The sequence below is a fragment of the Rhagoletis pomonella genome, unplaced genomic scaffold, assembly GCF_013731165.1.
Source record: "Rhagoletis pomonella isolate Grant_MI unplaced genomic scaffold, Rhpom_1.0 Rhpom_scaffold_00007, whole genome shotgun sequence".
NCBI lineage: Eukaryota > Metazoa > Arthropoda > Insecta > Diptera > Tephritidae > Rhagoletis > Rhagoletis pomonella.
Genome location: NW_023458561.1, coordinates 64,445,983 through 64,516,331, shown reverse-complemented (window position 1 = coordinate 64,516,331; position 70,349 = coordinate 64,445,983). Strand labels below are relative to the sequence as shown.

Here is a 70,349-nt window from a genome sequence, read left to right as displayed (position 1 = left end):
ATGTGTTAATTTATAATACTTGCCTTTCACTATATCATCACCTCATTCGTAAACTTCCTTTTCTCAGAAAATTTACTTTTTTCTTTATATAGCGATTTTCTGCTTCACTCTACATTTCATGAGGCATTGGCAAACGACAATTTCCAACTAATTTCACTTGTCCTAACCACTTATTCTCGCCTTAAGCTGCTAAGCAACCTCACCCATATATACATTTTTTTTTGCTTTTGTTTTGCTAAATTTAGTTGATTAGAGGCGTAAGAATGTTTTTTTGCTTGTTTATGACGTCAAACGAAACACACTAAAAGGATTCTGTTGTTGTTGTTTTTGTTGTTGTTGTTGTTGTTAAGCGTTAACATGATGCATATGTTGTATATAAAGTAGTTAGTTGTTGAGCTGTCGCGGCTGTTGGGTCGACAAGCTGGAAATCGTTGTGTGTTTCCGACAGCAGCTTAAGACGTTGGTTTACTTGGTTTTTGATGCTTTGAACTTCAGATTTTTAGCTTTATACTTTATTCGCACTGCATAGCAATTATTTTCCCTTGCATTCTCCTTTTACTCAGCAGTTTCGTAAGTATGCCAAAGCTTACGAAACCAACTTTTTTTTTACTCATTTTGGTTCTTGGTGTTTCCGACAGGGTAGGAGTTTGATGATTGTGATACTATTTACCATCATCCCTTGTGATATTTTATATACTTTTTTTTGCAAATAAAGTCGCGTAAGCTGAAAGTAATTATTTTTCAGAATATTTTTTGCTCTATGTTCATTAGAGTGGTCCAAAATAATAAAGTAGGAATTTTAATGTCGCCACCCCCTAGGATTGTTCTGAACCGAAAATAAATAAACCCCTATTTCTTCACTTTGAAATCAAAAAATATTTAGGGAGTGCTCACAGCGCTCAAAGTTTTCCATGTATTTTATATGGGGAAAAAATAAATTTTAAAATTTTTCGTAAAACCGTGGGTCTCTTCAGGAGACTTCAAATATTAATATCCAATTGTTTATTTAACCATTTTTTATGATTAAAGATTTTTTATTGGTCCCCCCATTGCATTTTCTAGGACCTATAAAATATAGTTACCATGAAAAAATTGTTAAAGGAACAATTGGGTATTATTACCGGGAGTCTCCTGAAGATAAGCAAATTTTTTCGATCGAAAAATATTGATTTTCAAGAATTCTACACTATTTCTACGAAAAGTTGTTTTTTCCCCTTATAAAATACATTGAAAACTTTGAGCCCTTTGAGCACACCCTAATTTGTTCTTTTTTTTCAAAATAAAAAAATAGGGGTATATTTTTTTTTTTGGTATAGAACAATCCTAGGGGCTGGCGGCTTTTAAAATGCGACCTTATTTTTTTTACATACATTTTTGGACCACTTTAATGTCCATACACCCGTACGTATGTATGTAGGTTAATTTTATAAGGAAATAAAACTATTTTGTAGAAACTTTTTATAATCGCGCAGGGAGAGTTACAAAAATTTTTGAGACATATATCGGTACAGTTTTAGATTTGTTTTATACTTCACGGTATTTTTTATGAAATTTTTGGGACTTCTGGGGAGTTGTTTTTTTGTTAAGATTTTTAATTTTTAGCTTTTTAGACATTAAAAAATGACAGCGAGTTCATTGAGACTTTCTTGAGCTTCCTTTTGGACTTTTTGAGAGCCTTCGGAACTTTTCGGGATTTTTATTAATGATGGTTCGCAGTTTTGTTAGCGATATTCCGGGAAGTTTGTGGATAACTTTCGGTTCGTATAGTTTAGGAATTGTTGAAATATACTTAAATATGTAGTTCGTGTTATTTATTTGTTTTTGGAAATTCTAGAGTATTTTTTTTTTAATTTTTTAGTTTTTTCGGTAATTTTTTTGACATTTCATCTGGAATTTTCGGGAATTCCAAGGATTTTTCATGTTTTGTTAGGGATTATTTTGGAATATTTTTTGATATTTTTTTCTTACGATATTTTTTTTTTTGGAATTTTTGCTATCTCTCGAAACTTTGTGGGATTTAGGTGTTTAATTTGATATTTTTGGGAAAGTTTGTAGATAGCTTTTGGTTGCTAACATGTTCGTGATTTATTTATTTTTAACTTATTGAGATTTATTCAAGCTTTTTTAAAACTTTCGGGAATTTTTTGAGACTTAACTGAACTTTTCGGTAGTTTCAAGCGTTTTTCGTAGTTTATTAGGGATTATTTTGGAATTTTTTCATTACGGTTTTTTTTTATACCCGAGCGCACTTGTGCACAAGGGTATATTAATTTTGTTCACATAACGGTTGTTTGTAACAACCAAAACGAATCGAGATAGATATATACAAATGTATACATAAATGATCAGGATGAAAAAAGAAATCGATTAAGCCATGTCTGTCTGTCCGTCCGTCTGTCCGTCTGTCCGTCTGTCCGTCTGTCCGTCTGTCCGTCTGTCCGTGTACACGATAACTCGAGTAAAAATTGAGATATCTCAACGAAATTTGGTATGTAGGTTTCCCTTAATCCAAGGTAGGTTGCTATTGAAAATGGGCGAAATCGGACTGTAACCACGCCCACTTCCCATATAACGGTAATTTCCAGAAATACGAAAACTGCGATATTTTAGTAACTACTGAAGATAAAGCACTCAAAATTGGTATTTACAATAATTTTTTTACAAAAAATAAGAATATTATACATTTTTGGAAAATGGGCGTAGCCACGCCCACTTATGGTTACATGTGTATATCTTGGTAACCGCTGTACCAATTTCTACCAAACTTGGCACAGTTATCGGCCTTGGTACAGCATACAAAATCGCCGAAAATTTTTAAAATCGGACGATAACCACGCCCACATCCCATATAACGGTAATTTAGAGAAATACAAAATCTTCGATAAATCAGTAAATATTGAAGCTAATTTGTTCAAAATTGATGCTTGCAACAATTCTTTACCAAGAAATACGTTTGTGATAAATTTTTGGAAAATGGGCGTGGCACCGCCCACTTATGATCACATATATGTATCTCAGTAACCGTTCTACCAATTTGTACCAAACTCGGTGTGGTTATTGTGCTTGCCACATATAAGCAAACCGTTGAAAATTATTGAAATCGGACTAAAATAACGGCCGCTTCTCATATAACGGTAAATTTCAGAACTGCTTGAAACTTCAAAATCGAAATTTAAGGACTCTTATTTACTCAAAATTGATACGCCCCGGCTTACCATGTAGCCGTAGCTTTCGGTAAGGCGAAAAACATATATTTAATACGTGCGCCGGGTATTTAATGTTCGGCTCTGCCCGAACTTAGACTTTCTTACTTGTTTTATGTTAATTTCTAGACACTGCTGGAGAAATGCAATAGTTTGTAATTTTTCGGAGTTATATTGAAAGTGCCACATTTTATCGAGACTTTCTTGCGATTCTTTTGGGTGTTGATGTGATATGTTTCAGAATTTCAGGAGATTTTTTTCTTCTAATTTTAGTTTTAAATTTTTGAGATATTTGGTATTGTTCAGGTCTTAAGGAGATTTTTTGTGAGCTGTCTGGAATTTTTCATGATTGTTCGTAGTTTATTGAAAAAGTTTTTTTTTGGTAAATTTTTTTTTATTTTTTATTATTTGTATCATTTAGACAAATATATATTAAAAGAAATAAACGCTCTCTCTGGTTTTTGTAGGTTTTACGCGATTTAGGAAAATATTTTTGCAATTTTTTTTCTAATTCTGCTAAGCCTTTTTTCGGCATCTATGCATTAAGGTTTTTGTGGTTTATCGGTATTTTTGGGCTGGTTTATTTATACTCTTTGCCACTTACCTACTTATAAACAGTTTCGCTAAGGCGGTTACAGCCGTTGCCAGGAAAATACAAAAATATCGGCATGAATAACACTTTTTTTATCCAGACGATTTTCTATAAGGATTAGCTGCTTTCATTAATCAGAGTCATGTGTTTGAATGATGAATGAAATATCGCCATTGAACAAAACTTTTCAATAACAGCTTAGTGATTTAATACCAAAATCACTATTAATAGAGTAACTCATATAAAAAAGTGTTCATGTCTGAAAGCAGCTTGCAAAGAAGCTCAAAAGTTATATAAATTAAAAGCAGTCAAAAGAAGTACTTACTACCAATAAGTGAATTACACGGGAATGAGCAACTAAATAAGTTAATCAGCAGTATTGATACGGATTCTTCACAATTCCTCTTACTATATTTTAATTTTAGCTTTTCTGCTTCTGCTCCCATTTACGGATTTTTCTACCATTAGCTGCATTATATTCGTAAAGTAAATGTATGCATCTTTATCTAGCTGAGAGTGAGACTGAAATATTATGAGTATGTGCAGTTAAAATATAGAAGCTATATATACATATTTATTTACACATTCATATAGTAGTTAGTCTACATGAAAATCACGCCTTTAACCAGATTTGCAGCATGAAATAGAAAGATAACACATGAATTATGAATGACGCCATTGATGTGTCTTTCTGAATTGCGTACGTACATACATACATATATGCGAAAATACTCTGCTATCTCGATGTGAATGCATACTGAATTTTCTAACTATCTGCAAAAAAGACTGTCATTTTAAATGTCTATGTGCGTCCAAAGGTCTATTGAGTTATTGCTGCGACACCGCTATCAGGCAAATTGAATTTCCATATTCCGTTTCTCCTGTGCGGCCACTCGGCTGCGCTCGATATGCATAAGCAGAAAGGGAAAACTTGAAAGCAGCGCACAGTGGTTCAAAATTGGAATTTAATCACTGGAGCCTTTATTTTTCAACCAATTTGATTAATTGTTTTTTTTTTTATGAAAGCTTAAAAATTTAGCAAGAGAACAGTTGAGCCCAAGTTTTGAATTTTTATATGTTTTTTTAAAAAATGTTTGTGCAAAGTGCGGAGAAAGTAGCAATTTTGCAGAAAATCGATTCTGCTGTTCCAGTTAATAAATATTACCGAATAACGACTATTTGAAAATAATTGTAGGGTTCCGCCAAAACGAAACAAAAATCACAAGAAAAATTTGAAATGTTATAAAAAAAAATTTCACCAAGATTAAAAACTTTTGTAGGTCTTTTCTTGACAACTTTTGGGTATACAATTTTAGAGATCGTTAAATTTTATTAAAAAAAATAAAGTGTAAATTGCAAGTGGCTAAGAGTTCGCGTTGATTTTTAATAATTTTTTTTTTCGCCAACTTTTCGGGCGCCTCTGCATGTTATGTAATTTATATTCTTCGTATATATATTTTTACTAAAATTTCATAATCTATAAAACTGCATACACAAAATTTTTCTGGGAACCTAAAAAAATCTTAATTTTGGTGAAATTTTCTTTTTATATCATTTCAATTTTTTGGGAATTTTTTCGTTTTTTTGGGTAATTGTTTCAAACCAGTATTACTTGGAACAGAAGAATCGATTTTCTTCAAAATTGCTACTATTTCTGCACTTTGCACTGAAATATTTAACACAAGGAACTGAAAATTCCAAAATCTGGCTCAATTGGTCTCTTGCAAATTTTATAAGTAAAAAAAAAATTAATCAAATTCAGTTAAAAATTAAGACTCCAGCAGATTATGATCAATAAACACCTGGTTTTAACGAACTTGGTCTCAACTAGTTCCTAGCAAACAAAAACACAGATAATCTAAGATTTTGCTAAACAACCTGGCTTTTGAATAATTTTTATTTCGAATTCTTCAAAACTATATGGTAGAGTGGGCCACATCATAGCGAAGGGAGGTTTTTGAAGTTCGCTAGTTATTTTTTATTCACTAGAACCCAGGTAGGCGTTGGAGAAAACCGTTTAAAGGTATACTTTTCTTCTAATGAAGACATACAAAACCTCGAAAACTGGACGAATCGAAAAAACATTTCTTTTGCTTTTCCCCATCTGTTTTTAAAGTAAATAAAATTATAGTTTAAAAACCTAAAACCTCCCTATTATAATTGCCATTCGTACTGTCATCAGGTGTGTAACTTGAGAATAGAAATCGCTGCATCTTTCAGGCGCATCAATATTACATAGTTACATCCCGAGCTAATAAAAGGAAGGTAAGAAGGTAAAAATTGAACATCCTACAAGTACGATAAAAAGAGTTTTACGATAATTTCCTCTCTCTCGCATAACTTCCTCGCCCTCACAACATTTTGTGATACATAGTGCATACATACATATGCCAACTGTAAATTGCTGCATACACTTAAGTGGTGCACTTAAGAGTTCACCGTTCAAATACACCTCAGCATACTTCAGCTCGTAACTCATACGCCCCGTTCGACACAGCGAAAGTCAGGGAAAATCTCTTCTCTCCCTCTTTGGCTGCATCTTCAAATGACTTTGCATCTTAGTGACGCTTGCTCTGTTGCTGTCTTTTCATAATCTTAAATAAACAACAGAAATGCATTAAACAATGTCAGCTACAGGGCGAAATCTCCTGAAATACACCTGCTTTTGGCTTTCCCACATTTCCACCGGCTTTCGATGCTCTCAGTGTGGTAGGGTTTTTCGCTACCAGTATATATGTATGTATATAAATCTATTTTTACTGTTGAATTAATATGCAGTTGCTTGCTTTTGAATAGATTTTTGCGCTAAATCTGCAAAATTCGAGCAAGCGTAAGCGGACTATGTAGCTGTGGGTGGGTAGCAATGCGCCGGTGGCAGAAAACTTACTAATTGGTTAGTTTTTGGGCTAGCAAATGTGTGCAGTTGGGGATGTCAAGGAATTGTGTATACATATGCATGTGTGTATGTTTACATATATTTATGTATGTATAGATAGCAAAGGCTGCGCAGATGTCTGCTCTGATATGTTACAGCATATGCTGAACTATTTGTGACTTTGTTAACTTCTGTAAACTTATGAAATATTCAGCACTCGATTCTGAGTTAAAGTGGAAGCGCTTTAGTTTCACTTGTTGATGGAAGGATTCAATAAAGTGGCTTAATATTGAAAGTTTTTTTTTTGGGGAGGTAAATATTTTAGAAAAGGTTTAAAAATGTAAAGTAAAGTTAAACTGGAATAGTTAAAAGGGGAATTAACGCAACCTTCGGCTCCGCTTAATAACTTTGATGAGATATACATATAAACTGAATTTATGCAGTAACATTACTCTACTGCTTATGCTTATGTTGTTTGGTTACATCAAAAAATTAGGATAACTACCTTTACAAAGAAAGCTTGGAATATCCGAGTAAAATCTTGTAATCAAGATCAAAGATGCAACAGATCAAAAACCATGCATCCCAAATCTCTAGCAATTCAATAGGAAACAATTTGTTTTTTTAAACACATACATCCTACTAATTAAAATTTTACATGTAAATTAGGGTGGTCATGGAAAATGCCAAATTCTAGATTTTTTATGGGACATTTACGAAAATTTCAAACAAATTTTAAGGGGTCGCTACTAAAGTTTAAAAAATTATAATTTTGTCTAAACCGCGAAAATCCGACAAATTTGACACATGGCGATTGTGGGCGAGTATTCCAAATCAAGCGGTCCAAATAATTAATATTGGATATGGATTTGACGGTCTTGAATGTATGGATTTAGTTAATTTCGTAACTCTAAAGAGTAGCTTTGTGTCTAGTTAGTATAGACAACTTTATATATGTATTTTTTTTAATGTTTTTTAAAGGTGGGAGACCCTACAAAAATACTTCAATGGGGCATCGCTTATAATTTGGCTGAAATATTTGGCACAAAATCATAACCCGCAATAACTCACCGTTAAAGTGACTAATTTTAGTTTCAAAATAGGGAATATTATCCCTTTTGCTGGAAAAACTTCTGACTGAAACTAAGATTATTAACATAAATATCAAAAGGAAAACAAGTGACACTCTAAAACGACATAAGTAATATAATATCAATGCTACGTACGAAAATATAACCCCATAAATTCTTGAGTGGTCCAAAAAAAGTTAAAAATATTAAGCTCTCATATATACGATTTTTCTAAATGGAATAAAAAAATACCCGTACTTGTTTGCAAAAAAAAAAAAATAATATGTTTAGAACTGCCTCAAACTGCCATGAAGTTTTCCATGTTTTTTGTATGGGGGATATTTGAATATTTTTCGATCGCCCTACAAGTTTTTGTTTTGCCTTATAAAATACATGGAAAAATTCAAGGGAATTGAGGCAGTTCTAAATTTATTTTTTTTTTACCAAAAAACACGGATATTTTTTCATTCAGAAAAATCCTAGGGGCTGGGGGCTAAACATTTTAAACTTTTTTCCCCACCGAATGTATTTTTGGACCTCCCTAGTATTCATACTCGCATTTATAAACTCCACCCTTGTTTTCAATCTGTCGACATTTAAACTTCCCTCAACAACCAAGCGTCTGTGCACAGCTATGCTCGTAAAGCACTTACATAAGAATGCACAGAAGCATATTTATTCTCTTAGCAGATAGTTGAATTGTTCGCTTATTTTAAGATGCTTAGCTGCGCTTTAAGTTTAACAAACTGGCAGGAAAAACTTTAGAGACTGGTTTCAATTTCATTGGACAATGCCACAGCGCGGAAGCTTATCTCGTCGCAACGCCAAGCATAGATGGCGAACACCCACTTAACTAAAACTTAAGAGCACATACTCGTAGTAGTTGAGACAAAAAGTAATTTCGTACTTTAGTCGGCAAATTTGTTTTGGCGTTAAAGCTTTTATCTTTGCTATTTTAGTTTAACTGTTGCATCGCAAATCTAGGGGGGGTTCAAAGCTGCTAAAAGTGTATGTAACACTAAAAGCAATGTAATGGAAGACAAGATATTTATGTATTTGCATAACAGTTTAAGTTTGCTTTTGTAAGTAAACAAATTCTAATAATTTGTCGATAAACAGAGGGAGTTTTTTTTTTGAGTGATGTAAATTTCTTTAGTGCGAAGGAGCCAAATTTACTTACTATCTACACAATATAAAGGCAAATAAGAAGTGCAAATTAGAAAAAGAGACACCCATGTAACTTATGTATGTATTCTTCTTTCAATTGAAAAGTTCAGTTTCTGCCTTCACAATCCTTCCGCTTCCGTTGCCATTCCAGAGCATCTGCTCTGCTAATTACTTGGTGCCATGTTTGAAAATTCAAATTTTTTAGGGCAGGAGACTCGGCTACTAAAGAGAGCTCAATCTTAGCCAAGTTTACATACAGACAGAATATTACTTAATCACTAACTAATGCGGTCAAAGAGGACCCCTTTAAGGTCACATAGGTCTGCATGAAAAATTTAATAACTCAGTCAGTTTTTAACAGCTTTTTGAAAATTAATATTTCTTTAAATTTTTACCATCCAGTTAGGACTATTATGGTTTCTTTACAAAATAGTGCGTAAAAACTTGACCGAAAGTGGAAAAAGTCGAAATGCACACGGTTCACTTAAGTTTTATAAATTCTCATAAAAACTTTTCGAAATGTAAAAGTTTCTAATTTCTTAACCCGATGAGAAACTGAATATCGGTTGCAAGTCACCTAACTTGCCAGGTTTTGAGTGCGCAAATGTACGAAAATCCGGCGGAAATTTTATATTTCAGTTCTCTTTTTACTCGTGTCAAGACCTACAAGAAAATTAAATCACTTGTCAAGTATTTTTCATTGTCGCACCGTGTAACCTAATACTTTATTCGGAATTTTGCTCTCATTAAAATTCAATTCACTTGGAAAAATGCAAAAATACACCTTTACACATCTCTAAATGGCACCTAAAGAAATTTCAGTAAGCCGAGTACTTAGTACTTATTTCGCTTAATCAACAAGTTGAAAAGAAAAAAATTACGCTGGCATTAAAGTGTCCTTTCTCCTAATACAATGTTGCACCCCAGGGCGCACCAAAATCGATTTTCATCAACATCACTGGTGTAAAATTTTGTTACAGTTTTGCAATGCCTTTTTTGTTTTCACAGATTGTGCTATTTTACGTAGACGTAGTACACAAAAACACAAATTCTCACACACACACAAATATAAAGAATACAAAAATACTTATACAAATAAATTTGAAAGTAAATGGAAGCGCAAAACCACCGCAAGCCACACACTGACATGCACACGTACATACATGCTCGTACATGCTTGTACATGCTGGTACATAGTCAATTGAAACGCCCTACGACAAAGCGCAGCCAATTTTGGCTATCTGTTTTCAACATGTCGACAAAATCGCACAAAAGTTGCTCAACTTTATGCAGCAAGTTGTTAGGGTACTTTTTATTCGTTTTACACTTGTGTGCTTTTTCATTGTTGTCATCATAAATTGCGTTACTTTAGCATGCAAGTGTGATCGGTGTGTGGCCAAAGGGAAACTGTTAACCCACATTTTTCATGCTCCTTTTTAAGCTGTTGCGTATTTTTGTTTTTTTGAAAAAGGTCACCGGAAGTTGTTTTGGGTGTGCCATTTAATCCTTTGTATCATATTTTGGGCTAAATACTTTTTAAATTTGGTTAGTGAAAATTTTTAATAGGTATTTGATTCTTTTGAGGTTTCAATTCAACTAAAATAATTTCGCAATTTTTTCTAATTTGAGCAAGCCTTTGGTGTTGATCAAAGATAAATACTTAGTTGAAGGTATGTCGAATAACAAAGCAAGGCATCCCATTGCTTACTTAATACTTAAGTTACAACATTAATTTCCGACGTAATTGTGTGTTCTTAGCATTTTTTTAATGAGCTGTCAACAAATATTGACATTTAGATTTATATGCTAAAAAATATACATCCACACCACTTCAGATGGCACCGAAACCACTTTCAAAAGGACCATCGCAACGAGCGAATTATGTACCTAAGTTAGAGGTTTGGATATATTCGGCAGCTAAGTCTCGATTTTCCGTACCAAAAGTGAATATTAACTGTCGAATATGAGGGAACTCTCCGCTTTTAAAAGATATGAATTTTCGAACTTAAAAAAAAAAATGTTTTAGTAAATTATAAATTGATAATATATTTAAATTAAATAAAAATTTTTTAAAGCAACATTATTTACAGTTTGCAAAGCTTTTTTTTTAAATTCATATCTTTAAAAAATTATACTTTTAAAAAACAATTTCTTGAAAATTTCAGGATCTTTTAAGATGAATTGGCTAGGTTAGGTTAGGTTTAACTGGCTGACTAGTAAAATCCTTACACAGACCACTCACTTTTTAGCGAATTATAGGATTTTGTGGAACCCGTCTCTCGTTGCTTGTTTGAGCAAGCTAAGACGTAAAATTCCCAGCACTGGACAGTCTCACTCATATTAAGGGCGTGGGTAGATAACAAATTTTGACCCAACATAAGTCTATAGTCTTTCCTTGGTAGTTTTGTTACCCTATACTGGATATTATGCACCCAGGTGACATTTTTGTCCAGAGTTCATTTCTGCATTCTAGGACGGTTTTTAAGGTATTTGACACTTTTACGACTTTTATAATTTCTAAATTCTGTAGATATTTCGCATTTTTTTATACAATAGCTTTTGAGATATTAAAATAAAAAACTCGCAAAATCCCAGAAATTGTGAAATAGAGAAGTTTGCATAACTTTCGAAAAAAATTGAACTTTTTCCCTTTCGTTATACGATTAAAGAAAAGTGGTTACCAAAATTCATAAAAAATTAAAAATAGTCGGTTCCACCCATTGGTCGATTTAAATCGGATTGGTGCTAGAAATTTCGGCGTGCCACTGGCCATTAAAGGGCAAACATTTTAACAAAAAAGTTGGGCGTTAAAAACATTGATGCCAATGTGTTAATGAAAATAGTTATTCAGCTTGTTTCCACATGGAATCTTTAAGTGACCAAATTTATATTTTATTTCAATTACTAATGCTCAGTAGGCGCATCAAAGTAGATTTTTTAAAGGCAGCTCAAGGGTTACACTAAAAATTTAACCCTGCTTTGATAGCCTTACTGAAAGTTAAGGGTTAAGAAGGATCTCGGCTTTTGGTCCGGCATTTTTTTTACTGATACTGGAGACCAAGTGTGATTATACCTCATAGCGTGTGATATCATGCCGATGCATTGCTCAAACAATCGAGTGTGTGGTTTCCACGTCAAACCTTCACTTCAGGTTAACTAATGTTACCTTCTCGTTCGGTCGATTTTCATGCTGCGGCCTCGATGAATTTTTAAAAACTCATCAAACAACTCAAATAATTTTCCACAAGACATAACATTTTAATGCTGGGTTTCCACCGGGCATTGAATGACAAAAAATTTTAATGACGTCGTTGTGCAACAAAACAAATTTATATCTTTACATAAAGAAACGTAGTCATTAAGTTCATTTCCAAGACAATTTATATGCCTGGTGGAAATACAGCATAATAAATTTTATGCTAATAAATAAATAAAAATAAATGCAAGAATTATTAAAACAATTTTGTCACATTTTTTTTTTTTAATTCAGTTGTATTTTTCATTTTTATTTTATACTAAAATATATATTTTCGATTTATGAGCTTAAGTTATAAACGATATGCATGAAACAATTTTTTTTTTTAAATAAGATTATTCTAAATTTACGTACAATTCATAAATATTTCTTTGTAAAAATTGATTTAACATTTTAAATAAAATAACTTTATAATTAACTACGTTTACGATTAGTTAAGTTAGTTTAGATTAAATTAAAATGATTCGTATTTGTTCGTTATACTAACACAATTTATTCGCTTTTGTTTTTATGTAATTTTTTATTTTCATTCAATTAAACTAAAAATGAAATTGTGCAAACAAGGAAATCTTGAAACACAGAATTTCATTTATACTTTCTAGTAATTTTTTAATGAAAAACTTTACTATAAACTTTCGGATTAAACAGCATTTTTAGTGAAAAAAAAAATTAGTTAATTAAGTAAGAAATTTCCTCAAAATATTTTTTTATTAAATACTTTTCCAATAAAGCAGGAGAAGCCTTTAAAGGGTCGTAAATAAATAAATAAATAAATAAATAAATAAATAAATAGATAGCGTAATTGTAGATATAACAAATAGTGTAATAAATAGTTTTGTTGCTTAAAAGTAGGCAATAAATATTTATTTAAAATAATTAAATAGTAAATTCAACTCGACGTCAGTTTGCCAATCGCTTCGTTTGGTGCCTTCAAAATTAACTAACAATAAATATTTATGTATAGAATTGTTTTAGTTTTTCACCATTTCATAAAATTATTTTAAAACTAAGACACAACACTAAGTTTTTAATAAAAAAAAAATATATATTCAGACTACTTAGGCACAATTTTTCTTTTTTTTTTTTAAGAATTACTTTACTGCAATTTCAATTGCCCCTTCCCTGCCCCAGGTGCATTTTATCGAAACTTACAATGTGAAGGTGCTGGCAAAAATATTGAGTTTTCTAGTTTTGAGTGCAACGTTCAAGATCCAAGAGCGATCATAGCATATGCGCCGAAAAGTATGCTTAAAAAGAGAAGGAGAAAAAAAAATGAATTCACTGTGGCAGTGAAAGAGTTATCCGTCGGTGTAGAACTACTTGAAGGCTAAAAGTAGTCGCATTTCGAAACACCTGCACATTCAAGACACACACAAATTCTTTGCATACCTTCGGGCGCTGTGACTTGTCAAAAGCTCACCAGTATTTTTAGTCACTTGTTTGCTGTCACTATGATTAATACGCTCGATAAATATTTATGATAAAATATTGCCAAGCGGAAGAATGTGAAAAAATAATCATAATATTTACGAAGTTTGCTGAGCACAGTGGCTGCCTAAATTTTGCTTCTGAATAAAGATAAATATGTAGTAGGGCTATGAGCTTTGCGTGCGACTTAACAAAACTCTCCCCAATTTTTTCTCGCTTTAATGAAAGTCACTCAATTTCCACGCAATTTTTTTTTTTCAAATTTGCGTCTGTGTTTTGAACGCACAAAGACATTATTTCAGCGCATATTTCGTTGATTTTCTAATCTCATTTTGCACTTAAATTGCCTTGCTTTTGCTTTTTACATTTTCGTTAATTTCGTTTTGTTTTTACAATTTTAATAATAATATTTTTGCTAACTGTAAGTTTAATCTTTGTAAATACCTAACTAAATGTATCTATATCTATTCGATGTGTATATATATATATATATGTATGTATATATTTAATATGTATAATGACATTGTTGGTATTGCTATTGCGCTGCGTTACGTTGTTTTATGCATTTTTGTTTGTTTGTGTATTTCGCCAGTTTTTGACTGTTGCTCTTCTCCTATTTCACCCCCGTTATGCTTCGCAGCCAAGGCTTGTAGAATGTTGTACGCATGTACACACCCGGCAGGTAGGGCGCCGCACATTTAATGCCGTGCGACACAGTGCCAGCCAACTCGTAACGACCATCGGGACGTTGCAGCACCAATGGACCACCGCTGTCACCCTGTTGACGTAGAATGAATTGCGTTTCAAGTATTTAGTGAGTGTGTATAGGCGTTGGGGAAAGAGAAAATGGAATAAAGTGCGATGTTATAAAATAATATGTTTATTGACTTGAGCGTATTTCACTGATAACGCGCTAAGGTATGTAGTACATAGATAAGGTTACATAAGTTACGGTTAACGGAGGTTAGAGTAGGTTTGGTTTTAGCTATTAATTAGGAGATGATATCAGCTATTGCGGTGGAAGCTCGTAGGAAATGGTAGATGAAGATTAAAAAAAAAAAACTCTCCTGGACGAAAATGTGTTTGGCTTGGCTCCCGAAAGCTTTTTTAATTAAATGAAAAAAAGAGCTAAAATTGATACCTGAGCGAAATACTTTGTTTGGACATATATAATACAATTTTTCGAGGAATATTTTTCCCTAATGGCCGTTTTGGCCCCAAATTTTGAAACCTTACGAAAAGGTAGATTTTTGAAATTTCGAGTAAATTGCGAAAATTTAGTACCAGTCAAACGGGCCTCATATTCGGATTCAGCAACGAGGATGAATGGAGTTTTAATGAGCTTTATGCCAAATAGATATAAGCGCCTACATCAGAGATAACGGTAGTACACTAGCTTTTCTAATTAATAAAATCTCCCATTTGCTACCCAAGACAAGAAGAACACTGATTAAAAACTACCAGAAATATAATTTTATCGACCCTTTGGGTTCCTTCTGCCATCTATAGCAGACTGGAACTTGATACGCCGGTTGGGATATATAATTTATTTATTCACCACTTGTACCAAACAGGGACAGGGCTTTCGAGTAGTTGTTGAAAATTGTCTAGGTAGAACTATTCGCTTTCGCGGAATGTTGTCATTGAGAAGCTGAAAATAGATTTTATGCAGAGAGCCGAGTCGCCAACCTCTCGGGCAGACAGCTGGCCATTAGGGCTCTGGCGCCTTTCAGAATAAATTCGAAGCTGTTAAAGAGCGCGGAGTTTCTTTGAATACAAATCGTTCGTAGAATTAGTTGAACAGAGGGAATTCCACATTAATCCTAAGCGAGAATAGGATACCAAACCCTTATTTGAAAACCCGGTAATGTTGTCTCTAATATTTTCAACAATGGGATCGCATATAGGCGGTAGGCCGCTGAATCTCCAAACTCATGTGACCCGAGGATGAAAATTGACTATGGTGAATTTTGTAAAAGCTGATACAATGAAAATGAAGAGGAGACATAAGAGCACCTCCTTTGATTAGTTCAAATGAGGGCAGGCAGACTTAACCAGGAGGTTTTGAATTGACATTTGTACAAGTTTGGTTTGATTAAGGCCCACAAATTTACAAAATTTGATTGAAAATGCTGGTTAGTTCTAGTATAGTCATACCAAGCCTAAGGTACGAAATCGGCATTTAGTTGCATGCCGGCATTAAGTTCTACTTTATCAAATGTTAAAAGTTTCATATGCAGCGCCTGCTTGGTCAGCTGCTACATAAAAGTCTCTCTTATCAGATGAGGCACAGATAAGTTCACCAATTACTTTGAGAATAGCTTAAAGCCTTAAAAAGTTAAATATTATTCACCTCCTAAGAATTTCTCAACAAATACGAACACTTTTTAAAAGGGGTTGAAAACTTGAATTTTTCTAAAGGCTTCTTAACGGGTATTATCCAATTTTGCTGAATTGCCACGAAAAACATCAGTCAAAATGAACAGGATATTGTACCCATAACTAAAGTGCAAATATATAATCTAATTATCCGTCTGCCAAATGCATTCAGAAAGTCAAAGGGTGGCTAAGTTCAGCAAAGTACATACAATTTCGTCATTTCTTTTGTATATCTCATTTACATAAACTTATGCAATACTGCGGACTATTGTTATTCAAACTTTAAATATTGTTTACCCATAGTGTGTATGTATGTGGAAGGAACCATAGAGAAACCACAACATAAAGCACTATTGTGCCAACACTTACCTCACATGAGTCCTTTTGCCCATTGGCATAGCCGGCACAGAGGAAAGAACCCAAAATTTTTTTATTGTGCCCCGCCGTGTGGAACATCTCCTGACATACGCTGTTCTCAATAATTGGCACCTAAAATACCCGAAATATATGCAAAAAAAAAATAAAAAGAATTAATGAAAGAAAAATAAAAAGTTTCACAATGTTGCCGGTGTACTTAAAATACATATATATTCCATATAGAAGCGTACAACTACTACACATACATATAAGTATATACACTTAATTTCATATTCTGCCATGAACGCACCTGAACTTCCTGCAACACAGATGGCACACCGCCGCCGTACTTCAGACGCCCCCAGCCGGTGACCGTCGCCATGCGACCGGTGAAGTCTGCATGGTCGTTGGGCATACAAATTGGCACTGCAAAAGAAAAGGGAAAAAAGGAAAAGGAAAGAAGTAAAGAGAAAAAGTATTACAAATCCGTTTGAAAGCTGAAGAAAAAGTGTGAAAGGGAAAGTAGTTAGAAATAAGTTCAAAGTGTTTGTGTAGTTTATGTCAATCAAAATTCTTGCGAAAAATGTTATTTTAGGAAGGTTTTGGTTTGGTTGGTGCGAAATATTTGGCTATTAATGTTGATTAATAGCAACGTCCAAAAAATAAAACTCCGCTCACTTCTGAGAAAACCATGCTTTTTTGGAAAATAGGCTGAAAATTTTATTGGTAATTTTTGTGGTTCCATTTTCACTCTCGATTGGGTCGCGCACTCCCATGGCGTATGAGCAACATTTTAAAATGATATATTTTATATCAGTTTAAAAGCATTTCGGGGTAAATAGCTAGAAGTCCTCTAAAACCATTTTAATCATTATCTTACACAATAAAATGTTAAGCATGAGATTTTACGACGGTCAACACGTCTTGTGAATCCTATAGCTTAGTATCTAGAAAAACTTATGTAAATAAAAATTTCAAACTTTTTAGAAGATTTATAAAAATTCGATAAATTTTAACAAATATCCATCACAGTCTGAAACTATTTAACCGTTTTTTTTTTTTAAATTTGCAGTTTTGGAGCCTATTAAATTTAAATAAATTAAAATGCAGGTTCGAATTAGCTAGGATTTACTATTGATTTTTGAAAATTTTTTGTTCGCGTATTTTCTTCCATATTTTGGACAACTTTTTTGCATGAAGAAAATGTGTAACACTTTCCACAAAAAAAAAAATGCAAAAAATCAACGATAAGTCTAGCCACTTAAGAATTGCACTCTGTTCAACTAAAATTGGACCTACAAAACTGCATATTCTGGATGCTTTTAAGAAATCTAATTAATTTTGGTGAAACTTTGTCTAATTTTGCTAATTTTTGTAACTTTTGAAATTCAGACTACATACTTTGTTTAATAATGCGTTACACTTTCCTTAATTTATTAATTTATTTTTTTTTCAAACATCGTTTACATTGTAACAACACATAGAAAAATTCATAAAATTTTCGTAAAAATTTCAAAAGTTTTTAATCAAAACTTTTACGACTTTACAAAGTTCTACCTAATTTTTTTTAAGTGGTTGTAATGTCTGCGTGGCCACAAGTGCACATGTGAACTTTGCAAATAGCTAGCTATGTAGATCATACATTTATACAAAAGAATAGGTTTGCAATTTCCGCTTTGCACAGAAAAGGTCAAATAATATTTTTATAATTATAACCGAATATCTCCACTGGCGGTTAATTATTACATACATCCATACATAAGCATGAACGTACACTTGTATGTGTGTGCAACTCTTCAACCTCCTACATATGAAGCGTATTTAGAAACAAAACAAAAACATAAAAACCATCTGCTATCAAAGGCACTCCCTTTTATTCAGCCTTCCCACATTTATAAATACTTTTTTGTACAGGCGAAACTCAAAAGCACCCCAAGGATTTTTTGCTTGTCGGAGCTATGAAAAAGGTAATTATAACCTTTCATATACGGTGAGAAATCGTTAACTGATTGTGTGGTATAGGCATAGTATGCATACATTTGCAGGCCTGTAAGGTACAAGCTTTAACTAATTGAATTCCTTTCAGTTCTCTAATTTACATAAAAGGACTATTCCGGCAACTGTTCTTCAAATCACCAGTATTTGGTAAGTAAATTGTATTAAATAAAAAATATGTTTTTTTTTGAAACAATAAAACTATAAATTAAAAGAAAAATAAAATAAGTTTATAAAAAATTAAAAGAGATTTAAAAAATGTGTTAAAATAAATTAAATTAAAAAAGAAGTAAATAATGATTAAGAAAAATAAAATGAAATGCAGTAAAAAAAATATTTGACTTTTTAAAACAACAAAATCTAAAAGTAAAACAAAATTACATAAAAAAGAAGTAGTAGAAAAAGAAAAAAAATTAAAATAATTGCCAAAAATTTAAATGAAACTAAAAAAAAAAAATATTTTTCTTTATTGAACAATAAAATCTAAACATTAAAAGAAAATGGAATGAAAAACAATTAAAATAAAAAAAAAGTAATACATAAAATAAGTTTTTAAAAAGTGAGTGCAATTAAGATAGTGTATATTTTTCTTTTTAAAACAAGGAAATCCAAAAATTTAATTTAAAAACGAAAAAAAAATAATAATTATTTTTAAATAGAAGAAAAAAAATCTGCTGCCCGATTTTTCGAATGGCACCCCTGTGCTTTGCTCAATCGGCCACTGCGTTTGTTGACGTAGCGCGAGCAAAATGATATCCATTTGGAACATGCTCATAAGCTTTCTGCCAAAAGAGCTTTTCACCATGAAAAATGGCAAGGCAGCTTTTTTGTAAGACTTTCATGCCAGAATAAAAAAAAAATATTTCAAACTATCTTGCCTGTTGCCTTTCAATTGCCTTACAAATGACTTGCACTTATCTTAGGCAGAACTGCCCTGTATTATTTTGGAATAGAGAGCCCTACTTCTTAAAGGCTGTTGTGCAATAACTTCTAACTCTACAGCAAAAAAAGACTACACTAAATGGTGCGCACTGATATTGGCTGCTGGCTATATACTTGCACAGGATATATGATTTGATCACTCACAAATACTGTACATCAGTGCTGCTAAATTCATGTTTCAAGTTCACTTTTGAAAAAATCACACAGATTCCCTCGAGAAAAGAAAAGGGAGAAGATACCGTCTTGGAAGCTTACCTAACTCTACTGCCAAATACACCTACGGATATTCGCAAAAGGTTTCACTTAAATCATGCCGAATTGATAACCATTAAGACTGTGATGGTTCTCTCGGACATTAAAGCCGCTCTCGAATCCTTAGGATGCTACTCGATTTCCTTTTAAATAGCTGCCGCTTATAACGAGGCTTATTCAAAACGAGCAGGTTTATATGCGGCAGATGAACTGGCCAGAACTGGTACCTACTTTTCTGCCACAAATATGTACCTCCCTTGAAGCGGGTGTATCGCTTATACCTCCCGGACTCTTGCTTGAAACCCACTTCATAGAACTGGCAAAGTGCTGCAGGACCAAATATGGTCCATACTCCATAAAAATGGGTTCAGCACTCTCACTCGCAGGGGCGGCCTCAATAGAAAGTAGATGTTGGAACTATCTTCCAATAAACGACTTCCATAGAAGCAGTCGAGACGAAACGGAAATCGAAAACGCGGAGAGCTAATGGGCTAAACTTTTTTTCGATTGTGTTCAGACTTAATCCCGTTAAAAATCGACGGAGTTGGATGGCAGATAAATCTAACTAGGAGGATCTAAGGATCTTGTCGAAGACACGTCAAACGTACCCTTAAGTATAGTCTGCAAATTTCATCACTCACTTTAGATAGAACTGCATATATGTTCCAATTCCTTTTTTCCTTGCTGATTTGCTCACTTACCTATGTGTGTGTCAAATTGCACCGTACTCTCGAGCTCCAATAGCGCCAGATCATTTTCGAACGTCGCAGGATCATACTGACGGTGTACAATGACACGTTTAACATTCTTCGTAACAGGGCGTTTACTCTCCAAATCGCCTGAGATATCGAACTCACCCATAACAGCGACTAACGAGGCCAGAAAGCTATTGAAATTTTTTAAAAAAATAGCAATATTAGAAAGTTAAAAAAAAAAAATTAATTTTGCTTATTTTTAGGATTCACGCAATTAGTAGGTGTCTTCACAAATATTATTTTCAAATTAAGTAACTGCTACTCACCCTGGCTGACAATGCGCCGCTGTGATGACATAACGATTCGTTATCAATACACCGCCGCATTTGTTCTTTGTAAAAAGTCCCAGCCATGTGGATTCACGTACGAGCACTTGCCAAGGGTAAGCGCCGAATGTGGAACCTTTGCCGCCTACAATTCTGCCAGATTTGATGTGTGGCCGTACGCCGCATTCTGTCGATGGGGAGTGAAATGTGAGGTTAGGAGGTAAGGGAGAGTATAGCAACAGCATAGATGAGTGTTTAGCGGTGGTTGGTGAATGGTTGGTTGGTGAGCTTTATGACACCGGAAATGATGGCGGTATGGAGTGGTGATGGGTGATGGAGTGGCGACGATGTTGACAGTAGGAAGTGGTGTGGTGGTGCATTGTACTGAACATGAAGGGCATTTGGGTGAGTCAGGTTGAAAATTCAACAGCGTTGGCCGAGTGGTATTCGAGTGCGAATCTTTTTAGTTGTACAGGACTCGAAGGAGCGGTGAGTATTTGTGAGTGTGTGGCGATGCAGGTTATTTGGTAAAGTGAGTTATGAAGTGGGCAAACGAGAATCAAGACAAATAAGTTCTTGAGAAGAAGCTGAGATGGGAATCGATGGTTTGATGGATGATGGTTGGGCAAGTTTAAGTGGGGGCAAGTATCATTAGGGGTTGCAGTCGAGTTGAAAAAGGAATAAAAAAGGCTCTAATAGGAACCAATGGGGAATGACAGGGAAAACTTTTATGCTAAAGGCAGCTTAAGAGAAATTATAGAAGAACGGTGAGATAGGGAGCTAAATTCAGGATAGGTTCTTTGCTGAGGGATTTTTTTTTTTTACAGAAGGTCGTATATTTGATTGAAAAGACGCACTGTGGTGATGAAGTTGGAAGTTTATGTGAATGTTAATGTGTGTTGGTATGTGTGTTTACGCGAGCAGGGATGAATTAAATTTAGTTAACAAAATGAGTTAATAATCGTTGAAAAAACACAAGTGAAAGAAGCAATTTACAGTTAAATGGGCGTGCAAGTTGAAGTGCAAGTTGTCGATGAATGCATGTATGAGCGTATGTGTGCGTGTGTTTGTATGTCGCGTGCGGGCGTGTATTGCGGAGTGTAGTTTTACGGGATAAAAGGAGCGTGTAAGAGGGTTGCGGAGGTGAGGGGAAAGTTTAGTGTAAGTGGAGGCGACAAATTAGAAGAAAAAGAAACAGAGTCGTTTCGGATTCTATGCATGGCAAACTAATTCAACACAAAAATTGATATCAAACAAAAACAAAAAAAAAAAAAAAAGTCCGCCACCAGTACGGCGGTCGATACTTACTAAATTTGCGTCCACCAGCGCCAGTGTAAGCTTCATCCTGCTCACCGCCGATCTCATTGTCTGCTTGATTAACATCCTCCTCATCCTCTTCGTCGATCAACTCATCCTCTGCCGGCGGCGCTCGTGTGCTGGTCGTTGTGGTGACGCGACGCGTTGGCTTCCGTGTCGTTGGCCTGCGTGTAGTTGTGGTGCGACGCGTCAGTGGACGTTGTGTTGATGCAGCTGGCCTACGAGTTGGTTGTCTGGTGGTCACACGTGTTGCCGGTCGCCTTGTGGTCGGCTTCGATGTAGCTGTGCGCGTCGGTTTTCTTGTGGGTTTGCGCGTTGTGGCCGAGCTCCCTGCGCCAGCACCGGCGGCTTGATAGGTCGACACCGGCGCTGCGGCTGCTGTATTGTTCACATCGTCGATCATATCTGCCAGCGCGTCAAAGTTGCCTTGCAGTGATTCGACGATCTTGTGTACCAGCGTATTCATTTTGTCCTTTAATACCCCATCCTCGACGAATGCGGGTGTGGACAGTTCTAGGTCGGTGGTGACCGCGCTAGATGTTGCAGACATATTCAAGTTGGGATTGCGTACAGGTGGGAAGTTGACATTGTCATTTGGCGAAGTGTAGGTCTCTTCTTCCACGGGTGCGCCGAATTTTTCACCTGGTATCGGGAATGGCGGATAGGTTGGTGTGGGTCCGTAGTAGCCTGGAAAAGCGGGACGGTCATCGGAGGGCACACCATATTCTGTATCTGCAACCGATTGTGTGAAGGCAGGATGTACGCCACTCTGCGCATTTTGTCCGATGTGCTGTGCGCCATAGTAACCTGGATCGTCGAAGTCATTGGTTGTGACTCCGGACAAGCTGACATATTCGGGCGTATTTATTGCCAATTCGGGACGACGCGTCACCACCGGACTGTATATGTAGGAGGTGCTGCTGAAAGCAGGCAGCGGCGTCGTTTGCGGGAAGGCATTGTCATTGTAATTCACGCTAGGTCTTTGCGGCCAGTCGGTGTTTGTGACCAGAGTGAAGAGCGTCGGCCTAGGTGTCACCACGCCGTTTGTGGTGGTTATGGGCTTTGATGTTACTTTAACGAAACCTGGCTTTTTGTGTACGTATGTGTATTGAGGACGCTCTGCATATTGCGGTTTAGTGTCAATTTCGTAGTCCAATTTATCATCGGCTACAACAAGTGGAGGCACTTCAGAATCGTGGTAGATAAGTGTGGTGGACGGACGAGATGTGGTGGGTACTGCGTTGTAAGTGTTTGATGCTGGATTTTCACCGCTTGGTTTGCGTATGATCGTGGGTCGGTTGGTGGCCGCGCTCTGTTCATCGTAGTTCGAGTTCAAAGAGGGTTGTGGCGCAGGATAATAAGCATCGGAATCGAATGTGGATTGCGGTGCTTTGAGGTGCTCATCGTAGGCGGGATCGGGCTTGTCGTAGTCTTGACCATAATCATCGGACGTGAGCTTGGTGTCTTGACCGTACAAGTCGGCAGGCAGTTTGGTATCTTGGTCGCTTGTCACAGAAGGTGAATTGTGGTCCTCTGCCTGAACTTGGTACGTATCCGTTACTGGCTTCCGTGTTGCCAAAGTAGAAGTGTAGGTATTTGTTTGATGCTCGTCGTTGTATGAGTTTGTCAGGTGACTGACAGGTTTTCTGGTCGCAGGCTCCGCGTTATATGTGGGCTGCTGTTCAGGTCTTTGATATACGGGTTCCGCATTGAACGTATTCGTAGCTGGTTCGGCATTGTAGTTGCTGCTGGGCTGCTGCTGTACAGTCGGGCGCTTAACATAGGTGGGTTTGTTGTGCTGGTACGTGCTGGCTGGTTGTTTGACCGGTGGCTTTACGGACTGCTTAGTGGGCTGCTTGGAAGGTTTCTTTTGCGCTTGCGACTGCGATTGCGTGTATGAAACTTGCGTTGGCTGCTTGACATTGGGACTCGCATTTGCGCCATTGCCATTGTACGTATTTGCAGGCTGTTGTGCTGGTTTCTTATTGCTGTAATTTGGCTCCTGGTAGTCATTTGTCAGCTGTGCGGCTGGCTTTTTAATTTGTCCTTGCGTCTGTTCGTAATTGTTGGCTGGCTGGGGCGGCGCTTGATTGTAATTACTCACTGGCCTTGCGGTTGTTGGCTTTTTGGCTGCAGTTGGCTTCGTCTTTTTGGTATTCGGACGGGATGTGTTGGGTTTGGGGCGTGGTCTTGGCCGCGGCTGGGTACCACTTGAAGTAATGATACCCGATATTGGACGTACTGTAGTCGAGTGCGTGGAGGAGCCGCCATATTGTGGGCGTGGTGGCGCTGGAGTTGTAGTTGGTGTAAGATATGCCATGGTTGATGTTTTACTAATTGTTGGACGCTGCGTCAGCGCGGTTTGATCGAAGTATTGGATTGTCGTTAGCGTGTCGGGTCGTGGTGTGTGATAAGCCAGTGATGATGATGTCTGGACATCTTGAATTTTGGTCGTATGCGAAGAGACAGAAACTTCTTGAGGCACTTCGGTGTATTGGGTTAGAGTGGGCAACTTCGCACCATTGTAATTCTGAGCATTCACCATGCCGACATACGAGGCTACAGGACGTTGTGGTTTGCCAGTGACAACGGGTACTTGTCCGTAGTTAGAATCCTGTATTTCTACCGTATCTATTTTGTCGATTGATCCTGATTGCGGAGAGTGTTGCATTTGATTTTGATTACCATAATTACTGCCTACGTCGGGTGTTCTATGGTTATCGTCCTCAATGTTTGACATATCCACTGGGTATGCAATGCCCATGGCTGGCATTTTATTGAACTCATGCGTTTGATGAGAAGACGACTGTAAAGCATCATTGTAATTATTTGCGGGCATTGTGTGCTCATCCAAAACAGAAGTTGCGTCGTCTCCATAGTTCAGAGCTGTAGTAGGGCTAGGACCATTGGCAGCGGTGGCAGGTTTCGACACATAGGATCCCGCTACATTCAAGTTGGTGCTCACAGTCTCCAGGTAAGCAGGTACCTGCGCTGTCACCGGCGAATAGTTTTGCTCATTTTCCGCGTAGTAGTCATCTGGGCGTTTTGTCTCTACTTCGTCATCGTAATGGGTAGTGGCAGCGCCATAATACAAACCGCCAGTTGTGTTGGGCACACTTGGTGTTGTAGTGCCATAGTGTCCACTATTAGTTGGCTCATATTTGCTGGCAGATAAGTCCGCATCCGTACCATAAGAAGCCGTCTGTTGCGGCTGCTGGCTTACGATATTATATGTCGGTCCATGATTCGTTGTGCCATTCAACTGCAGAATGATGGACTCAATTGAGTCCACATGCGTGGTAATTGAGGTGCCTGTTGTAGGTTCGCCATAAGTGGGCGGCTTTTTGCTGGCCTGGTCATAATTTACGCTTTGTATTAAGTCGTATTTGTCTTGTGACGCTGGTGACTGGTGTGTCGTCTTCGTGGTGGTTGATGGCGGATTATAGCTGATGGGCGAGGGCTCTCTAACCGGCGCTTCCATGTAAACCGGTTGTGGGCCGTAGCCCGTTGAGAACTGTAAATCATCCTCAATTAGATCAGCGTCTGCACCGGGGTGGGTAATGTCGCTGTGCGTGAACTCAGCACCGTCGAGTATCAGGTGATTATGGTTATGGCTGATAGCGCTGTGTTCTTGTGGTTGCTGCTGTTGTGGCTTCTGCTTCTGCTGTTGCATTGATTGGACTTGTTGTGGCCTCACTTGCTGTGATTGCGCCTGTGGTCTGGACATTTGTACCTGTGGACGTGGTCGCTGGTTTTCTGGCCATGGCTTGGGTTTCGGCCTGACCGTTTGTTGCTCCTGTAATTCTGGCGCTTTTGGTTCTTCATCCTCGGCGGCATTCTTCTCCCATTCATTCAGTTGCATGGGATTCTGTGTAACTGGAATTTCTTCGAAGGAATTCGACTCTGATGAACTGTTTGGCTCTGTGAGACCATTCACAATGCGCATTGGTAGACCGGTGGTGGTAAGCGTGACCACTTCATCTTCCATTGCTGGTGGTGATAATGTTGTGCTCAATAGATCCAGAACGAAATCATCATTTAACGGTGGTGGTACGGTAGTAAAAGGCACTTGAACTGGATGTGGATGAGTTTGGAACACGAAATTAGTGTCTGAAGCAGCTTGATCTGGCTGCTGCTGCGCATCATGCTCCAATTCCGTACTGAGAGACTGCGTGCTTACGTCTGCAGCAGCGCTAACAACCTTTACCTGTTCGGACTGTTGTGAGGCTTCAATCGAGGCTTCTTGTAGATGACTCTCGAGCTGTTGGCTATCCATTTGCTGGCTATCTCCTTGCATGAATAGCGGCTGCTCATCGTAGGAAGCAGTGGGACCAACCACCGGCCGACTTTCGTGCTGTGCACTCTCCAGCGACTCCATCAGATACAGGGTGCTTGTGTTAGGTGCTGATTCCTGTGATTGTGGGTACTTGTTACTCGACACTTCATCTGGCTGAGAATGCAACGCTTGGTAGGTGTTCGCATTCGCGCTACTGCTGCTGCTGCTGCTGCTCTCCAACTGCTGATAAACCTTATCGATATTCATTTGTGTGTAACCATTCTGAGGTTGTTTCAGCTCCTCCACAGAGTCGGCATTCCCTGCGCCACCACCGCCATAGATGGGTCTCGGCAGTTGTGGTTTATATTTTTGCTGCTGCTGCTGCTGCTGTTGGGGTAGCTGCGGCTTCTGTATGCGCGGTGGCTGTGGCTTTGGTTTGGGTTTTTGTTTTGGTTTGAATGTCGGCGGCGTGTATTTGGTCTCTTGGGATTGTTGCTGTTGACTTTCGCCGTAGGTTTCGTATGATTGTGCGACCGCTTGATTTGCGCCTCCATACTCTTCTTGAAGTTTCTGCTGCTGATGCTGTTGGTAGTACGAGTTCTGTGCGTCGTTCAGCAGCGTACTTTCGAGATCCTGCTCACTGGGTATTTGACAGCACGCGCCGAAGAGGAAGCCGTCCATGCAGGCGCCCACCACTTCGCCATTGCGCTGCGCACACTCGTGATTGAACATACAGATCGTGGGTCCATTTTTGCGGGGGTCATTCATGGCGAGTGTTTTGGTGGCACGACAATGTTTTGGCGTTATCCGATAGCCACCGAACAATTTGCGACCCTCTGAAAAGAGAAGAAAACAAAGGAAGTATAAGTAAAAAAAAAATCACTTGGCAATGGATTGATCAACTATGGATGCATATAGTAAATAAGAACATCAGTATATAAGTAAGTAGCGAATATAAGTATAAATTATTGGTGTCAATAGGGTTGCCGTCTAGTTGAAATTATTTATGAAGCAAATAAAGAAAATATGTGTTCCAAATTAAACGCATTTTCGGCGTCTTTGTTCAGAAAATACTTGTGAATAGGGTTGCCATCTTTTTTTTTTATTCAATACGGGATAATACAAAACTTGCGAAGATCCATTACTTTGTTTGTTTATGTTTGTAAATAGATATGTATCTTTGTATCATGCCTGAGATTGTTTGATCGGGGTTGCCACCCATATTAAAATCTAAACAAAGCAAATAAAAGTTTGCAATACGGGCATCAAACTAACTGTATTTTTTAGTGTTTATAATCACAATTTATTTTTGAATAGAATGGTAATAAGAAGATTTTTGATGCTATTTTTTAACTTGTTTCAAAGAATGGTATAAGAAAAACTTGAATAACTGAACCTAAACAACTCTTCCGATTTAGACTTGTGAGGTATCATTGGAAAGGTATTTTCATTTCTTTGCTAATAAACTCATTCTAGGATGAAAGTGAAAGATAGGACGAACGAACGTCATTCAAAGTTGAATTAAGATGTGTTGGTATTGAAAAAAAAAAAATAAAATTGAGACATGAATGACTTTTTTTTGGCTACTTTGGGCTCGGTATGCAATGGAAAAGCAGAGCCCTCTCTCGGCGAACAAAAATTACGCTCTACAAGTCTCTCGTCATGTCCGTCCATACACATATATGGCGCATTTTTTTTTTTGATGCAGAGATGCATCTTAATACCCCAGGAACATTTCCACATCAAAAAGAAAATTTTGAAAAAAGTGTCGCTTACGTCTTTTTGTCGTAAGGGCTCGAAATACTGTTTTCAAGCAAAAAATGAAATATTTCCGAACTTTTATTTTTGAAGGTTATTTTAAAGCCCCAAGATAATTTTAATTAAATTTTGGTATAACAAAGTGCAAATTTCTCTAAATAATACCTTTGATAAAAATAGATTTTGTTGATGCGTTATATGGAAGAAAATGGGTAACACCCTTGACAAAAAAAAAAATCTCAAAAATCAACGGTAAATTTAAGAGACTTAATACTTGCACTTTATTGTATTAAAATTTAATGGGCTATAAAACTGCATACTCAAGATATGAAAAGTTGAAAATTTTTTGGTATTTCTTGAATTTAACCGAGTTTTATATGAAATTTAAAAAATTGATTCTGCTGGTTTTTGCTGTTGGATGGATTATATTTTTACAAAAAAGAAGAAAAACTTAGTTTTTACAACAAAAATAAGTATTCATATTTTTTGACACTGTCTGTATGTATGAAATAGGTTTGGTTTCGCATATAAAATAAATTTTATAATTTCTTGTTGAATTTCATAACGGTTTCTTATAATTTTGGCAAAAATCTATGTCAACAAAGCCACATTCGTGCAAAAAGATCATAGAAAATTCCGATGAAAGAGTGCGTAAGTGCCTGCAAAGCCGTGGATATCATTAGCCTGATCCAATGTATGTAAATACTTTATTATTCAATAAAAAATAGTTTCCTGTATTATTTGATTCTTGGGTAAATTTTGGCACACCCCTAACACATACACACATAAATATATTTGTTGGTTGTTAACTTGGTGTGATATTCGCTGCGATAATTTTACCATAATTTCTGAATAAGCATTGACAAGTAATTAACACAATGTTAATTAAAAACCATAAAACAATCATTGACTCAACTCTTGGGTCCATAACGACAACTTAAACAAACAGAAACAAGAATTGATATTCGCCAAAAAGAATCATAAAATGTAGTTTAGTTAAATTAGTAACGATTTGTAAATGAAATGAAAGGGAAATTGTTTAGGTTTCGAAGCCAAGCGGGAAAAAATTGCTGAAACCGCGAAAAAAGAAATCACTTTCGGCATTTCACTTTGCACGCTGACCCAACCCAACGACGGTATATTTCAACAAGCTGGCGCTCAGACGAAAGTAAATTGCGAAACGTCGATTTTTATTTACATACACACTTACACACAGATATATGACCATAACGCTTCTGCAAATCACCGCTACAGTTTTTTTTTTTTGCAAGCGATAAAGTGAAAGTACTCGTAACTGACCGGTTAGTTAGCCAAAAAAAAAAAGGTTTTGTGCGCGCGCTGATAGCGTAGCTTGTTGAATGTGTAAATACGCTTGATATGTACCTACATATATACGTAAGTTATATGTATCTATATAAAAATGTAGGCAATGAATGAGTGAACGGAAATCAAGAATTTAATTGCTGCAGGCCGCTCGCAACAATGAATCAAAAAACACTGTAATTTTTATTGAAAACCGCAAACGGCGTGGATGAGCTTTTAATTTTGGAGGCGCTAAATGTTATTTTTTTATTTTTTTTTTAATTACAAATAAATTTCGTTTTTCGCATGAGTACAAGAAGTAATTAAATCCTTCAGGCGTCGAATGAGTTGCGGTTTTATTTGGCAACGCTGGCGGCAAAGTGATAGGAATAAGCGTGAAATAGCGCTTTTATAACGTTTTATAGTGTTACAGCTATTTTTACTATGCAGAAAATATTAAATGGCATTTGAACGTTTTATGAACATTTCGGTGTTCTCAGCAGAGATGCGAGTTAATTGATATGTCAAAGCAAAATAATAAACACTTAAAAAATCACATTGCCCCAGCTAGTTAATAGGCCAAGTGCAAGCTAACGTAGGCATATCGGCCGCTTTGGCTAACAATAAATATTTAAAAGTCTCTTAAAAATACAAATAATCTTAAGCAGCGTGAGAAAACGATTTAGCTCATTGAGTTTCTGATGAAATAATAAATTTGTTTTTTTCAAGTGTTTATGGTGTATGATTTTGGAAGCAAATCGAGAAAACTGTACATTGAAGAAGCTTTGGCATAATTTGGGAGCTTAATGATTGAAAGCGAAATTATAAAAAAAAAAAACTCGGCAAAAAGTATTTGTTCCGTAAATTTACTGAGAAAGAGTGTAAGTAAGATATTTTCAAAAAACTCCAAAAAAAAAAATATACAGTCAGCGTCAAAAATATGAATACTCTGACGTTTTGACGATTTTATCCATTTATGTTTTCCGCACCACATTTTTCTTATTTTTTTTTTAAATATAGTGCACGCAACAGCAAAAACCAGCAGAATCAACTATTTCAATTTCATATATTTAGAACTCGGAAAAATTGAAAAAAAATACCCAAAAAAATTTTTATCAAAATTTTTTACTTTTCAATTCGATTTCTTAGAAAAATTTGAGTATACACTTTTTTAGCCCATTAAATTTTACTGAGATGCAAGTTTCATGTCTCTAAATATTACCGTTGATTTTTCAGATTTTTTTGACGACGGTGTTCCGCATTTTCTGCCATTAAGAGTAGCTTTTGTTCATGCGTTATTCATCCTTAATGTATGCTCATATTCATAGTGAAATTATGTGTGGACGAATGGGTGACATTTTTTTAGAAAAAATTTTAAGAAAATCGATCCGTAATTTTTTGAAAAGCAACATTTTATATTGAAAATTTTGAAAAGTTTATAGAAATTCGGTTTTGAACATTTTTCGTTTTAATTTTCCAAAAGTATTTTGAAAACGTAAATTTTGAATTTTTGCCTCCAATGGGCTAATTTTTCGCAAAAATATGGCAGTCAGGGAGATCTCTCTCAATTGGTATCATAACATGAAAAATCCAAATGTTGCCCTTTTTTGGGACTGAATGCGCCATATATATTTACTGTATTATATTGAGTCCTAATCGCCAAAAAGACGTAGGTAAGCGACATTTTTTCAAAATCTTATTTTCGATGCATAAATGTTCCTAGAGCATCTATATACGTTTCTGCATCAAAAATAAATTTTTGAAAAAATGTCGCTTACAATTTTTAATTAATTTATATTTTTTAATTATAAAGCTATAATATTTTTCGTGACAAATTATCAAACGAATCATCCACGTGTCAATCGCTTAATAGCACACACAAAAAAAAATCTAATATCGTGCACATCGCAATTCAGCTAAAATCAAGTTAAGAGTACTACTATCTCGCATTTACCACAATTAATACTTTGAAAGATCATACTGTGAGGCTTTTATATGTATTTTTTTTTAAGATACATTTACATAAAAGGAAGTGATAAAATACTTAGCCATAAGTAATGGCAGTAAATTACTGGTAAACAACAGAAGTAATGAACTTTCAAGCAAAATCCAAAATTGACAGATAAATCTTTCACACAGCAGTTGGTGGGCAACAATCAGTACACATCAAAGTCACGCGCGGCTGTCGTTTTCACGCCAAGCATTTACTCATTCAAGCATTGTCGACGGCGGCAGTTAGTGAATCGTGTGTCGCACCTGCCAATATGTCAAGCGATAAGATGTGAGTACACATGTACAAACACACGTAAAGCAGACTTACTGGCGGTGAGAGCAACTGCGTGGAAGAGAAACGGAGTTCAAATAACCTAAGAGGTATGCAGAATTTGATAACCTTAAAATATTCTTTCCAGCCATTCATTCTGCACCCTATTGCGTTGACAAATTTCATCGAAGTACGCTCCTCGAATTTTTACCCTCTTTCTTCGCATTTTTTTTAGCTTTTCAATCCGCCTCTACCTAAATACCTTTATAATTGGCCACTTGTTAAGCGTTAAGGTACAATTACCAACATTTTTTCCACCATTCTTATGAGCTTTTAAGCTCATTAATTGATACCTTCAAGCCCAGAAATGCCTCTTCAAAAGCAAAAAAAAAAAAAAACAAAAAGAAATATAACGACAAAAGTTCCACCAACATCAGCAACACTTGTTGTAACAATGTTGTGCTCGCTTCACGTGTTGTTATTGTTGCTGTAGTCGTCACTGTCATTGTCATTGTCAATGCCCCTCCGGCAGATACAAACTCAAAGAAAACCACAGCCAAGCAGTTCATGTCTGTGGCTGCCAATTTGGTTGACTGACGGCGCGCCGTTGGAGAGCAGGTTTTTCACGTACATACATATGTATTGCAGTGTTTGTTGTCTTGTTTTTTTTTTTTGTTAATGTTGCTACAGCCTCTAACTATTTCTTTTTAGTTAGTTTTGTTGTTGGGTTTTTTCTTGTTGTTCCCCACCATCAACAAATGAACGCCAGCGTCTTAGGCTACTAAGTCAGTGGGTCAAGCTCAGAATTGTGAGCGATTAACGAACGCAACGAACGTTTTAAGCATAACAAGAACAATAAATTACAACAACCATAATCGCGCTAACAAGTTAACATTAATACTAAATATTTGTATTGGTATTCTTGATGGCTGGAAAAAGTGTGACGAAAATTGATTTTCTGTTTTTTCTTTGCTTTTGTTTGTGTTTTCGAGTTGTTTAAGCAGCAATTTTTGATGGAGTGTTGCCAAGTTTACGGCTGTTTGGCTTTTAGTGGCACATGGGAATATTTATTATGCGAAGAGTTTGGGCGCTATTAAGATGCTTGGAAATTTTGGCAGTTTAAAAATATTTTTTAATGATTTTCGAATGCCTAGTAATTACCTAAAGTTACTGCATCTCAGTTTTTATATATCAATATATGCGCAAAACTAGAGGCCAATTATAGGCTCCTCTCTGACTTCTACGACATTCTCTTTCAAATGGACTCAAAGAAAAAAAGACGGAAACCATAACCGACCCAAAAATTTATGAGCTGATTCGTAATTGGTAAGTCCGCTGAAGTGTCATTTGAGCAAATGAATTGAAATAATAAAATTTTTGAAATTTATGCTGATGTAACATTTTCGCGTTTGTGTGAAAACGCTCACACGCATATGTTTTGTTTTTCTATTAAATTTTACTTTAGCTCATCGCATTCAATAGCGCCAATCAATTGAACGCATGCAATCAATGAACTGAAGCGACAATCCTGCTTTATTTCAATTATCAGCCGTATTGTGTGTGTGTGCACCTCTTGCGCTTATGTATAAGACTTTTGCCGCTATGAGAAACTTGTTATCTCATGCAACGGCGCGAAAATTTTCACCGCCCACTGTGTAATCTCATTTCCACGCACACACTGCGCTCCACGCAGGCACGCAGGCACGCAGAACTAGCAGAGAGTGCGCAGCTGTTGCATCCAAACGTGGCCACGACAATGACGATGGCGGTACCGAATGACGATGACTACCTGCAATGTCAACTTGCAGCAAACCTGCATGACTGCGTTTTCAAGTTTACTTTTTCCTGTTGCAGCATGCAATCGCTTGCTTGCTACTACCGGTGCGGCAAATTCGCTCAGCCGTTTGACACACTTTTCTTGGTTACTACATATTTTTGTATTTGGTTCAGTGGTGTACATACATATGTATGTATGTATGTATGGATGGATGGGTGCATGTGATATAATTAAATACACAAGTGCATGCACTTATAGTCACACGCAGGCATACAGAAGTGTGTGTTTTGCAGCTGTATGCATTAGGTTCTCTCAATTAATTTTCCATGCAGTTTTTGTTATTTTTTTATAAGTATGTATGTATATGTACATATCGCGCATCTACTTTCATAGTGTTTTAACTCAAAAAAGAAAACAACTCGAGAAAAGCGGCTTTCATGTTATGAATTTACATATAATTTCATAGTAAAAATGAGTGCATATTTTGTTCTAGTGCGATACTGGCTCCAAAATTTTCACACAACTTAGAAGAGGAGGTAGCAGTACTTTCTGCATACTCAACTCAAAATTTGTAATTTTTGGGTTATGACACTATTGAAGTAAATGTGCGATATGTAGTTATTTTAATTTTAATTTTTATTTCTTTATCTGTTTTTTTTTCGTGCAGAGTATTGGGTTTCGTGCCTTTCTGCGCTCGTTCGTTCGTATGCTGTAACCTAATTTGTCCAATATGTATTATGTTGGTCCGATTGTTGGCTTGGCTTTCCGATTGTTGGCACAAGCAACACGCGTCCATTTCATGACTGTTGCATATAAAAATGTTTAACTGTTTAAGAAGAAATTACGTATTTCAATGCATAATGATTGTAAATTTTGTAATAGATTATCAACATCGAAATGACAATAATAATAGCAAGCTGATTTTTATTGACGAAATTTCATAGATGCGTTTAAAAAAAGAAGCAAGTTTTAAAATCTTTGATTTTTTACCCCAAACATTGGGTTCTATGACCAACCAAAGATTTTGCGCCATTTGTTTTTTTTTGGCGAGTTATTTGCAAACAAAATTTTGAAGCAGTCTTTACACTTTTTGAAATATTTCAGCAACCATTCATTCGAATCTAATGATTTTTTGACAGCAGTTAGAGAACTTATTTGGCAACCAAATAAAGTGGTCACTTTGTAAAATTTCGATTCTGGTTTTATAAAAAATTGTTTTTTTTTTAATAAATTTAATTTTTTTTTGATCAAATTCTCTTATACCTAAGAAAACAATTCAAAAAGCATTATTTGCGCTGAACATTCAATTTTACTTTCGTACAAAAAAAAAAAATACTTTACCTTTAATTGACTTAAAGCTTTTAACTAAAAAAAATAAGCCAAGTTAAAAAAAAAAAAATAATAATTTGATAATTCTTCATTTGATACTTAAGTTTGAAAATTTTATTTTATATGAAAACGAAAATTAAGCAATTCATTCATAAAACAGAATTTTACAGAAAGGTGAAAAAAGCAATACAGCTCATGAACAGGATGTCTATCACTTTTCACCAAATAATTTTGTTCAAGCAGTCGTACCAAATCTCGTTATTTTAGCATGAACTTACTTTAAAAGGGGTGCCACGCTGTCGATGCTCAAGAATTTATATATTTGTCTCTGCATTAGGGGAAGAAAATAACTTTTAAATTGGTGTCCGTATGTAGAAGTTTTTATTGTGATTGTGCATTTAAATATAGAGTGCATTTACATGTTTGCTTTATTTAATTTAAACTACAAATAAATAAATCTGAAATCACCATTATTTACCATCTCATTTTATTCTCCAAACACACAACACGATCGATCGCCTGCGTCCGGCTTGCCTCAACTCATTTCAACAGAAATAGTCTTTCTCTTCATTTAGCTTTGGCTTGACGATTCACACATAACGCTTTGCTATACTGCAAACAAACGAGGTGATTTAACGGTAATGTGGAAAATTATTATATCGATTAATTAGCAGTGCAGCAATCGATGTAGCCGAAGTGGCAAAAAGCAAAGTACGCAAACTGCTGAGCCAACAAAAGCAATAAAAAAATTGCTGCCGCGAGGCTAAGTGGCAAATCGATGCCATGCGCGATTGCTTGAGTTTATTCTTTAAAATTAAATCTAAGTGGAGTATGAATAAGTAAGAGCGCATGTGGGGCATATTAAAGGCTCTCTAAAAAAATACCCGTTAAATGTCTTTGCATTACGCTTTTGCATCCAACGTTCAGCTTGTTTTTGGGCCAACTCTTTGGAGAGAGTTTTGTCAATTAAAATCGATAAGAAAATTAGGTGACTCCGTCTACTTGGCTGCTGCTGAATACTCACACTCTCGATCGTAAACTCGTTATCTTTTGTGGCATTCCATTCCGGGAATGCAGTGATTAATTTCTCTGCGCGCAAGCACACGATTTTGCTTACTTACTTAAGTAGAGGCGCTGTGGCGCGAGCGAAATGGGATAAAATTAGCGTTGTCTCATTGCTTGTGATGATATACGTGTTTATTAGGGTTTACCGTTAACTCATAAATCACATACCTATTATTAAAAAGAGCTTTTTGGTGGAAAATGTCTGTGCGTTGTAGTAACAAAGGATTGTAATAATGGCTAATATGTAAAAAAATGAACGCAAGTACAAATACTAGTATCCAGCAGAAGCGTTAAGTTTATCGATATTGACAATGATAAATATATCGATGTCAATTAAATATCGAATCGGGTGTGAAAACTATAAAGAGAATAAACACGATAGACATTTCGATCACGATATATAAAATATCGATATCATAAAATTATCGCCATCGAAAACGATGAAAACGATAACTATAATGAAATCGATATACATATCGATAACGATAGATAAAATATCGATATCTTGATTTAAAAATACTATAGTTAATAATATCATTTAATATGAGATGTGGTGACTACAACCTCATCACTATTGTTATCGAAATCAATACTCATAATGGTAACGGTAATGATAATGTTATCGGTAACAAAAGAACTTTCCACTAAAGTTAGGCCTATACGATTTTCGAAAAAGTTGACCAATCCTAATACTCACACACAGTTAGAGAGCATTTGCGAAGTTCTCCTATTGCGCTAAAGGCAAATTTTTACAATCCAACTACAATGAAACATTCGCTTTCTTTTTTACGCTTGCGAAAAAATATTTAAAAAAATTCAGAAACTACCATGCAACATTGCAAAAATTTTTATAATCATCACTCATATGCAGTTGGCATTTATAACAAAGATTTCCACATGATTACTTGCATGCGCGTAGCGAAATGCTCTTTAAGCTTAAAAATCTACAGCAATGCAGCGTAGGAATTTTTTTTAGACAACTGCATGCATTCAAATAATTAAATATGCCATGAGAAGCAGCCACAGTCGTCACGTCGATTTTCGATTTTACTCTACTTATAAAGTCAATTCATTACCTACTTTTCCTGCTTTCGAGCTGCTGAAAATGAAAGTTCTAATTTACATACTACATGTATATGTGTAGGTAAGTGAGTCTGTGGCATTTTCGAAAAGTCAGAAATTTAAAAAACACATTTCTCCAACTCATTTACATACTAGTTTGCCAACTGATTTGCTGTGCATCGCGTGTCATTTTTTTATTTGCGCTTCATTTGAATTCAAATTGAATTCATTAATATAAATTGATAATTGTGATTGTCCTCTTATTGCTCACGAATGGAGAAAAATTCGTGGGAAACCTAACTCGGTTATAACAATATTTGTTATTTTATGTTTGTTTTTAGTTTGAGTATGCCACAATAACTACGAATGTATGTAGGTATATGTGCATATAGCTCCATTGGAATTGGATTTCTTTGTATAGTTTCACAAGTTTAATTATCGTCTTTGTATTTTACGTTTCTCTAATTTTTATGGTCATTTAAATTCCGCTGCGTTTTTTTCATGTTATTAGCCCTGCTTTTTGCAACTTGTACTCATTGTAGAAATGAACTGAAGGTGCTTGTTTGAGGATCCCGCATGCTTAATGATAGACGCCGAGAGGTATAATGTTTTAACGAATTTTCATCATCTTCCTGATCAAGCTGATTATCGATGAAATTTCGTTTAAAAATTTAGAGCAAAAAAATGACAAACTTTCATCAAATCGGGGGCAATCAACAGAGATATACACATTTTTATGTGAAGACATATTAACTGATAGATTACTCCTAATCGTAAAACGCAGTACAAGTGGAGTATTTATTCCCCATCTTTAACGCTTCGGTTAAGCGTCGACCCATCCGTTTTATTAGGCTGCAGTGATGACTAAAATCGGCCAAGTCGTGGAACCTGGGATCGATCTCTGATCAAAGCAACATTCCCAAAAAATTTAAGAATAGTTTTTTATAAACAACGGCGGTTATCTATCAACCGGCAAAGAACATACAGATTGTTTGAACGATACGAAATTCAATAAATATAAGATTAAGTATATCGATAACAATTTAATCGTGCTCAAAGGTAGCAAAAATTCATAAACATTAGGTAAAAGTTAATCACCCACCACACTGGATGTGCTTTATTCCTACAACATATCAAGTAGTAATCGTACCTGCTATGGCCAACCTGCACATCAAAATAGCTATTCGCATAGCCCAATTAGCATTAAGTTTAGCTTATACACAGCATTGGAAGCAGCGAACAACCATAAAAGTAAGGCCAAACCAAATAAATACAAACATACATTTTATCAGCCATTGGCCATTTGGCAGCTTATGCAGTTTTGCTAACGATTACCACTTCCATGCTTGCTTCATGTTAGATAATGCGGTAATTGGGCTACCAGTCATCAGCCAAAAAAATAAAAGAGAGAAATTTAGCTAACAAATAAAAAGCGCTGGAAAATTGAATGGCGCGCAAAAACGCCCTAAAAACAGTGAACTTGTTCAAATAGCATCGCATTAAAATTTATTGCATGCAAGTAATCCAATTGCATGCTCTAGTTGGCAGTTCGAACACGATGACCAATGCAAATGCAGCGCTGCACAAGCAAAGATACTTACTAGCGGTCATATATGTATGTATGTATATGCAACTTTGTGAATATGCTCGTCGTTCTTTGCTGTTGTAACGAAAGACTTAAGTTGCATACTTGTTTAGGGTAACTGTATAAAAAAATTACGGTAATGTTTATTAATTAAATTTAATTTTTACTTTTATTATGTATTTTTTGTTTGCAAAAGGAATTCAACTTTCAGAGAGTTGTATGCTCCAGTAATTGGTATAGGGGGTAGCAATTATTGTGTGTAACTATGTATAGTTATTTATATGGACAAATGAGTAGTGGAACATCCTAACAATCCTAATAATTAATGGGAATATGTAAGCGATGAATACTATTTATATAAAAATAAAACTAAATGTTTTTACTGGTTACTAGTAGAGCACAAAGAAGCACACAGCGGTTCCAACAAACCAAAAATGTCCTTCACAACTTATAAATTTTAATATCCTTCAACTACTTAGGACGAGTGTTCACCAAGATTGTGCTCTGTTTTCGAATAAATATTTTTTTCTGTAATTTTTTTGTGTAATAAATAATAGAACCTTTTTTATTTTGACCAGTTTTGGCTATATTTAGTTTTTAAAAGCCTAGCGGATTATATAACAAGTACCATATAAGTCCACATTTCAAACTTTGGGCTACAAAAATGTATACTTAAAATTTTTCTGAAATTTCTGAATAAACAATTTTAAACTTTTGGGGGATATTGGTAAAATTTGTTGAATTTTTATAATTTTTGTACAAAGTTTTAAATTTTTTTAGTCAAATATGCATACTAATTTTATTTTTGAAGATGTGTGAAGGGACATATTCTTACTCGATTTAAAAATATTTATTTTTTAGAATTCTACAGCAGTTCCCCATGAAAAATACACATGTGTATCGAAAACTTCTATATTAACCAATTTCCAAAATGAGTAAAACGGGTCTCCTTATTTTTGGTATTCTTCAGTTCTGGGGACGGCAGCGGGAAAATTCCAAAAAAATAATTGATTTATGGACCACCCTAGTGCATATATCGTTGCCCACTTTAGTTATCTCATCAGAAATTCTCAACATAAAGTACAACTTCAAGTGGGCAGAGGTTATCGCTATAATCCAGGTCAAATGAAAAAAAAGTTGCTGAATTTCAGGCAAAAAAATTTATCTTTTTACAGGAACCGTAATGGTTATGATCCTTATCATAAAAATAAAAATTTAACCGTTAAAATTGGATATAGATTTTTTCATACAATTTAATCGTTATTTTAAATGTTTAAATTTTCAGAATATTTTTTTTTTTTTAGATAATAACAGATTCAAATCAGTGTTAATCAGGGACTGGATCCGGTTTTGAACCGGAACATCGCCTTTTTCTATTGATTAATTAAACCATTAACCGAACCGAAATTTTCCACAAATGTTTGATCCGAATTGAAGACCGAACCACACTGCATAAAGGTTTAAAGTTCGTTTATACGAATTTTCAATAACAAATTTATTTAATTTTAATTTAAAATTTTTTCTTTTTGTTAAATATGACACTTGACACTTAAACATGCGCGTTATCTTTTTTTGATTTCCGGTTGAACCGAACCGAAACTCCGGTTCAAAGACCCAAAAAACCGCTTTGACGAACCAGTCCAAAAGTACAAAAACGGTTCGAACCGCTGAACTGAAGCGACCTAATTTTTCATCCTGTTCACGTCCCTGGTCTTAACTGATCAAAATGATTGACAAAAAAATTCTAAATAGCGATTTAAATTGACCGAAAAAAATCCAAATCTAAAAATTATTATTGCTTGCAAAAAAAAAAATAAAAATAAAATGCTTGCTATTTTTTTTTTATTTTTTGCTAAAACTTACCGGGTGGTGTATTGTCATATGTGTATAGGCTAAATATTCTTATGAATTCGCTTCGAAATAGCTTCGTCATTATCGTTATGGCGACTGCGATTTACAAATGTTTTTTAAAACTCCATTCACCTATCACCTTAACAATTCTATCACTGACTCCATACATGCGGAAACAAGTATCTAATTACATACATATATGTTTATGCTTATAAACCAAGCGCCTCATTCATTAATTTTCTGCATTCTTTTTTCACTGCCAAACTGAATATGAATACAGTTGTTAAATTTTATAACATTCCCACTATCACCAGCTCGTAAAAAGCGCCTAGCTAGCTACTTGCATTTCGCATTGCAACAAAACGAAGAACAAATCGTAAATGTTATTATTGTCGCACCATTGTTAAGCTTGTTTTTGTTATTGTATGTGCGCGGTTGCAAACAGGCGGTGTGCTTGTCTGGCATTTGTTTATGCGTCTACCCACAGAGCCAAGTTGCATGCACCGCTGTGTGTGTGCGTGTGTGTGTGTGTGAAATGTAATTGTAACACTGACCCAAATCGAAGTAACGCCCGGCTGTGCGTATGTTTGTCGTTGTCTCATTAACAATGGCAGAGAGTGCAATATTAATAACAAAAAAACTACAACAACCGCAACTACAGCTGTGACAACAACCGGTAGAACCTCATAACTGACTCCGGAACGATTTGTAGCTGGCAGAACCAGAATTACAACCTGCGCTTGCCGACCAAGGTGACGAAAGCGGCGGAGGCATATAAACTCCATCGAAAAAAAAAACCACTGCGTGGATGCAGCAGTGTGGCAAACGAAGTGCGAGAGCTTGTAAAGTGTTAACTACAACCGCCAAACATATATGTAAATAAATAGCCGGGAGTCAAACAAGCACCAATCTACAACAGCAATTACGAGCCAGGGTATGAAGGTGACAAATGGTTGGGGAGAGAGTGAGAGAGAGGTGCCAGCCTAGAAGCAGTTGAAGAAGCGAACTGCCAATGCATCATAAATCTACATACGCGTACCAGCACAATAATTGTGACAGAGATTGACTGCATTACAGTGACTCGCATATAATTTTCATGCTTTTTTTTTAATTTTTTTCGAAGGCAGTTAGAAAACTTGTTGCTCTCAGTTGCGATGTCTTGAATTGGTTTTTTCTACTCTCCATGGCTCCTTCTAGGTTTATTTGCGTGTGTATGTATGCATGTTTGTGTGTAAATGTGTGTGCTTTCTCGGTTTGGCTTCTGACCAATTGAATGGTTTGAACCACTTTAATAATCAATTTAAATGGTAATTTGTTGATGGCGCACACAGGTGGGCCCAATCAAATGTTGAGAAAAAGATAATTCTCGTCTGCGGTTGGAAAACAATCGAAGAAGTAGGTATTTTCTTGCCTCACAGAAATACACTGAGAGAATATAATTTTATTGGAATTAGAATTTAGTAGAATTTTTACTTAAAGAAATAGACAAGCAAGTAGGGTAAAGGTCTTTAGCTGAAGAATATAATACAGAGAAGGCGCTAAAAGCACAGTCTCATCCGGAAAAGTCACTGCCCTTGCCAATCCATTCAAGCGGCTTTGAAAGCAAAATGCTCCAGATTAGTGAAATCGGATATGCTCGGAAATACTGTCCTGCGTTGCCAACACTGTGCCCTCTCGACGTTACTCTTTTATAAGTTCTCGGATACTGAAATGTAGAAGGAAAAGGAATAGCTAATGAGATTTCCACTAAGACTCTGAGATGCCAATAAACGATACAGGCGACCCTATACAAATGTTAAAAAAATTGATGACATATAAACCAAATGAGCTGATTGTGAGGTCACAAAGTTATTTTTACCACAGTTACGTAGGAAAAGGGTAATAATTCTTACTGGCGTCATTGCAGACCACTATGCGTTGACTACTTTCTGCGTCGTTTTAAAGACTTGGGGTTGCGCTGTTTCAGCAATCTGGTACACGTATTGGGGGTGGAACCCTATTTAGCTTAATTTGGGTTAAGGCTGTGATTATTTTTTGGTTCTACCTTGTAAAGGAACGCCGGTTTGGAGAAGATACCTTCTCTTGACACTCAATCACAAAGAGCACTCAGAGTGGCCAACTATCTCTCCGAGTAAAGGGATGGATGGGTGTGGATCACTTCTAATATAACCTGAATTCTTATACATTTTAGGGAAATAAAACTAAAAAAATTTACTAAGTAAATAACATTATTCACATCTGACTCGAAACAAACGTACAAATGTGGTCGTTAAGAAGACGAATAGTGAATACATAATTTTGGTCATTAAAAACTTTACATGTGACATTGACACAGCAAGTATGGATAAAATCGTAATGTCTTTGAAAATTGGCCAAATGGCCAAAAAATGGGCGGTAAAAATTAGACAACGCCAATTGAAGTGAAAAAAGTGGATATAGGACTTTGAACCGTAAAGCAGTCGTTGCCAGCGTTCGACGTAGCAAATGAAGCCAAGTTCTTCTCCACCTGGTATTTTTATCGCAGACGAGGGCTGCGTCCCCCTCTTGCCAACGCGCAAAGCCTCTCGAAGATTTTAGGGGCAGCCTAATTGGATGTACCGTTGACAATACTTCTGCGCCATATAGCAGCCAGTGGCTTACTTCATTCACTTACCACTGTTAATTTTATGTATTCAGTTGTTATCAAAATTTTTTCCTGTTTTTAAATAACTAAAAATTTATGTTAAATTGAAAAATACTAAAATTAAATTACCAAAAGTTATTTATACTTTTTAAATGACAGAAAATAAGGTGTAATTTTCGAGATTAAAAAATATAAAATTTCATGTCCAATATTTGAAGAACAGAAAATTATGCCCAGTTTTTAACTAAGCAAAAAAATATGGCTCGCTATTTAATAGCTAAAAATTTTTTATTTGTAAATTTTTATTGTGGCGTATTTATATTTAGTCCACTAGTATTATTGAGCTTTGTACCACGATTTGTTTGTTAGGAAAAATTTAAATTTAAATGGCAGCTATTTCGGAGGTGATCTCCTCATCTCATCAGACCTCTTTTTCTAGACTTTCAGTAGAAATCGAACGCGGGGATCAGCTATGTGAACCCCGTAAGTTTTTGTTGCTAATCCATTTCTTTATTCAACCTAACTAAAAATTATGCCAAAACTTTAAAGTACAAAACTTCGTATTTTTATACTCCAAATTTACGCCCCACTCTTAAATTGCGAAAATTAAATGTTCAGTTTTAAATTTAAACAATAAAGTGCTTGTTTTTGACACAAGCATTTATTTTTATTAGTTTGCTACCAGAGTTAAGCAATATTTATTTATGTATACAAGCTATTTTGGCATTCGCTTTAATTTTAGATCACGTCCCAAAATAAAAAAAAAAAAAAATTGTGTTCATACACTCCATATGTGTACATCCTGACACCGGCCTACTCTACTATAACACTTTTTAAATTAAGCAACCAACTCACTTTACATTCAGCGTGAATTTAGCGCAAATAATTTTAGTTATTTGCTTGTAGAAAATATTTATTTGCAGCTGTGCACTGCATTTTGGTGGCGCATTTCCACAGTTCAAAAAAAAAAAAGCAAAGAAGAAGAAGAAGAAGAATTAAAATGCACGTTTTGCTGTTTGGACATTAAGGTTAGAGCGCTAGTGCCACCACCATTATTGTCAAAGCGTGTCATCGCATCTGGTGGTTTAGCAAATAGTTTTTTGTTGTTTTTTTTCGCTACTTTCAGCAGCCAGCCACTCTCGCTGTAGCGTCTTCACTCTATTTTCGTGCTACTGAATGGCTTACTGGCTGACAAAAGGCGGAGAGTCATCAGTGAAAGTTTCTGCATTTTGGAAAAAAATAAAAAAAAATAAAAATTAAAGCACCAACGTTACTAACGTTAGTTATGTATACGGCAAAATCATGCAAAATCCATACGTACTGATCGTCAACTAAGCTGCGATGGGTGTGCGGTAAAATACGTAGTGAGGGGCGGAAGGCGGAACAGAGAAGTAGTGTCCGCATGAGTAAGCGTGAAATGCATGCTAAATAAATAGTAGCCCCTTGACATGGCTGATGAAAGTAAATTAATCAATATGTGTATGCATGAACAATCGATGAGCTGGTGCACGAAAAATGTGAACGAAATCAGAAGCAGTGGAAGGCATAGAAAGGGGTCTGAAAAGTTATATAAAAATGTCATGATGATAAGTGATGGCACAAAAAAATGTTGTGCAAGCCAAGTGCAATGAATATATGCAGGTTGGCGCTGTAGAGGGGTTTTCGATATCTTTGTAATGTGAAGGACAAACTGAAGGAGAATTCAAGAATAATTTCCACCAAAATTTTAAGATGTATCTATTATATTTCAAGAGTTTCGCCAAAATATTTGGGAAAAAAGTTACAAGGTCGCGACAGCAAGACCGATTTGAAAATAACCCCAAAAATTTAGTAACTTTTATTTTGTTGATACAATTTTTTTAAATTTTTATATTTATTTTTTAAGATTCTATTATCTGGTGTAAGTTTTTGAAAATAATATTTTTAGAAACTGATTTTATAATCCCCTGGAAAAATAGTATTATTTTGTTTTTTTGTATGGAGTGATGCGCCCTAATGTAAACTTGTAGTTGAGCGCTTGAAAAATGGATTTAAAAAGATAAACAAGTAGTAAAGTGAATACAAAGGAATTCAATGGGAATACAACACGATGTTAACCTGACGACATTTAAGTCGATATCAATATCAATATCACATTAGAGTGGTCTAAAAAACAAAAAAAACTTTCTGAGATAACGTTGGGGACACCTTCCAAAATTTTTCCTCTTGCCGAAAGAGATGCTGGCACCAAACTTTACGTTTCTAAGTATTAATTTAGACGGTGCTTATGAGATATTTATATTTTATATACATATATTAACCAAACAATCGATTGGGCAACCTAAGCCAATTTTTAATTTAAATTAGCTGAACAAACAGTACCAGCTTCATAGCAAAAGTACCTTTTTATAAAAAACCATCAATATTTTTGTCAGTTTCAAAGGAATTCAGTAGCAAATTTCAAGGTCATCGAGCACCCTGTATTGGTTACAGTAGAAAATTGTAAGTTGGTATAGATATTTCAAACGCCAAAAGGAAAAAATTACGGGGGTGCCCCGTTTTCTACGATGACAAGGACACCATTTGCGTACTAAAAGGCTCTGCAGTAATGATAACCAAAATGTAAAGCATTTTATCGATAAAAAGTACAATTAGACAACGATAATGGAAAGGATAACGATAATGATGACGACAGCGGTAAGGATACAATATAAAAAACAATCACTGTATAGTACCGATGAAAACAACGGTGATGATAACGATACTAATAACTATTTACTTACTAAAATGTCATCCTTATTTATTTATTTTTTCTTCTAAGTCCCACACTCACTCTCTCATTCGTAAATGCCTTGCTTTTTTAATCACTCAACTACGTGTGTGGCAGCCCGGGTGCTATTAATGCCACCTTAACAATAGAATGAAGTTGCACGTCTTGTGGCTAAATAAATAAATAATGCCAGTAAAAAGTTCAAAAAACCACTCAAAAAGTATTGGAAACCAATTAGTGTAAAAACAATAAATTCACGCTGCCACCGACTACCGCACAAGCAAATATCAAATATCAAATAAACAAATTGAAAACAATCGTCGAACAGCAAGTGAAACGAAAAACAAAACGTGCTAAAAATTAGAAAGGAGCAAAAAAAAAAACAACAAAATAATAAAATCATGGCGCGCGCAACTCAAAAGTCAGTAAGTCAGTCAGCAAGATAATAAGTGTGGCAGGGAAGTGAAGTTTTTTTTTCAATTTATTTTTATTATTTTTGTTTTGCATAGCAAAGAACAACGCAATAAAAATAAAACCAAACAAAATACAAAAAAAAAGGTAGATACGTGCGCTCTCGCAACAGCAATAGCAAAAGCATTTCACTTTCACCACTTGTCGAATTGTTTTTGTTTTTTTTTTTGGTTGTAATTTTTTAGTGTACGAAATATCATCAGCATTACTTAAGTGCTGCGGCAGGCATTGCAATTGTGCTTCTTCTTCTTCTTATTTTACCACTTCTGAATTCTCATTGTTGGCAGTCGCTTTAGCTGTCTTGACGGTACGCCGTTACGGTTGTTTGAGCAGATAATCATCCGATGAACGACAATGAAATTGAATTATTTCTGGTGACAGGTGCGTGTACATGTTGACGTATGAGTACATATATGCACAGAAATGAATATATCGTTACCTTAATATTGGAAAGGCCCTATCTCACATTTTGGTTTCTTTACAGAGTAGTTATATAAAAACTAAAGTTCTTCGGTATAGCATCCTTAAATTTCGAATACGCCTTAAAACAGATTCACCTTAGTCATCGGATTCTTGCTTCTTCGGTAAACGCCAGTAAAATTTTTGAAAATTTAGCTAGGAGCTGTAGAGCCGTTTTCTTGCATTATTGGATTTTTGGAGTTATGACGTACTTCACGCAAAGGACAATTTTCACTTCTAAAAAAAAAAAAAAAAATTCTAAAATTCATCCGCTACAGTAAAAGTACATTAGGGCTCGTCACTTTCCACAAAAACTGGAGTGACTGTTTTCTTGCATTATTGGATTTTTTTGAGTTATGACGTGGGTCCAGCAAACGATAATTGTTACTTCACAAAAAAAAAAATTAATAATAATTATCAGCCACAGTCATATGCACATTAGGGTGCTTCACTTTTCGCAAAAAAATCGGTACTGTTTGTTCCATGGAATTATAAAATTTATTAAATTCTTTTTCGCTAGAATATTAATGAGGTTATTGAGATTAAAAAATATCGTAGTGACGCGCATTTAATTGTTTATTAACTTCAGAAGCATATACAAACCTATTGAGGTCTTTTTTGTTTATTGGCATAACCGATAAAGTTTAAAGGCTCATTTCGATGATACTTTATCATCATAAACATTATGAGCCCAAGGCCCACTCTAAAAACCACATTTGGAGTATATTGCAAAAAAGAAGCTTTAAACTTTTAATTTTGTTGGGGTATTTTTCTCAAACTTGCCATGCGTTGCGTAATCAATTTTCTTTATTCCAAACGAAATTTTACTTTTTATAACACCTAATAGCTACATATATGTATAAGCATACTAAAAACAATGGTCTTCCCTAATATCCTCAAAAATACAACCTCACTCGCGCTTCTCAATGTCTTGTTTTCTTTCTAATACTTCATTCGCTACAACTGGACTTTCTAGTTCCCGAGTTAATCAGCTGTTACACATCAATCAACGCCATCAACTTCAACTACTCCTACCATCAGCACGAGCTCAGCAACATGTTGCTAGCGGCATAGATATTGACAATTGATTGCAGAACATGTACGCATGTGTATGCATGTACAAATGTATGTATGTTGCGGTACTGTTATTCTACGAAATAACTAGACGCTTGCAGACGTTCGCTCATGGAATAAATATTTTTTATGAGTACATATCAGCAATCAATTTCAACGCCTCTGCACAAAAGCAACGAAAATTCCACGAGTAAGTATGTAATTTGTGTGTGGTGATAATGTGAATCTAAAAGCGATACACTTAAAAGCAATAATCATAATAATCATAGAGTAATAATAGCAAAAATGAATACAAATTGTGAGAGATAACGCTGAAAACAAAATGAGCAACAAAATGAGAAACATAGTAATATTACTGGAACTTGCCCATGTACAATTATCTGTGGATGCATGAAAATACATACAGACATATGTATGTATATACTTAAGTGTGTACACATGTTTGTTTGTAGATCACTTGAGTCGTTGTGACGCCAGTGGATCTTTTGGCCGCATTGTTGGCATTTTGTTTGATTACTAGCTGTCGACACTATACAAAAAAACACAATTTGGTTCGCCGCTGATGGAGCTGTTCTGTTGATGAGCTTAACCGATAAGCGAACAACAAAGGCCGCATAGTGGTTCAAATTTTAATGGTACGTCAAATGGGTGCACCAACAATGTCGTGGTAAAGGAGGAGCACAGAAAAGTTGTTTTGTGAGAAAAAAACAGAGGGAAAATATGCTCGTAGTTTCTTTTGACATATTGCTCTTGCCTCCTTTTTTAGATTTTGTGCTTAACCACCAGAATGGATGAGTTAAATTACTCATCTGTTTGGCTTAATGGTTTATTGTCTGAGGAAATGGTTAAATGGTAGCTGCTTTCTTAAATACATTTGAATTAATAAAGTGTGCAAATTTCGTAGAACTGCGAATTTTGGTAATCGTCTGCCCAGTGGCCTAATTGGTTTGGCAATATTACTCGTGGATATATGACTTAAGGTTGGTTTTCACTATGCCGGATATTGACTTAAAAAATTTGTCGAAATATTTCAGCACAACTTTCTTCTGCATGGGTTAGCCAAACCGGTAAACCACTGAATATGTATCTAATCTGATTTACAAATGAATCGACGTAAAGTTTTTAGACTCAGCAATTTCGAATATCGCTAAGTGTCATAGGTGTCGATGAACTTAGAGATTCGTCTATCGCTAATTTTATCGAGAAAATATATATAGTTAAGTTTGCCGATATTTCGATATATACGCATATCGATAATTTTAAATACATGCTTTCATAAGCATACCAATACATAATATGATATCGATAATAGTAAGGTGATTAACAGCTGTAAATATATAGTTATTTAAATAATAACAATAACAATAAGGAATTGATATTGTTAAATGTATCGATAACCATATCGATAAATGTATAGATAACAATACCGAAAATTTTAAATATAGCGAAATCGACAATTTTATAAATTAATATATCGATAAATATATCGTTAACTATATCGATAAGTATTCCGATAACATTAATGATTCGCTAATATGTAATATTCTTTGAACATTCACTTCTTTCTAAGCAACATGTTTCAGTTACTCAATTCTCCAATTCTTAAAAGTGATGGGAGAAAGATCTGAAGCATGGATAAGAAAACATTTTAAATGAGCATTCGATTAAAAAATGGCTTTCGCATTTTTAAAAATTTTATTTTTACTAATTTGCGTCTCTAAGAAATAGGAGAAATTTCATATGCTGAAAATATGATTAACTGCTTAAAAGTTTCACTAAAAAGTATTATAACGATAGTGTTGCCCATTTGCAAACATTTTGCATTAAAAAAAAAAAAGAGAAGAGTAAATACAAATAAAAAAAACAATCATTAGTTGTCAAAGTAACACGTCTATCACTTTCTTTGATTAAAATAATTGATTTATGCTTTTCAAAAGAGAGTGAGAAAAAAAAATTTCAAAAATATAATAGTTTTGCGGTCAATGCTAATTTGCATAGACTTTTAAAGCTTGAATGGACGCGTACACATTTTTTTTTTGTTTTTTTCATTTGCTTCTTCTTTCTGTCATTTTAACCATAGCAGCTTTGTTGTAGTACTTTTGTGCCTAAAGCAAATGCGCTGCTTAGTTAGCTACTGCTACGAGGAGTTTATAACAAATTAGTAAATGATGCGCATGTATGTATGTATGTGTATGTGGTAATATGTTAACAAATTGTTTTAGCGCGCGTGCCTTCGACTATAATGCCATTTGGAAAAAGAAAGTGCGAAAAAACGGTGCTTTATGCTGTCTCTTTTGCACGACTTGGCATTCTGTTTGCCTTTAAAATTCATATACACTACTATTTTTGTTTGTGCCTTAAATCGCTGCTGCATGTTGAGTGTTTTTTTTTTTTTAGATTTTTCTTCGTAGAAATTCAAATGTGGGTTAAGTTTGTCTAAAAATTTATTCATCAATTTGAATAATATTACGTTTTTGTGTGAGTGTGTGTTAGTTGCGTTCGAAACTATGTTAATATGTGCCTGAAGCTTAATAGTGAATTTATAATCGAAAAATAAAATGTAATTTAAAATATGACTGCAATGACCCCTTCACAAGTGAAAGAGTTAAGTAACGAACTCGCTTATTTCCATTCGTTGAATTTCACTTCCTTCGCAAGTACAGATTTGCCCATAGGAAATCGATGAAAGTGAAATTTCGTTTGCATAACTTACTTACTGCTGAGTGTGGAAAGACAAAGTGATGTCATCACATTTGTGTAATGCAATCGTGACTAATACTTCTTAAAATAGTTCTGCTAGATTTTTTATCTTCTCCATTGATAGTGAAATATAAAAACAGCAAGCCACATTTTCGGAATTATTCGAATCGATGTTGTAGGACGGCACGGAGTTACACATTTGACTGCTTCTAATTATACGAATATGCATTTACAAATGATGCTAAGTCGAGTCGGAGCTTAAGCTCACTTTTTATGCATAAGGTCATATATTTTGTTTGGGTGTTAACGGAAGGTTTTGGTTAGTTTTACATATACATTTTATTTAAATAGAAAAAATACCAAAAAGTGAATTAAAACTCTTCAGGAAGTAAAAACCAAAGTTTTTTCTTGCTCCCAAGTAGCGAAGTAGCGCTGAGAGTGTCTAAAAGCAGTTTATTCTTTAATATAACGAGAGGCAAAAAGAGCAGTAATTTCCCTTAGTTTGCCGCGCATAATTTTAAAATAGCTGAGGGTCGATTCTTAATCCCCCATTATGCATACTCAAAAAGGAAATCAATGAAAACTGGTCTGCACAATAAAATAGAATGAATATGATCAGCAGAAGGATCTTATCTCAATTTGGTGGTTATGAGGTACACCGGAAGTCGGGGTGCTATCCTCTACTCTGGAGTAGGGACACGATATCGAACCGAAATTATCGATATAGTACTCATTTAAAGTATCGCCAGAAAAATACCGGGTACCCATTTAAAACGGATAAAAAGAATCGATATTCCAAATGTCGATACCAAAACCATAAAATTAAGTCTAAATAAATATTGGTTTAATTTTCTAGGGCCCAATTTCAGATGAGCTATTAAATTAGAGATTCTTCATTAACTTCAAAAATTAATTTTCTGATCACATTTTAATATGCAGTTAAATGGCCAATGTTGGCTATTTAAAAATGAAATGTGCAACACTGTGTTTGCACCAAACAACAATCAGCTGTTCAGCACAAACTGTAAACAAGCAAACAAATTCAACAACAATTTCAAGGTATAAGCAACAGTGTTGCCAATTATTTGGCACGTTTAAATAAAGTCGATCTGAATCCCAACGGAAGCGAAAATTTTCATCTAAAATTGACCTTAAGTTTAACAAAGATTCTTTTAATTAAAATAATTTTGAGAACCTGTCCGGCCGGCCGGTTAGTAATTCAGTATCCTTTCGCCGGTCAAATGGTAAATTTAGGCCGGATATCCGGCAAACCGGATAACTACCGGATATCCGTTACATCTCTAATATGCATATTGGTTCTGTAAGCCGAAGCATTTTTGTAAAAAATGGTATCGATAGGTGGCGCTAGGGTCGACATATTTTGAAAAGCCGTGTTTATGCTGTGGTTCGTTTCAAATTTGGCATATTTATTTGAAACATAGTAAGGCATAGATTTGGAAAAACTGGAACCGCTAGACAGTGCTGAAGTAAAAATATATTCGCGTTAAAATTAAGTTTAAAAATAATATTAACGAAAAAAAAATTGTCAAGGGAAATTTTAGTAATGCAACGTCATGGAATGTCACATCAGATATTTTGTCTGACAAAAAAGCACTGACAAATTTTTACATTTAAGAACTTGAAAATTAACTTTTAATATTTAACCCGCATCCATCGTTTGTATCAAATTGATGCTAATTTCGAAAAATTATTAAAATATTAAGAAATGCGTATATATCTTTCAAGTATTTTTTTTCTTATTATTAGAAAATGAATAAACGAATGTTGATTATTAATAAAAAATAAAAAATAAAAACCAGCATTTCATTGAATACTAGGGTCTTTTTCCATATGTATCGAATTGATACACAACGTGCGTTGCATTACAAAAAATGTTCGATGGATGCGGGTTAAAATATTAATGCAAAAAAATTTATCCAAATACCCTTGCCCAATTCGTAGAGTTTTGTAATTATGTAATCCACTTTTGTTATTGGCAACGCCACGGTAGCGCATTTGTTTGCTTATATGTATCTTTAAATCACCACTTTTTCACTATTTATTTTTTTTACTGAATAAAAGGCTTCTTAACTGTTATGCAAATATAGAAAAACCTTGTAGAATTTTGACCTTTTCATTTCATCTCATACAAATGTCACTTAATGCCAGATTGGAAATGCCCATATGGACTTTGTCTTAAGCACATCAAAACAAATTTAGTAAAAGAGAATTAGTTTTAATATAGTTTAATTATTACTAAATTTGTAATGTACATTTAAGATTCGATTCCAAAAAATATCGTTTTAAAACTATCGAGTAAAAAGTATCGGTATCGAATGACAAAAGCATCGATATGGTATCGTATCGAATCGACATTCGTATCCCCACTGAGAACTTGAGTTGGTAACTAATGAGGCTGTGGTAAAACTAAGCGCTAGGGAGTTACCTTGTTGCAAAAATAGGGTGAAAAATATCTAAAAATAGTATTTAGTAGGAAATTGTCGCGAAATCTTAATAGAGAAACGACGAAGGAAGGTCTCAGTGGCGTGCTTGACAGTTTACGGACTTGGAACCGGATATCGAAAAGGAACTAAGGGGATTGCTATGATACGTCTCAAGGATGACAACACGAACTGAAAAAGAGCAGAACTTTCTCGGCTGAACATGGTCGAGGCCACAATATAAATTTGGTAGTTGTTGGTAATTGTTTTTGGCAAAACATAAATTAAAAACCATACATATACAAATTAAAAGGCAATAATATGCCTTACGCAGAAATTTACTTTTATCAATATTTTACCTCGAAAAAAAAATAAAGCTTGATATTCGACATCGCCCCATATTTGAGTTAATTTCATAACTACATTAACAGCAGTTAAGTTTCGCGTAAATATAAATGCACCATAGTATTGAACTAAACACAAAAATGCCACAAAAATGCATAAAACTGGCTAATTGTTTGTCTTTCACCTGAATGGAGAAATATTTAAAAATTTTCAAGATTAGAAAGCGAAAAAATACTTCCACACTGCGCTTTACTTTGCAGTTATTGACCAGAAATATCGCTTAACAATTTCTATTTGCAACTATGTCCGCCTCAATACACATAAAACACTGCACATGCGCACAGACAAATTGTATGTATTTACGTATGTATATACGTACAGCGTGCGTGCATTGCCTTGCAAATGCATTGAATTATAATAGAAATTTTCAATGGCAAACATACCGGACTACAACAAAGATAACAACATTGCGTAAAAAATATATAGAATAACGCCACAACAACAGCGCTGATACGAGCATGATACCAAATACTAATAATGCTGTATAGGTGTGTATGAGTAGAGCCACTTACATGCTAACAGCTAATACAAATAGCAGCAAGAAAGCCACCAACAAATAGTTAGCCAGTGAAATTCTTTTTAGTATAAAATAAAGCAAAAGCGGTGCGAGAGGCCGAGAGTTGGCCGAAGTGGCAGCGGAACGTGATTGTGAAATTATGGCGAGTGATAATGGAAATAGAAATGGCTGAAATGTTTACATACATACATGCATACGTATGTATGTACATGTAAGCCATGGTTTGTTAGTGTTAAATTTTTTCTTTTGCTTTAACTGCTCTTGCTCGCCTTTTCCACTCAAGTTGTGCGGGTTATTGCCGCTGCCGCTGCCGTTGCCGCTGCCAAAGCTGTAGCCATGTGCTTGCATATAAAATTGCTTGCGTCCATATAACTTTATGCAAGCATACATACGAGACACCAGTTATGAGTAGCTACAGTTCTTGCTATACGCTCTGCCTTGCCTATTCTTTTTTTACAACGCTTTTTTTTTTCTAATGCTTGTTATTATTGCCGCCGTTGCCCAGAATGTGGCACATTAAGATGTCGTTGCCGTCAGTGAGCCCGATATTACATGTATAAACAACCTTGGTGGCGAGAAGCCAAATCGGGTTGACAGATATAAAAAAAATATAATAACAATGTCATCACGTTTTTATTTAGCGCAAAGCATGTATGATTAAATTCACGCGTAGGAGGTGGTAAAGCCCAGCTGGTTTATTGGTTTAAGGTACGCTTTCGCATCTAAGTACATCCATCGGAAACTTATGGACTATTTCCATTGAAATGTTTTCTATTAAAGGTTAAGGCATATATAGCAAAATTTCATGGCAAATATTTTCGTAGAACAATTAAATCCACTAGCTCCTGTCTAAAAGGGTCGTTTTGACCCTTAATACAAGAAACCCCGCAAAAAGCAAATTTGGAAGTTCGTTAGAGGATTGATATATTTTAAAAAATTATTCTTCTTCATGTCACCAACGTAAAAGTCTCTAGAAATTAAAAAAAATCAACAAAAAAAAAATTGTTTTTTTTACAAAAAAAAAAAAATAAATAAAAATTGAGCTTGGCTATTAATCCTTCCTGGCGAAAAGTTTTTAAGTTTCTTCCGACTTGAAGATTCTATGAAGATTGAGGCTTTGAATCAGAATCACACTTATAAATATTTGGAAGTGAAACTTACTTTTCTATTACAACCAATATCGAACTTCGTGATAGATGGTCAGAACTCCTACATATATTCCACCCGACTCTCTACAAGCACTAAGCGTGATCCTTGTTTGTCAGTCACAGCCTATTAAACGCTTAACCTTAGACCGCTCTTAGCTGAAGAATAGCTGTGCTACAAATTGGGCCCATTTTCTTCAATTATTTCTTATGACCCTAAATTTGGATAAAATCGTACTGTGAATAAAATGTCAAAATACGACTCTAGCTCCACTCAGCTTTTCTCATTCTCCCAAAAAAATAGTCCTCACATACCGACCAATTAAAGTCCAAAATTTGAATCACTTTAAAAAAATAAGTGAAAATTTTCTGCCTAACTCTATTTTAGCGCCATCTAGAGGTATATTTCTTTTTACGTTTATATTTACTATAATATATTTAAAATAGAATATGGACTAAACCTGCACCTGTGGAGTAGTGGTTAGCAGTGCGCGCTACCACTCCGCCCAGTTACCGATCAATATAAAAGAGTAAACCAAAAGCGGAAGTTTTTCTAAAAATTCAAGTTGAGAAATTACTTACGGTTTTTTTTTCAAATCTCTTCTGTTTTTTGAACAACTTTTTTTAAATTTCTTTCACCGCATGAATTTTATTCGGATTGGCTGATTGGTAGTAAAACTTCCTAAATACGAAATTTATGCGCGATTTGGATGCTCTTATCGCAGGAAATTAATTTTATTTATTTAAATTAGGGTGGTTTTTATAAATATCAACATCTAAGTTTTTTATTCGGGCACCCCTTATTTTGTTCTACGTATAAAATTATGCCATCCATGAAAATATCAAAATTTAAAAAAAATTTTTTCTTTAATGAAACTTATTCATATAAATTCATAAACTCGCCGAGATATAGCTGTTCAAAATTACAAATATTGTAGAAGTACCTGCCTGGTTTCGAGAATATCTCGCTTGGAAAATAGTTGTATCTTCTTCCCGACGTAGAGACAGAGCGACACCGAGCTCATTGGGAGGACTATCGCTCCTATTCCACATTTCATTTGATTCCGCCGGTATAAAGTCACTCGGTATCTTCTCCAAAATTTTCCAAATTGGTAAAGCTGTTCTTAGCTGATGCACTTGCCAATGAAAAACAGCGTATTAGCTATTAGCTAAATAAAGTCGAAAATAGCTAAACGTTTGCATTTTTCCCAAAGCGTTGTTATGGTGCTCAAAAAACTTTTTATAAGTATCTCCTCCCTGGCGGGAGGGGCAAAATGTACCAACTGGAAGCCTGGCCAAGACAAAAAATTGTTAAGGCTAAAAAAGTTGTTTAAGAGAAAGTTTGGAAAATCTCTTTAACGGGAGGTCTGAGGAAAAATTTAGGGGGCTAAGCTTTTTCATACAAATTTATTTTTGAAATAATTACATCAAAGTAAAAAAATGGAGTAAACTCTGACTTTTAGTATTTATGTAGCTCCACGAAACATTAAAAATTTAACCAGACGTAATTATATACCTTACATTTGGGTGATTCACGAACATTTCGAAACCCATATGCACATATGCCATGGTGTGGCATGTAATAAAAGATCCAGCGACATAAATTAAAATAGCTTGCCAGCAATAAAAATTGTTTTAATGCTTTTCTACCGCACAAATAAAAAAATTTGAGCACAAATTTTTTTCACTTAAAATATTTGGCGCGACATTTCTATTTTACATTCGTCAGCTTGAAAGCGTGAAAGTGCGTAAAAATATTGTGAAATTTTAGTCATTTTCCAACCAACGTACTGCACATCACTAAGCATGAATATGTACGCTTACACACATACCTACAAAAAAAAAAAAAAAAAAAAAAACACATACGCCGGTTTGCATGTATGCCAACTCCTCCTCGGGTGCTACCTCAGTGACTGGTTGGTTAGCTGGCGCGCATACAAAAGACTTAAGCAACGAACGCGTTTCAAGCTTCATTACGCGTGCGTGTGCGCGCAACGTCTCTGCAGTGCGTATGAGGTAGCGCATTAACAGTAGCAAATACATATGTATGTAATATGTATGTATGTATGTATGTGCTTCTGCAATTATGCATGTGGGCACACGAAACGGTATTCGCAAGAGAAGTCTCATCTACAGCGCCAGCATCTGCTATCCGTGGGGTGTCTATTTGTCAGTCGAATAGTGTCGATGAGCTGCTAAAATCCTACTTTCTATAATTAGAGCATTCTATGGCTACGGTATGCTTGTTTTACCAAGCAGCCAACTTTTGTAATTGCGGCTGCAGATATTGTTGCTGTAGCTATTTGACAGTCTAACCAGCTTGCGGTCGGTTTCGCTGCGAATAATTTTTCAAGCTGAACACTTAGTAGTTTAGTGTGAAATGTGTTTCACTTTTTAAATACCAACAAAAATGCGCAGGAAAATAGTTTTTTTTTTGTTATTAAGCAAAGAATATGCAAGGCAGGGGGAAAGAAAACTATGAAAAAAAAAACAAAGATAACATTTAACACTTTGGAAATCTGCAGAAAGTTATTCGACACGCTGAAGGTATTTTAAATACATTTTTATACACATATTTATGTATTTATTTAAGTACTTATGCACGCTAGTATTCAGAGAAATTTTAAACAAGCGCATGTTTGGCTAATGTTTGTGATATGAAAAATTAATCTCGCATTAAATGAATTAAATTTCTCGCGTTCTTCTTAGAGTTAAATGCATAGATTAGCCGGAAGTTGCTTACAACAGTGGATGGAGCAAGTTTTGTGCGCAGTCGCGTTAGGCGATAGTTACGCACAGCGCGCTTCAAAGCATTTATAAAGGTATGCGCGTACAGCCGGTATGCTGTTTTCTAATTCCATATTTTTGCAACAAAAATGAGCAAAACAAGTAACTTTTTTATTTAATTGAATACAAGACAGGTGTATCGCAGAATTACATATTTATCTACGCTGCACTTTGAGAGGTATTCGAATATATTTGGAAAGATTTCTTGAAAGTTTAGCATCATAAAATAATGTATATGTAGTGTGAGAAATTCAGGGAGATGTGACGCCCCATTTTTTAATAGCTCCTATTTTTTCCATGAGTTTACCACTGATGTTACGTATCTCTATACTAAGTTGCAACACACTACCAGAAATACTTTCAGAGTTATGCTGTGTGAAAACTTCAGTTTGTATGGGAGGTGCCACGCCCCCTTGATATATTGAAATTATTTTTCTTCTGTTATCATCCTTGGAGAATCTGGAGTCGATGTCCAAAATTACAAGGTTTTTCGGCTTTCAAAATAAATATAAAAAAAACGTTGAGAGTTGCCACCTGTTTGAAAATTGGAGTTTAAGTAAATTGATAAGATAAAGTAAATATTGCAATATGGCTGTCAAGAGGAAGAGGTTTTAGCCGAAAATATTTTTGTGGAGGTTGCCACATGTATAAAAATTTTAATTTTATTTAATTGATAAGATGAATTAAATATTGCAAAAGGGGTCTCAAACTGAAGAGGTTCCAGGAGGCTTACAGCTGTTAAATATTTTTGGGGAGGGTTGCCATCCGTTCGAAAATTTTTGTTAAATTAAATTGATAAAATAAATGAAATGTTACATTAGGGGTATTAAATAACATAAAATTACTTTTAAGGCGCAGTGAAGCACGCCGGGTATGTAAATAAAAAACTAGAGCTTTTTAAAGAATAGCCACAGATAGATCGACGCAAAATTTAATTATCTTTTATTAAAAAAAAAATTGATTTGTCCGCAGCGACCGTTTCTGCCTTACTCTGCGCTGTTCGTTATCAAAATTAATCTCAGTGGCTTTATTTCTTTTATGTAATACTGCAAACATTTTTCAGTTCGGAAAGGGATTGTTTTTTTAATGGTTATATATAAACTGACATATCAGAATATCTATGTATATTGCATATCTTAACTGTATAAGTATTAATGATAATTGCTTATAAAGCGTTCAACTCAATACTTCGCCGTTAAAATTAGTCCCGAAGATGTCGCTAGGACGTTGGTCTACTAAAAAAATATATATAGGGGACGATTTAGGTTCATAAACGACTATTGTTTGAAAATATCATTGCCGTTACAAAAAAAAAAAAAAAAAAAAAAAAATTTTGTGGCGAAATTTCATTTTTTAGTCAGCGCTCACCAAATAAGAATTTTCAAAATATTTGTTTCCCGTGTGTAGCGTTCAGTCAGGGTGAAGGTTTTATGTCTCCAGCAGTAAAGATGCGTTCACACAGAATGCCGAGCGGTGCCGAGCTGAGCAATGCGAAACAAAGCGAAGCTGCCGTTGTTCACACTTAACGAAGCGAAGCGGAGCTTTTTTGTGGACTCGGGCGCAAAACATACCATTACCGTCAATGAAAAGCAGCAAAAATATTTGCTCAATTTTATTTAAGAGACTAGATGTAAAGCTCGTTTTTGTTTGAATATTTCGATATCTTGTTTGTCGCAGCGACAGGAAGCTGAAAAATTAAATAGAAAATTCAAAATCAAAACCTGCTTTGTTTTCAGCTCCAAAACGCATATGAAAAAGCTTTCTCTATGAACACTTTCATATATACATATAGTTAGTTACAACAATTTGAAAGGTTCGCTTAGCTCGAAACGGCTTAGCTTGCCTCGGCTCCGCTTTATGTGTGAACGTACCCTAAGAACAGCTTTCTGTCTTAGATACTGATCTTTTTTATTTTATTTTTCTAATGATTCTGCTTACACACAAAAGTAATGAAACGTATAAGCTGTCGTATTGGCCTTCAGTTTCTATTAAAATCCAATAAAAGTTGCTAAAGGTTTTTGCCAACAAATATGCATCTACGAAAATGTGATGGTCACTGAGTTAGCTGAAAAATTCCCCTACATAAAGATTGGATCAGAACCTAAATAAAATCACATCTTTGAAATAACGTTTTAAATGCCGCACGCAACCTGGAGCAAAAGAACTCAACTGACTAGGCCCGAATAATGCTTTAAAAAATTCAAAATCTTTTAGCCCAATTCCAGTGTTATATCATAAGTCTAGTTGTCATACTTAAGAGACTACCTATTATTATTATTTTAACTTTAATACTCGTATAAAGAAATTTTATGAGTGTCGAGTGAAGTCTTTTATTCAGTACATTGATTTCTATTGAGTTCCTTTTTTTTTAATTGTTTTGGAATGACATGGTTTAGCTTGAGCACCAAATTATCCACAAAGTTTTTGGCTACTGGGTCTATTTATTATAATATTTATTATTTGCATTGCTGTACTTAAACAATGAGGTGTTTTGAATGAATCCAAACCTCTCTCTGAAAAAGATATACTTATTTAAATTGACTACATATTTTATTTTTTCTCAACTCGTTCATTTCTTAAAAAAAAAAATTGCATTCTCAAGCGATGGCATGCTTCTGTTCAATGAACTGTTTGCCAATCGAGTTTTTTCACAACAAAGTAAAGTTGCATCGCTGCCGCTTTCTACCACAAATTGCATTTAGCAGAACAGAAAACACACATAGTAGCCATTCAGCATCAGCTTGTTTAGCAGCGCTGTATACTTATTGAATCATGCCAATCAGCAAAATTAATAAAGCAAATAGGTGTGAAACAAAACAGAAAGCTTTCACTGCAAACCACTGCCTTCCAAGGTATGTAGATAACTAGTAGAGTAGCAAATAATCAGCTCAATAGCAAGTGAGCAAAAAGTAATAGAAAGACATATTAAGGCATCTAAGTTGCGCCATAATTGAAAAATAAACAGTTCAATGCCACAAGTATAGCAACTTTTTTCCAAACTAAAAAAAAAATTCCTGAGCAATATAGGATGATTGCAAAAAATATATATTTACTTATATGTAGATATGAGTAAGTTTGCAGAATAAAAATTTCGTTATATGTACTTATGTATTTTTTTAAAGTTTTTAGTCGGTTTTGCACTCAATTGCGCTCTTCCTCATGTCAACTAAATCGTGCATAGACCAAAAATGTCAACCGCCGATGCAATTTAATGACCGATTAAGCCGATTCAGAAATTCGTAACAGAAACTTCAATTTTTTCACACTTAATGAACTTAAAAAAATATCAACGCTTTTTTTTATTGAGTGCATAAATACAACAAACGAAATATGACGAGGTAAAATAATAAAAAAAAAAAATACGTCAAGCACTTACCGCTATTATTCGTATCAATTGGCTGAAATCCATTTGTCGCCTGCACTAATGCGGCTATTATGTACAGTGTTGCTAGCAGCCAGATGGCAGAATTGATTGATCTTGATTTGGAGGTCAGCATGTGCTGCGCTGTCGTTATCGTTGCTGTTGCTTTTTTTGTTGTGGCCAATGTTGACTTTTTGGCGCACGCTGCTGTTTTTAATGCTGCTGTGGATAGCCACGCGCTACGACGCGTCGCTATGCTAACCCAATTCAGCATTTTGAACGCGATTTTTGTAGTGCCAGATACGAGCGATTTCCACGGCACAGAATTTTAGACAAAAAAAATGTATTTATTTAGATTGTTTTGGGGTTTATTATTTTTGTCGAGTGTGGCTTTGAAGAAGTTTTTGCGGTCAATATGCGATTTGTTAGAGTTCTTAGTTAGTTTTATTTGTTTGTGCTGGTGCGTTCTCCATTCGATTTTAACAAAGAGTAATAAATTCTGTTAAGATTTTTTAATTGACGAGTTTTTGTTTTGTTTTTGTAAGCACAGAAAGAAGACATAAGTAGAAAGTAGAGAAGAAATTGTCACTGTAAAAAGGAAAAGTGTGGAGTGTTAAGTGAAATGTGAAATAGTTCTTGGTATTTGATTTATTTGTTTGAAATATTTGTTGTTTTAGCACACATTTATTGTTTCTGGCTTATAAAATGGAGTTTTGAATTCAGTTTCACTCAGTTGGTATTGTTTTTTTTTTTAATTTTTGCAAACAATAGTACTTCAAAAAATGTTCATAGAAAATGGTTTATACTGGCCGTATACCTAAAAAAAACTTTTATGTTAATCTCAAAAAAAAATAATAATAATTTTTTACATATGTCTATGCTACGTGTAATTTAATTCTTTTTCAAACTGAATGTTTAAACACTAACAAGAAATTGCATGCAGTTAGTACAGGGTGCTGGCAGTGATTGTCGACATGCGGCGTTTTTTTCATTTCAATCGATTCCTTCGTGCCTTGTTGTATTAAAATAAATATCAGTGTGCAAGTTTTTGCTATTTTTATTTTATTTGTTTAATGTTTATTATTTTGTAGTACCGTACGAAAAATACAAAAAAAAAATCGGAACAATGAAACCAAACATACTATAGTAAAACTGTTAGTTTTTCTCTCTGGCGGGATTTGTTTAAAAGGACTTTGTGGTTTCAAAGATATGATTAATTCTATAAGTTATTTAAAAAATTCAGTGCAATGTAGAATGGCAGTATAGGTATCAGATGAAAGAGAAGATTCTGTAGAGTTTAGAAAATTAAAAATTTTTGTTTCACAAAAACGTATTGGTATTGAAAGCGCTCTTTTAATAGTTTTCTTTTTAAGCTAGTAAAGTTGGACGAACGAAATTGGAGGACTGTATATTAGGCTTTAACATATATTTTCTTCAAAAATAAGTATTGCAAAATTTCAAGGATATTCAAGCATAAAATTTTGAAGAACATTCTTAATACCTAATCGTCCTTATGCACCAAAAATTTCAATCTGCTTTAACTCGACGGAATTTTCTCTTTAATTTGACGTCCATACTGTTTTTCTATATTGCAATGTAATTTTTAGAAGTATTTATTTTATTTTTCGAATTTCAAAGTCCTTTATAAAAATATCCTGACATCAGAGAGAAAAATTATAAACGCAGTTTTACTATATAGGCCAATGGCATCACTTTAAGAATCTTATGCATTTGACAATACCAAATATGCTACTGGCCAGAAGGCCTTGCAAGTTTTTATTGCTGACGCGAAGAGCGTCGGCCATTCATCAGCCAGCGTTTACCCATATCTCATCGAAAAGGAATATTCTGACGCAAAGTTTATATTTTGCTCGAAAACAAGAATTTTGAACTGAAGCAATCTTACAGCTCTTCATTTGCATTGTTTTCAGTCAGCAATTCCAAAAGTTGTATGAGGTCTCATTTGCTCAATGCTAGCAAATACCTAGCTAGATCTACTGAGATTGAGGGCAACATGAGTTTTGTCCACCTGCAGCGCTTTGATGTCTTCGAGTTGTTGTTCAGCGAAATATTCACCCAATTTCTGAGCGAAAGTTGGAGTGTTATAACTGGCTGCGGACCAAGGAAAACCAGGTCTTTCTAGCCAAGACCAAAACTAGCTTGTTGTGTTTATAAGCAGACATTTACAGACACGTAGACTTCTTCCTCTATATCTAATTCCCGAAACATAGTGCATGGTTTTTGAGGATTGCAAATATCTTGGCTTGGAAGTACATTGTATATTCATAAAAAGAGAATCGAAATTCGAAGTTCTTAGCTATTTTATTCTATACAGACTTTAGATCCTGATCCCTTTGCAAATTGGGACTTTCTTCAGAACCCATCTTTGCGGATTATGACTCAAATTTACCTATTTCTTGTACTTTTAGTGCTGCACTGTTGTATTCAACATCGTGCAGATATAATAACGTTGGAGCTACTAGAAAAAATGGATTATTTTCAGTTTTCCAATTCTATTTCATTCCAATTTTTATTTTGCTCGGAACCAAGTTATTTCAGTTACTAGTTAAATAAAGATCATTTAGCTCCAACTTTAACTCAAACAATATTAATTTTAAAATATGACTCTTTTCTTTTGTTATATAATCTTGTGATGAATTTGTTCATACCGCAAACTTTATAAAATATGCAGGCTGTTTATTTTTTATGCATTTGTATGTAAATTTAATTATTCACAATTTATCTGAATTACGGATTTTATAATTTGCGTTTATGCATATTTATGTACATTAGATCATACCAACCTACAAGCAACAAACAAAAAGTTCGCCATACACCACTGAGCCTAAAGTATTTTTGCAAGGAAATTTCGAAAAAAAAAAAAAAATTTTTTTTGGCCGAACCTTTTTGTATTTTCGGTTACACCTACATTCTGCAATAAGCCCAGTGATTTTTGGAGAGCGGTAGTTTAATGATATTAGCGTAGTACGTTAGGCTGTTATGAACTTAGATCTGGTGCGTAAGTATTAGGAGGGGGGACTTGAGGTCTATGAATTTTGAAACAAAAAATATTTTCTCCTCGAGAAAAAACTTCGATATACGATTCCTTAAGATGCGTCTGTAAGTGCCGAAGATAAAACGAAAAATGTAAAAAGCAGACCCCTACGTTCGATAAAAAATAAGTTTTTTTTTTCGAAATTGCCTTGCAAAAATACTTAAGACATAGGGTTGCATGGGGCGCTTTTTTTCTGGACCACCCTAATGCTCATAGTTGCGTATGCATATTGACTAAAATCTTCGACAGGCTACTGTTTACTGAACTCATAAACTACGCTTCATTTTAGCACAGAAGTTTATGCGGTCCGCCGTTGTGGCCGTCTCTGTGCACATACATAGCTTTCGTTGTTGTGCTGTGTATTGCTTGCAAAAAAATACCGCTATTCTTGTGTACGTTCAATCATACGCTTCATTCAAAACGCATCATCGACATTTGCAGAAGCTTACAATAAAGCAAGCAAAACAATTGACAGCGTAAGGCTAGAGGAGGTTGGTTGGCTGACTAGCAGACAGATATGCGAACGAAAGACTGAAGCAACGAACTCGTTGCGCTGCACTGAAGCAGCAGTACACTGTTTAACACAAACACACTTACTTAGCGTTTTTCTTCATCTTAATTATTGATGCTAATGCCACTGTGTGTGTGTGTGTGTGTGTGTGTGTGTATGTGCATATACACGTATTGGTATCGATTGGCTGTGATTGTTGCTGTTGTTGGTGATCTGTATTGTTTTTTTTTTTTTATTAAAGAAATGCAAGAGCTGGCAGCAAATGCAGATAGAGGCGTTGAGTGGCAAATGCACTGGCCAAACTGATAATTTATGCGCGTTAAGCGAAAGAAAGAGGAAAATTTGTAAATGAACCGCAGCAGTAAAGTGGCAAGAGTGAGCACAAAAATTAATGCAACGACAACAATGCCAATAAACAAATGCGTGTATTTAAGCTTACATACCAATGTAGCTTGAATATGTCTGCTCTGCCTCGATGTGCGAACCGAAAGTGCAGCAACAGTACAAGGCAACACAAGAAATTAATAGCAATCAACAAGCATTAAGTGTGGAGAAAAAAATCTGCGCACTGCCACTGCCACTGCCACTACAACAGCAGCGCCAGCAGAACGGTGTTGCTGTGAGAGTTGGAGAGCTGAAAAAATGTGTGGTAAAAAAGGCAAAGCGGGCCAAAACTACATACAGACACGTACATGACTAAATAACTGACAATGTTTGCCAGTCGTGATAACTGAAAAGCCGCTTGAGCTGGCCGCTGTTGTTGGCGCGGTGAGGGGAATATGCGTGCGTGTGTGTGTGTTTGCATATATGTGCGTGTGTGTGTGTGTGTAAAAGTCGTCTCGGCTATCAGCGTCAACAGTTTGTTGCTACTGGCGTTCTGTTGGTCCGGTAAACTAACTGTGTTCTCGAGCGTTTCGCATGCAAACGGAGGCAAACCATGGCGGGCAGTGTAGCGCCAACAACAAACTGGCCAAAGACGCTAATTAACACATTCTGAATTGTATGTTATTTAGTAGCTGTGAACGATGGTTTTTGAGTACTTTTCGCAAGTATTTAGCTTAGTTATAAGCAACTTGGTTGTTTTTTATGCGCAGAGTTTGGAGTATTTGTTTTAGTTAGAGTGTTGTGGGAATTTGAATTTTTTTTCGAAATTCATAACAAATATGGAATCAATATTTATGTGGCGCCTAGCTTAGACTCAGTGATTTGGCACTACATACAGTGCTGGCCACTTGAATGTGAATAGCACACACTTCGGTACTCAGTATGGACAATTTTACTTGTGTTTATTTAATAAACACTACTAAAAATATATTTTTTTTTGTAAAATTTGGTTATTCCGTATGAATAAAGAAAAACAACAATAAGAAATGATTTTTTTAAAGAATTTATCTTAAATAAAAAAAAGTATTTTTTTTGTTTAAATATTTTTGAGTTTCAATATATTTTGTTCAAGTTTTAACTATAACAATTTTTCTATGACTAATAGTTTATCTCATAAATTTTTTAAAAACAAGTCAATTTAAGTGTGTTAAAAATTTAACTTATAATGTGCTCCAAAGTAATTTAGTTTTTTCGAAGCCCTTTTATTTATATTCATCAAATGCACTTCAAATACATCAAAATGGACAAGTATAAAAAAACCTAAAATCCATTAGTTCTGCTTGAAATGGAACGCGACTTTTATAAATTTTTTTTTAATAAAGCATATTTTATAACAAAATCATCTGAATCCGATTTTCAAACTTTATACAATATTTATAACATTTCATAAATATTAAAAAAAATTTTTTTTTAAATATTTTTTTTGTATGCGATTTTCTAAAAAATCGCGTTGGTTTTTGGTATATTTTTGGTAAAAAATATTTTTGGTTTTTTATATGGAAGAAATGCGCAACACCCTTGCCAAAAAAGTTTTACTATTTTTAGTCTCGAAATTTTGATGAACATTTCTTTAATTTCTATAAATTGTGTATAAACTTTGAAAATCCGAATTACATGTTTTTATTTTCTAGATAATATGCTTTATTTTAATAAAAAATAAACGAATATTAAATAAACAAAGGGAAAACTGCCATTACAGAAGACCAAAAGGGAGCGCTATTCAATTGGCCGGCACTGTATAACATAACCATAACATATAACCGGTTAAATAAGGACGCAACGACGGCCTAGAAGTAATACGTAAGTATCTACGTAGTTGCCACTGTGGGTCTGCGCACTTCCATAACGCAGGCAGTTTCCATCTAAAGGGCTTTTTCCAGCACCCAAGAAAATCAAAAATTTCATACATATAAAATGATGCAACATAAATAGAAAAGAAATTTCCTTCTATAAAAATTTCTGAAATCAGTTTGCAGCTGTTAAGAAAAAAATGCTCGTATATTTATTTCTTCAAGAAAATTTACAACAAAAGCCAAAAGTTAAACAAAAAGTTTTTCTAATAGAGATCGCCCCTTGGCAGGAAATGACAATGGTAATAGGGCTCAAACCTTAGTCCCCACTACTACCTTGGGCCATCGAAGCCACTGTCAGCAATGGATAGGTATTTCGCTCAAATAACTAGGAGGCAACGATGAGCTGCAAGTGGGTAAAACTCTTATTCCCTCAGCTAGGTACTTATTTGCTTTCAAAGAGGAGATGAGAGTGTATTCAACTTGTGGAACGTTTGGCTGGATACTTTGGATGGCACAAAACCCCTGAGTGTGGCCGGCATATATAACAGTAAGAGGGTTAGAGGGCGGAATATGAGTGCCCTGCCTTTGCAAGGATTAGGTGTGAGGTGCGTGGCAGCGTTGAGAATTTTGAGTGCTGATTTCTACACGCGTTGCTTTGTGCTTTAGTTTCGATAAAAAAAAAACAGCAAAATACTGTCTGGGGAGATTTCCCTTGAAGCTGACAAGTGTACGAAACCTTAGTATATTGCTGATGTGTGCAGCATTATCTGGGTATTATCATTATCTATCATAAAAAACTAACATTTAACCTTCATAGCTTTTTTACCCCCAAATTTAAAATATGTCAGAAAAAATTACTTCTCGAGGACCTCGTTTGAGTTTTCAAATAAATAATATTTCTCGTAGTTGGCTCCATGAAAATTTTGAATTATGAATTTAATTTCGAATATAATTTACATACATATTGTTTACTCTTTATTGGACTAATTACAAATTATATTCAACAATTTTTAATTTAATTCTTAATAAAAATGCAGAGAAAATTTAAAATGTTCCTATTTAATTCAAAATAAGTTTATGTTTAAATAAAAATTAAATAAAAACGCGAAACTAACAAAAATTTTCTTTTGAATAAATTGCTTTCGTTAGTTGGCTAATAAAGAAGTACGTGCAGAACTTGAATAGTGATGGATTTTTTTTATCCTAGGGCTCGCCGTGACCTTACAAATTTATCGTTATTTTACAATTTGCTTGCAAAGCAGCAAAGTTGTCTTTGAACACAATTTTAAAAATTTAAATTTTAAACCCCAGAAGCGGTGAATATGGCCTCTTAAAATTAAAATATAACTTTCGAAATTGAAAAAAGTATTTCCCTTCCGTCCTCTATTTTCACTTCTCTTTTCTTTAAATTTTTTTTTTATTTTGAAAACCACAATTTTATTTATTTTTTTTTTAAATATGCAAGTGGAAATTGGTATTGAAGGCTAATTGAACCGAAGTTATATGAGCAGAAAAATAACAAACCAATTCCAAAAGAATAGTTATGCTAAGTTACTTTCTTTAAACTTCTCAATAAACCAGCAAATCGAATTATTTCTTAAAAATTGTAACTAACTCTCAACAACTGTACGCTAATATCAAGATGTTTGTGAATTAATTACGATTCGAATTACAAAGAGGACGTTAAACACGGATTTTGTATTCGCCAAAATTCCCAAAGATTTCATGGGGTGAATCGAACTTTAAGGATATTCGAAAATATTTAGACTTTCCTGACTAACTGGATTTCTAACAGTTTTTCGCTTAAATCTCCATAAATTTTTAAGAGAAATAATTTTTTTTTATAATTTATTTTAATTCAGTATTTATATTTTTATTTCATGAGTCCGAGTTTGCATTTGTAAGGCAACTTATTTTGTGTTAGTTAAAAAAAAAATGTTGGTAACCAAATTTTGTATTTCTTTATAGTTTTCAAATGAAATAAATATTTTTCATGTTAATTTATCAATTTTCTATTTCTGTTTTCTGTTCCAATACAAATGCAATTCAAGATTTTTTATATCTCAAATTTTGTTAAATCACTATGCCGCATAATTTCAATCCAAAGTTTGTGAATTGCATATTTTTAAAACTTTTCCATTATGACACTTTTTCAAACTTGTTTTCATTTAAAGTTGCACTTTGTTTTTGTAAAACATAGTACTACTATACACAATTTTATATACCGCACACTTTGCTGTAGTAAACACGAAACCCCGTTAAAGAACCGCATTTATAGGAATTTCGAACGAGTTTAATTTATTATATTTATGTTTGTACATATGTTAGCACTTATGTATACACTTGCATGTTTGTATGTTTGTACAATATGTATTTCACTATGCTCAGCGCACAAAATGTCCATCGAAGTCAAGTAACAACAGCGAATTGCCGCACATGCGTCCATCAGCATGGACGTTCAACGTATGAGTGTGTGATTTTTCTGTAGCTAGTGTGAATTGGTTATACGCGCAGCGGAGATAACGGACCACGCTTTTGTGCAACTTTCACTTTAGCAGCAGCAGCAGCAGCGCAATGGCAGTAAGAGCCCCAGCAGCAGCGGCGTCAACTCAACTTGGCAGCAAAGCTTGTTTGCGAGCATAGTAGCTTGTTGTTGTTGTTGTTGTTGTTGTTGTTGCTGTACCGGCAAAATTAAGGTGACAATGGCAAAAACAGCTACAACAACGACAAGAGGAGCATAAGAAAACAAAATGTTTATGATAGAGCAACAAAAGTTGTTTTAATATTGCTGTCTGTCACTGGCGTCTCGCTGCTGCTGCTGCTGCTGCTATTGTTGCCGTTGCTCAGCGACTTTCTTGTTGGCAATATTGTGTGCTCGCATAATGCACTGGCGATGAGCGGAACGAGGCAGAGAGATTGGAGAAATTGCACGAGATTGAGAGAGTGAGTACGTGAAAATGTGATGGAGAGATAATCTAAAATGAGTTGGCGTAAACAAACAATCGGCATGCAATTTTGATGATAATAATTTTTATTTCACATTTTTCATTTGGTTATACTCCTCGCGGTGAACATATACAAATTGTTTTTTTTTTTTTATTGTTAAAAGAAAAATTATTTTCAAGCTTTAAATATTCATGTAGCTTTTCTTTAAATATTTAAAATACTTCTTAAGTTTTGATATTGGGGTTATATTTTTCTAGGTCATTATTATACTTTTTCGCTTTGTTCTATTTTATAAAACATCTTTTTTTTTAACTTTTATTTATTTTTATACCCGAGCGCACTTGTGCACAAGGGTATATTAATTTTGTTCACATAACGGTTGTTTGTAACAGCCAAAACGAATCGAGATAGATATAGACAAATGTATACATAAATGATCAGGATGAAAAAAGAAATCGATTAAGCCATGTCTGTCTGTCCGTCCGTCTGTCCGTCTGTCCGTCTGTCCGTCTGTCCGTGTACACGATAACTCGAGCAAAAATTGAGATATCTCAACGAAATTTGGTATGTAGGTTTCCCTTAATCCAAGGTAGGTTGGTATTGAAAATGGGCGAAATCGGACATTAACCACGCCCACTTCCCATATAACGGTAATTTCCAGAAATACGAAAACTGCGATATTTTAGTAACTACTGAAGCTAATTCACTCAAAATTGATATTTACAATAATTTTTACACGAAAAATAAGAATATTATAAATTTTTGGAAAATGGGCGTAGCCACGCCCACTTATGGTTACATGTGTA

General features: G+C 34.9%; 1 protein-coding gene across 1 annotated transcript; it reads right to left on the bottom strand.

Annotated features, from left to right (window-relative positions):
* Positions 1-13,384: 13,384 nt before the first annotated feature.
* On the bottom strand, positions 13,385-61,128 carry LOC118743955 (serine protease filzig). The gene is made up of 7 exons (XM_036476717.1): positions 60,870-61,128; positions 21,846-26,966; positions 20,538-20,724; positions 20,218-20,402; positions 16,638-16,753; positions 16,340-16,459; positions 13,385-14,369 (listed from the first exon to the last, which is right to left on the bottom strand). Exons 1-7 carry the CDS (start codon positions 61,126-61,128, stop codon positions 14,205-14,207), a joined length of 6,153 nt encoding a protein of 2,050 aa, XP_036332610.1. The 3' UTR covers positions 13,385-14,204.
* Positions 61,129-70,349: the final 9,221 nt, after the last annotated feature.

Excerpts from the sequence above, each read along its gene's own strand:
- LOC118743955 (XM_036476717.1), bottom strand. The coding sequence starts at position 61,128 with ATGCTGAATTGGGTTAGCATAGCGACGCGTCGTAGCGCGTGGCTATCC. Across the intron at positions 20,725-21,845 it reads CGCTGGTGGACGCAAATTTA|AATGCGGCGTACGGCCACAC; the intron begins GTAAGTATCGAC and ends CCCCATCGACAG. Across the intron at positions 16,754-20,217 it reads GCAATTTGACACACACATAG|TGCCAATTTGTATGCCCAAC; the intron begins GTAAGTGAGCAA and ends TTTCTTTTGCAG.